Source organism: Haliotis rufescens, unplaced genomic scaffold, assembly GCF_023055435.1.
Source record: "Haliotis rufescens isolate VD_foot unplaced genomic scaffold, xgHalRufe1.0.p SCAF_5, whole genome shotgun sequence".
Classification (NCBI taxonomy): Eukaryota; Metazoa; Mollusca; class Gastropoda; order Lepetellida; family Haliotidae; genus Haliotis; species Haliotis rufescens.
The window spans coordinates 13,814,846-13,886,934 of record NW_025964223.1 but is presented as its reverse complement, the minus strand read 5'-3'; the positions used below and the strand labels follow the sequence as shown (position 1 = coordinate 13,886,934).

Here is a 72,089-nt window from a genome sequence, read left to right as displayed (position 1 = left end):
TGAAGCTGTGGATGGTCTGTGCAGAACTTTCTGTGACGTCTAGACCAGACCGGAAGCTGTGGTTGGTCTGCACAGAACTATCTGTGACGTCTTGACCAGACTGGAAGCTGTGGTTGGTCTGTACAGAACTATCTGTGACGTCTAGACCAGACCGGAAGCTGTGGTTGGTCTGCACAGAACTATCTGTAACGTCTTGACCAGACTGGAAGCTGTTGTTGGTCTGTACAGAACTATCTGTGACGTCTAGACCAGACCGGAAGCTGTGGTTGGTCTGCACAGAACAATCTGTGAGGTCTAGACCAGACTGGAAGCTTTCGATGGTCTGTACAGCAGCACCAGAAATCTCTAGATCAGAATGAGAACCTGTATTTTTAACCTCCAAACTCTCCGTCTGAATGGAAGGGGATGTCTTACGCTTCTTTAAAGACACGGCTTTGTTTTCGGCAGTTCCCTCAGTCGACTGTCCCTCCATGCCCAGGGTTCCCAACTGATGCTGCTTCATCTGTAAGAAGATTTCTGTCAGCCTCTCCGCTCTAGACAAAATAGACAACTCCGGAGTACGTGCATCGAATAAAAATGTCTTGGAATAATGTCTATCCCGCCGTGTGTTGCGGGATCTGTAGAAAAGACCATGGATGTCACAGCTGTTCCTTGACCTCACTCCCAGCAGCCGAGAACTCAATAGGTATTGATTGTACGTTTTGGGAGGAATGGAAGTCATGGATCGGGAAGACTGTACCTGCCCGTCACAGTTACTTGAATCACTGTCATTACTGTTATTGTTCATGTTGAGGCTAGCACCGTCTCCTATCATCTGTTCGTGGAAATCGTAAACACAAAACACATCAAAATTTAGACGGATTCTTGATACGTTGTTGTTGCCATTATTTATCCTCAAATTGACCTCAGATGATTGGTTCCCGGTGAAGGGTATATACTGGGTCTGACATTTACTGTATCCGCTCAGTATGGCTTGTTGGTGTGTGGAACAAGAGCTCCAATAGTCATCAGCAATGTCCATCTCCTCCAACTGACGGTCTCTCAACATGTGGATTCGGGCCGAGATTCTCTGCTTCAAACCAGTATAAACTGTTCTGTGTTATTTATATCAGCTACCTCCATGTTTTCCGGCAGCTCTATGGAAAGATATTTGGAATCTTGTCCGACATGGTCATCAAAGACATCAGCAATCTTGTATGGAATAAAGTGTGTCTACAACAAAACAAATTTTATCAGATAAAATATGCTTTGTTTTTACAACTGTTTGGTAAATATAAGTTTGCAAAAAGAGATGTTAAAATATATTTATATTTATATGTTTTTAGTTCAAAGTACAAAGTTATGTATTGATTTGTATAGCGTTGATTTCTTATATATGATAGATGCATTTTGAACATATGAACAAAGGTTACCCATTTACTTCTATCGATGCAGTATCCTCGAAGACCCAGTGTATGATATCGATAAATACCCTGGACCCATTCGTTTTAATTCCGATTCGTATTTTCGTATTGTTCCGATGTTGGATTGAAAAGGGTGCTAAAATGAAAGTCATATTCTTACCTTGTCAACCGTAATAACACTTCCATGTCATCCTCAGGCTTGATCTGGAGGACTCCACTTATTTCAGTATAGTTTCAGCTTGATCTCGAATCTACGCCAAGGACAGCCAGCGGGGAATCATCGTTATACACGCGCACAAGGAGGAACGTCCCTCCATTCAAGCTTGAGCCTTGGTGCAGATATGGAAGAAGGCGACGTTTGATTTGGAGAAATGTACCTTCTCAGATGAGGCGGATATTTGATTAGCTCTTGGCTATCGAAACGTGTGTGACGTAATAGATGTATCCAAGGGCAACCAAGATACAACAAATTTATTAAGGACGAGAAAATATCATTTTTGGGATGACTCCTTAATATAATACATATGGGAAAAGAATTAACAATAAATTAACCGCCAACATCAATGTTCTGACATTTCACAGTCTGTTTGCAACATATTTTATTGTGACGTCACAAGAACTGGTATTCAGAACAAATGACGTCATGATTCTTGAATGTATATTACAGTATGACGTCACAGTACGCTAATGGAGCGTGGCTCATTCTCCTACCCAGGCGGCCAATCTGTCTAAGCTAACGCAAATCTCACCGACTTCCGCGTCCTTTGCGGTCATCAGTGCGCCGGAGTGTGACAGACAAAGTTGGAGACGGGTTCGCGTACCCTTCGTTTTGGTACCGCTGCTCTCCCTTTTTTTTCTTTCGCTGGTCTTTTGTTTGATGCCGCACTCAGCGTATAAGTGATTTCTCCGGTCCCTTGTAGTTTGTTATATCTATGTTCTACTGTATATAGCGGCGGTCTCAAAATAATGGAGTTTGGACCAGACAATTCAGTGATTGACATCACGAGCATCGATCTACGATATTGTTGCTTGTTTAACGCCGCACCTAGTAATATTCAACCTATATGACGGCGGTCTCTAAATAATCGAGTCTGGACCAGACTATCCAGTGATTGACATCATGAGAATCGATGTACGAAATTACTTTCAATTAAAACCCAGTTACTTTCAATTAGCTTGCGTACAGAAACGCATGCATAAAATGAAAAACTCAGATTTAAAAAAAACCCACAAAAAAACAGCTCGCCTAAATCCCCAATGAAGCTTTTTCAGCATGCGTACAAAGGAGCTTATTTCCGAAACACAATAACGAGCTAATTTACTTTCCGAGTCAAGCCTATATATTAAGAACAGTTATATACATCTAAAACATTATATAATTTTTCTGAGTGCCCTTAGGCACGCCAGAAACCTATGATTGTGGGTTCGAATCCCGGTTCGCCCCAATTATGTTTCTAGGTTTGTCAGCACCATACCCGTGCTCGTGGGTTTCACCTAAGTGGTAAATGATACCTGCATTGCTTCGGGCTTTCCTCCCACAGTAAGCTGACACGCCGTGATATAACTGGAATACTGTTAAAATCGGCGTTAAACATCACTTGCGTTTCACTGGTGCCAAATTATGGCCATGGGTAAATGCGAATGTGAATGCTTCGTTCTTCATGCCATCCTGTAAGGCACTGGCCATGATTGTGACTGTTGAATTGTGCTTGAAATGCACCTAAATAGAACTAGGCGTAAAACGAGCACCAGAACGTTGACCCTGGCCTCCCTATTAACCTTTTTACACCCGCCACTTCCTGTTTGAAGCAAGACTTGGGGCTGGCCATGTATAGAGCACCTCGGATATGCCGCCATGTCAACAAGAGCCGTTTATAGATGAGTGAGTGAGTGAGTATGGTTTTACGCTGCTTTTAGCAATATTCCAGCAATTACACGGCGGGGCACACCAGAAATGGGCTTCACACATTTTACCCATGCCGGGAATCGAACCCGGGCCTTCGGCGTGACGAGCGAACGCTTTAACCACTAGGCTACCCGACTGCCCCTTACAGATGAGTGAGTGAGTTTAGTTAAACGCAACATTGAAAAGTTGCCCAATGTCATCTTGTAGCCGATGTTTACTGCTAAAACCACAGAAGTGCGCATGATGCTGACAGTTCAGGGTAAAAATGAGGGTGATCCTTAGCGTCGACTAGCAGAATTTGCCCTGGATAAGAGATTGCAATGCATTGCATATCCCTGGCCCTACCGATGTGAATACAACTCCGCGGTAGCATAGCAATCTGGTGTGTTAAACAGGTGTCAGACCGAGACATTGAATATTAAACCCTAGTAGAACCGCGTCATCAAATTATGGCTTGTGAACGGGACTTCGAATTTTCAGCTAAAGGACAAAGTCATTGATCTCTCCCGCAACAGCAAATACTTGTGGATAATAAATATACGAAACGTGTTGCCATGGAAACTTGAAAGTCATTTGTTCAGAAAATACCAAACTATCAAATTGGTCCTGTTCACCACAAGACCTATTTATGTGCCAAGTTTGGTGAAGAAATATTGTACATTTTTCAACCTCCGGGTAGGAGCACTACCGCTTATTCAGTCGGAGTCAAAGTTGTTGCCATTTAAATCTCAAACCATCAAAAGGCACCATTTGACCACTAGACCAATCTATGTGCAAGTTAAATATTGAAAGTTTTCAAGATTTCTCTTCCATGTCTGCAACACTGTTTACAGACGTGAAGATTTGAGTTATCTCCCCTGGGGCCCATTCCCCAAAGCAATCTTAGTGCTATGATTGTAGTGCTACGATTGTCGTAAGCCTGTGTTAAAGTATGGGAGTTACGATCATCTTAGCGTCAAGATCCATTTGTGGAACGGGGCCCTGGTAGGGTAGTTGAATCCTTGACGTTAAGACTCCAAACCTGTTTCATGCTCCAGTACTCCCCAGGGGACACTTTTACCACTGACTAACAATTCCTGGCATGGGAGAGTACAATCTAAAACCCACTCAATGGATCTTCTTCACTAGCTACCCCATCAAGATCTATACTAACCTGATAAACAACAGACACTCTGAGTAAACTCATGCATTTATTGTTATGAAAGCCACACACCATCATGCATGCAAATGGCGCATAGTGCATGACTTGCAGTAAAACAACACTTTTTGCAGTGACTTGACAGGATCCATGTTCTCATACACAGCAAAACACTGAATTTTAAATTCACATCGTATCAAGCATGGAGGCAATAGTCGCTTAGATGAGCTAATTCTGGCAGATTTAGCACCAGGAATTGTTCCTATTTGAAGAAAATCTATTGCCTGAATGAATTAATCAGAAAAATGTGGTAACATAAGTGAAACTCTTCCATTGATGTCCTCAAGACACAGTCAGTCATGTGAAACAACAAATACTTTGGTTATCTGATAATCTGACTATGATCACTAACTCTCAAGCATTGTTTCAGTTAAATTCTTTATCTGTAAATTATTAAATGTACAAGAGAGAGAGTATGCCACTATATCACATCGGATATGGGCTTCACACTTTGTACCCATGAGGGGAATTGACCCCGGGCCTTTGGCGTGACGAGCAAATGCTTTAACCACAAGGCTACCCTGTCGCCTTATATGTACAAAGAGGAAGTCCCTATGATAAAAGTAAAGTAAGATGAGGCTGATATACTGAAAGCCCAGGTTTGTGTGACTTCCAACAGTCACATGGCCAACTACTGGTCAATGTTGACTACACACCACAGCATTCAGCTATGTTGAGATCTGATCAGTGTGCAAGACAGGTAACCAAATACATCTCATTAATCCGAAACCTGACCCTATGAGTGATAGCAGTTGAAGCTGGAACTATTACTGTATTTGACGTAATAAGCGCCCCGCTCTAATACGCGCCCACGGCGATATTTGCTAATATACTGGCTAGTGAACAATCCCAATTAACAGCCCTTCTGAATGATAAATGTACACAAGGCTATTTATTCGTGCATAATACGTTTGTTATATGCACCCTTAATTATGGGCAATTAAATTCTGGACAAATATATCTGTCATTTATAAACATTTCAGCATAAACCACGAAATTTACGCTCTTTGAACTCTAATTTTGAGAGCGCCCTGGGCGCTTATTATGTCAAATACGGTATACTTCAGAGTGTATGAAAATCTTAATACTACCCATAAATGTTGACAGATTGAGCATAATAACTTTCCAATTTTAGCAATGAACTTATTCTCAAATTTGATGTTAAGTCCCATCAAAATGTTGCTGCTACAACAGAACCTGATTTTCAAGATGATACTTATGATGCCATCCATTTTTTTCATCAAAATATCCAAGTAGTAAATATAATAATCCCACTTGAAACTCAGAATTACAGATTTATGGTCTCTAGAGAATGAATGCTCCATGACCCTTGCCAAAATATCGACTTAACCCGCTCATCCACTGAAAAGATAGCCTGCAATTCCTTGTAACTCAGCATCCAGCAAAGAGGGCTATATGTACAGCGTATTTAACTTTGAAGTCCTGTCTTGAAACTTCTTAATTCAGTCTGTTCACTTAGATCAAACCAGAATGAGGTTCCACATTATTATTATTCTTATTATTCCTATCTGGTACAATCTGGTGGAGACAAGCCAGACATACTGGTATATGTATTGGCAGAGTACCACAGAAGCAACACGAAGCAAGCCCTGGATCTGTCCTATATCAACTCTTCCTCATAGGAAATTGACCATAGCACCACGATACTCTCAATATACATACAACATGAAACTTGCCTGGCACTCACAATGACGGTTTATGTAGGTGATGATATAGTCTCACACCTTTCATAAACAGCAGTAAAACAAATAGCTATTGTATATACAGTCGAGTCTTGTTGATCCACACATTCCTGAATTGGGGAAAATAAATAAAAATGTTTTAAAGGCAACGTGTACCAAATCACATCCTTGTAATCATATTCACAATGACATTGTTAATAGTATTGTTTGCACAGTGATATTAATTAGTTTGAGGATAAGCAAGCCTTGTGATTTTTAGTAATGTTTAAAAAAATGACATGCATCATGGTTTATTGGTACAAAATAAAAATTGATGTTACATGTTTATGAAAAGAAAAAAAATCCCTTTCTCCATGTTCTCAATTCTTAGCCCATAACAAATAAAATTACAAATCATATTTTTAATGGGAGTACCTTTGAATTTTCTTTACCAAGTGATTGAGTATGGTTCTACGCCGCTTTTACCAATATTCCAGCAATATCATGGCAGGGGACACCAGAAATGGGCTTCACCCATTGTACCCATTTTGGGAATCGAACCCGGGTCTTTGGCGTGATGATCAAACGCTTTAACCACTAGGCTACCCGACCGACCCTTTCTTTCCCAAGAAACTCCTGTAAACATTGTCTGACCTCTTAAACATAATCACACGTTTTGATTGTCAGATGAAATATACCAGTTTGATATAAGTTTTTTGTTACATAACATCAACTTGGTAAACCTGATTTTGAGATAAATTAGCAATATCTTGTAAATTACCCTTGTAATCGTTGTCAGTATAAATGGTTTTCACTGTATCACATTTGAAGTGACCTATTGCAAAAACAAACCTAGAATAAAGTGTTAGAAATAGAGAGACCGACCGTTTCTATGTAATATATTTGAAAAATGATTAACTTTTTTAAAAAAACACTGGAAATAGTGATTTTACCTGAGGTTTTGCACACAATATTTTTAAAAAATTTCACTGCATGTTCTGAAGAACGAAACGTTTGTCAGAAAAACAATATATTTGGGTCCTCAATAAACTATTGTCTTGAAGCTGTCTCTTACAAAATCTCAGGAGCCTCCTAGACTAGTATAAATGACTGATCTCTAACAATACAGGCTTTGTGTACAAGCAATCACCTGGGTCAGTGTGACAACCCTCTTCCCGAGGCAAGAGAGCCACTTGCCTTTTTATGAAAGTCTTGTTTCAACCCTTGCCACAAATATGATTGGACTATCCCACATATCAATAGTACTTTCAGAGAAAAGTTCACAAAATCACCCTCCACGACAGGTAATTTACCGCTGCCTGTCTTTGTTGAGATGAATATGTACGAATATGTCTTTCACATCATTTAGATTCCCCCCCCCACCCCCAAAAAAAAGATTCAAAGATTGCCTATGTTTTTGTGTCATGGATTGGATAAAAAACACACAAATGTTTTCATTACCTGATTGACAACGTTGTCACCTATGGTAGTCATCATCTTTGTGAAGTTATACGGGATAAGACCAGCAATCTGATTGGATATCCCGTTTTCATGACAAGGGGCACAAGCCGTGATGTACGTGAGGTGGCGCCAGGGTTGAGCCAAGAAATGTGGCATTGTTGTGGCAAGGGTAGAAACTAGGGTTTGATTATAGGCTTGTGGACACGCTTGCCTTTGGAAGATGTGTGACAACAAGCTTCATGCTTTTATCAAAAGCTACTGTAAATGAGTGCAGAAAACATCTGATTTCCATTCCAAAACATATGAAAGCACCAATGAAATTCCTTGTACTATATCCAAAGTGAGACAAATAACCAATGAGTGATTATTTAACAGAACTAGAAAGAAAACCTTCCTGGATTGCGAAAACAAAATAATTTCTCATCTCAATGTGAGTGAGTGAGTTTGGTTAACAGTATATATTCCAGTTATATCCCGGCATGTCAGCTTAATGTGAGAGGAAAGCCCGAAGTGATGCAGGTCTCAGACGTTTACCACTTCAGTGAAACCCACGAGCACGGGTATGGTGCTGACACACCTAGAAACACAACAGGGGCGAACCGGGATTCGAATCCACAATCATAGGTTTCTGGCATGTCCAAGGGACGCAACTTTGCACAGCAAATCGTGGCGCCTTAGACGACTGGGCCACCCGTGCCCCCTCATCACAATGTAAGAGACATAACTATGAAATAAACATACCTATGGCTACAGTTGTTTCAGGTTTCAGATTTCTGGGTGTTATTGAGTAGTATGCCCAAAAGTTTCATTTGGATGGCGTTGGTTCAAATGTTAAATTTTCTCATCAACTAATACTCACTGACACCTGTAGAATTGAAACTACACAAAGTTCATCTACAACTTCACATCCGAATGTTCTCAAGAACTCTCTGCATCCCTGTCCTCTGAGAACTCAGTTGACCCAATTGAAGTTACTCAGGAATGTTAGGATGTTGTGACAAAATGGATCATATATTTCCATGACAACTGATCTCAGAAAGAGAAAAAACAAATGAACAAATTCAAAGATCTTCTGATAAATATTCATCAAATCTAATACATAATTGATGTGTTGTCCATTTTGTCCAGCAGAACGACCAGAATTTCAAATTTGGAAATATGAACAATTATGATACCATTTGAGCATACAAAGATTTCCGTGTTTCCATTCTGGCTTAGCAATGCGTTTAAAAAAACCCAGATCTCAGCACACACTCCACCATTTGTTTTGCAATATTCAGTAGCCAGATGGACGGGCAACAATACAAAATTCCACTGACATTGTCCAGCGGGCCATCAGTTTTTCCAAACCGAAAAAAGACGTAATTAAAAAACAGCCTTAATTACTGGGAGATTGTTACTTGTGATACTGTGTACAGAAAGTATGCAGAATATCTCGGAAAATATTAAAGCCATTTAACATAATTTCATATATGGCAAAAACAATGTAAATCACACAACCTAAATAATATACTGAAGCCGTGTCGTGTTGACAATGTGAAACATGAATCGTCTGTCATACATAAATATAAATAAGAGAATGCTCATTAAATACAGGAGGGGCTGGGTTCAGTGGTTGTTGATGCAATAATGTCCTTTAAACAATGACCCTCCCCTAATGCTTGTCATATTTTTGGATGACCCTCCCCATGTCCTTGTACATTATTTTCATGACCCTCCCTGAAAAGGCTATTGCAAAAGCACTTTATATTTGATCATAAAATGTCCATTTCCTCATGAGTATGTGTGGTATGTTTCATGACCCACCCCTTGAGACTGTCCTATATTTTGGTGACCCTCCCCCGATTCTCTCTGACCCCCGACCCCCTATATCACATGACTGGTCGATAATATTTTCATTAATTCCCAAATTCTGTTTGATAAGTGAACTGAAAATCAATGTGCAAGTGCAGACAGATGAACATGCCCAACAGTGCATCGGTCAGTGCTGCTGCTGCGTATTATGACGCATAACAAACAATAGTGGCGGTGATGTGTTCATGGAACAGATAGAGATAACAAATGTGATGAGGATGGTGTTTCATGTTCTGCAGACATTTACAGCTGTGTCAGACATTTACAGCTGTGTCAGACAGTTACAGCTTATCAGACATTTACAGCTGTGTCCATTATTTACAGCTGTGTCAGGCATTTACAGCTGTATCAGACATTTACAGCAATATCAGACATTTACAGCTGTGTCAGACATTTACAGCTGTGACAGACAGTTACAGCTGTATCAGACATTTACAGCTGTGTCAGACATTTACAGCTGTCAGACAGTAACAGCTGTATCAGACATTTACAGCTGTGTCAGACATTTACAGCTGTCAGACAGTTACAGCTGTATCAGACATTTACAGCTGTATCAGACATTTACAGCTGTATCAGACATAATCAATATTAATCTTTAAGATATATAACGGAATTAAATTCAACTTTAAATAATAAAAAAATCCACACAAAAAACAAATATTCCCTAGTTCATCCTTTGTATATAGATGCCATGGTGCTCAGAAACAACAGGTGTATAAAATATCCAGATACATGCCCATTAGAATGTTTCGCTCACTGACAGCAAGGAAATCAAAAGCCTTAATGCTGACAGGCAGATTAGAAAGTTCACCTGATGCGACTTCCTTGGCAGAGTGTTGTCAGATCTTCGTGCAGCAAGGTATCATATGAGAGTCAAAAACCTGATATAAACGAGATTGAAAGGTAACAATTCTACAAACCAAAAAAGGAATAGAGACATCACTGTTCCTAGTGGACTCTGACAAGGACAGCATGATAAGTTCTCGAGGAAGAACAGTGTAAAAGTATAAAGTCAAATGGCAATCCAATAAATTGCCTGCAAATTCTAATTAAATAACAAAGCTGCTCTGCTCTATAACTACATGCAGAATCACTATGTAGACAGTGATGAAATAAATAACATAATCAAGACTACACTGTATACTGTCAGTTAACAAAATATGCACTAAAACATGCAACAGGTCGGCAAGTCAATCTCAAAATATACACTCAAATAATATATGATTGTACAGACACAGGCGTCTTCACTAAAAAATGCAAAGGTGTGAATTGTGGAAACTGTCATCTTCTACTTAAAATTGTCCCTATAATAAACAAGTGACACAAGAAAGACTTAACCTTAAATGAGTGCCCGTGAGAATCTATGGAAATAGTGAGGTTCTTCTCCTGAGCGTAAGCCCTTTCTTTAGTCCTTCCTGGTAGAGGGTGTGTTGGTGGCAGGCAGCAAAGTGATTACAGTTCTGGCTCAATGAGACAAAGAACGAGTTTTGATTCCTTACATAGGCAGAATATGTGAAGCCTATTTTTGGTGTCCTCTGCCATATTTGAAGCTGTGTAAAATTGACTCACTCACTCACTCGCCACACAGTTACATTAGTGAGTGGGTGAGTTGGGTTTAACGCCGCTTTTAACAGTATTCCAGTTATATCACGGCGTATCAGCTTAATGTGTGAGGAAAGCCCGAAGTGATGCAGGTCTCGGACGTTTACCACTTCTGTGAAACCCACCAGCAAGGGTATGGTGCTGACAAACCTAGAAACATAATCAGGGCGAACCGGGATTCGAACCCACAATCATAGGTTTCTGGCGTGCCCAAGGGACGCAACTCTGCACAGTGAATTGCATGTGCCTTAGACGACTGGGCCACCCGTGCCCCCAGTTACATTAGTTGAGGCCCGTGAAGACGCCGGGGTAGAATAGGTCTTCAGCAACCCATACTTGCCGTAAGAGGCGACTATGCTTGTTGTAAAAGGCGACTAACGGGATCCTGTGGTCAGGCTCGCTGACTTGGTTGATACATGTCATCGATCCCAATTGCGTGGATTGATGCTCATGATATTAATCACTGGATTGTCTGGTCCAGACTCAATTAATTCCAGACCGCCGTCATATAGCTGGAATATTGCTGATTGCGGCGTTAAACAACCAACCAACCAACCAACCAACCAACCAACCAACATTAGTTGATGTGTAGTTTCCTTTTGTTTGAAAGTGAGTGAGCGAATTGAATTTTGAACAATAGTTCATGGCATGTCAGCTATATGTGGGGGGGAAACCATTTCAGCAGGATTTCTTTGCAGATCGGACATCAATCTGTGGCAAGGTATGGGTCACCTTGACAGCAACAAGATATCTTGCCAAAGGGACATCTACACATAGTGTTTTAGTATTAGGCATAAAATATGTTTCTCATCAGGAGCTTATTTTCAACATGGCTTTTTTCTTCTCAGAAGGCAGTTGTTCAAACAAACCAGTTAGCAGCCATTGCAACATGTTTCAGATAAGGAAAGATGACTCATACATTAAAATCCGGACAATTCAAACATTGACAGAACTAATACTGAAACTGGAGTTTTTACCAGATAAATCCAAAACATATTTACCACCATGAAAAAGGAATGTTAACATGGTATGTTTAAAATAACCAGCACAATGAGAAATATCTAAAATTCTTCATGATTTTCAGAGGTAATTCGCTGATACAGAGAAGCAAGTGTACCTTCCAACACGCACATCAACCTCACCAAAACCTGATGAAAATTCTATTTCCTCTAACCTTTTCCCCAGGAGAATAATGTGTTACATGTATTTTTTAATAGAAAAATATGTTGTGTAGAAAACAAAATGATAGTCCTACAACATTTGATCTCGGATCCAATGATCTTTGAGTGAGTGAGAGGGTTGGGTTTAACACTGCTTTTAACAGTATTCCAGTTATGTCAGGCGTGTCAGCTTTATGTGGGAGGAAAGCCCGAAGCGATGTAGGTCTCAGACGTTCGGTGAAACCCACGAGCACGGGTATGGTGCTGACAAACCTAGAAACATAATCGGGGCTAACCAGGATTCGAACCAACAATCATAGGTTTCTGGCATGCCCCGGGGACGCAACAATGATCTTTGAATAACATTCAGCACGTAGAGTTTGGGGTCAATCAGCAGTTTCTCTTTAAAACCAGTCGACTAACCATAGCCATGTGTTGAGATTCTGCCTGAAAGTTTGTGATCACACAGCCTGGAACTGCACTGTCATTCCTATATAATATATGCTCAGAAAGTCTGAACTTAAGGGCAGTCCAGGTTGTTATATACCCCTTCGAGAATCTTTTGCATCTTGAATGAATATAATTGCCAAGCCAACAAACATCATAAATTAAATATTAGTATGTATATAAACACTCACTAGTGACCCCATTGTAAAATGCCTATTGCCATATAACATGCCCTACTATGATACCGAGGCAGGATGTCAGTCCTTCATCTTGACAATTGTTGCCATGGCAATGTAAGTACAAACACTATTGACAGGGACTTCCTGGATATCGGTTGCCATCTTCAGCTGACTGGTACAATGCAAGAAAACAGAGTTCAAATTTCTGACTGCTACTTGCCAAATTGAAAATATGTACAGGAAAGACCAACAGGAAAAGTCAATTAAATTTGATTTAGTATAAATTTGCCACCATTTATAAAACTGCAAAATTCAAACTAACTACAATGCCCTTCCTTGTCATAAATTCAGCAAGTCTTCAATAGATTTTTGTCGTGAGAATTCTTCGAAGCACCTCTGTCCATCCATATACTGGTGAACACTCTCATCTACATCCTCCTTGCGGAGGTCGGTACTGAAGGAATGCAGGCGCCGACCTCGGTTCTGTGCAAGCCTGGAACATCAAGGGAAGCAGGTTGTAATCGACAGTATTTCATCCATGTTACCATGGTTACAGCCAACATAAATATGTCTAAGGCAGGAAAACCAGCAACTGTTGACTCTTTCTTATCTCACCTTCACATTACATGTTACCCTGGATTGGTTGTGCGTGTTTGAGTGAGGTTATACGCCGCTTTCAGCACTATTCCTGCAATATCATGGTGGGAGACACCACAAATGGGCTTTACATATTGTACCCATGTCGGATCTTCGGCGTGTAACGATACGGCGATACAGTATTGTATCCCGATGCACAGCCCACGATACGATGCATCGATTTGGAAAGCACGTATCGCAATACATACGATATTTTCATAACACAGTTTTACCTACCGTATTTTCTTGAGTAAAGTGCGCACTTTTTTTCCCAAAAAACACAGCTGTGTAGAAGGGGTTGCGCATTATACACGGATTAATGAGTTTTGATGTTTTTTACCCCATGGAAAGACATTTCCGTGAGCACGTAACACCGGAAATACCATGTCAACAAATCCATACTGAAGTTCGCAAATTATTCATGTACTTACACTGGCTATAAAAAAAGTGTTCTTTGTATATCTGGACTCATGTTTGTAACTTATTTCATTAATTTTATTCAAAATTCCTTTTATATATTGTTTTAATTAATTTCGGCGAAATCGTGTGTGAAGCGATCGGAAGATCACACAACTCACCGTTATTAACAGAAACCACGGTCAGATTACCGCTATTGACGCCTTGAAAGGAATTTTAGTTGACAGAGAATGGATACATATATCATAAATGCCATACTTTGATTCGTTAAAAGTCAGATTTGTTTTTGTAGGACGATTCTATATCAACATGTAATTCTCGCGATCACGCGATCACGTGCACGGGAGCCTTGACGGTGACTGGTCAGACTGGTTCCATATAAAAAATAATACCCGGCAATAGCGATCAGCTGCTTCGCTTAGGGTTATTATTATTTTAAATATGTTTAGTAAAAGCTGCATCTAAATTAACAATATATTGGAATATATTATTCCTGATAAAAAAATAGTTTCAGATACAACTTTTGCCGATCCTTGCATTAAAATACTGTGAAGTTATATCATTGGGTGTGTCTTGACCGAATCACCGGTAGATTCCAAGAAAACGTGTGTACATGTACAGCTGATTGCTGTGTCCGGCTTAGTTTACGAGAAAATACACAAGGTAATCTTAATCCCTGGATATAAAACAATGCCTAGCTGAACAAAAAATACAATTTAAACGGTAAATCAACATGTCTGGTGATTTTTTATCTCAAATTTCGAATTTGTACCGACGAAGTTTCTCATCACCCGTTCGTTTGCCGGACTTCGCTGAAGGGGTACGGTGTAATTTTTTTCTGCGCATAATATTCAAATTTCTTTTTTTCAAAAATATTGAACCCGCTAGAGGGGCGTGCGCATTATACATTGGTGCGCACCATACTAACGAAAATACATGAAATACATGGGCAGATACAGCTTTTTTGAAAAGGGGGGGGTGCACAATTAAGATCTATTTATTGTATTTGGTGGTAATTTATACAGAAATAAAGATTTTTTTCGAAATGAATAAAGGGGGGGGGGGGGTTCGCGCCCATGATATACGTTTAACAGTTTCAAAGCCAGTTTGTTGTTTCAGTAAAACATACTGTATTGCTGACAATTTGCTATAACAGTAAATAAACACCTTATATCTTCTTTTACTGTACTTGTCACATCTTTTAGATAGCAGAAAGACATCAACTTGGCTTAGCTTGTACCAATAAACACTGTATCGTGATACGTATCGTATCGCGACCCCTGTATCGCGTTACGTATCGTATCGCGACCCTCCCGTATCGTTACACCTCTATCGGCGTGATGATCAAATGCATTAACAACTAGGCTACCCGACCGCCCCTAAATTGGTCACAGATTGTCTTGCATCTGATGCATGGCAGGTCAAAGATTGTCTCAAGGTCACAGACTGTGTTTCATCTTCATCGTTTCAAGCAACAGCCATTCTGGCCATCCAATTCACCTATGATTGGAATGTCAAACTGACAGACATCATGGACTGAACACTTCCTACAGACATCATGGACTGAACACGTCCTACAGACATCATGGACTGAACAAGTCCTACAGACATCATGGACTGAACACGTCCTACAGACATCATGGACTGAACACGTCCTACAGACATCATGGACTGAACAAGTCCTACAGACATCATGGACTGAACACGTCCTACAGACATCATGGACTGAACACGTCCTACAGACATCATGGACTGAACACGTCCTACAGACATCATGGACTGAACAAGTCCTACAGACATCATGGACTGAACACGTCCTACAGACATCATGGACTAAACACTTCCTACAGACATCATGGACTGAACACGTCCTACAGACATCATGGACTGAACACGTCCTACAGACATCATGGACTGAACACGTCTTACAGACATCATGGACTGAACAAGTCCTACAGACATCATGGACTGAACACGTCCTACAGACATCATGGACTGAACACGTCCTACAGACATCATGGACTGAACACGTCCAACAGACATCATGGACTGAACAAGTCCTACAGACATCATGGACTGAACATGTCCTACAGACATCATGGACTGAACACGTCCTACAGACATCATGGACTGAACACGTCCTACAGACAGCATGGACTGAACACGTCCTACAGCAAACTGACTTACCTTGAAAAATCATCCTCTAGGTCTTCTTCTCTGTCACCAAATTCTTGCTGGAAAGAGAAAACAAATATATTTCAAAAAGGGACTATTTCTAACAAAAACAAATGTGCTACCCACCTTGGTGCTGTTGTACAAAGCGATCTTAGCGATAAGGTGATTGTAACTCCCATTCCTTAACATAGCCTTAAGGAGTCGTAGCGCTAAGATTGTTTTGTACAACCGCACCCTGGATCCACTACTTTAAAGGAGAGCTAGGGTAGCCCAGTGGTTAGAGCGTACGCTTGTCACTCCAAAGACAAAGGTTCAATTCCCAAAATAGGTGCAATGTGTGAAGTCCATTTCTGGTGTCACCAACCGTGATATTGCTGGAAAACTGCCAAAAATGGTATAAAACCATCATCACTCATAAGCCTCAAGGGGAGGAAAGAATGAATTCTAAACATGGGTAAACACAGACTTGTTGAAGATATGCAGAAACGCATTTATGAAAAGTGGGCGCTAAGCACGCTGGGACGATCCATTTTTTCCTGACAGGCCCCAGGGCGTATGTGCATACCAGACACATGGGAGGTATGTGCAGATATTGCTACAGGCGACACTCTCAACCTTGCAGAGATCCGAACCATGCCACTCATTCATTCATAGTCACTGGGGTCACAATGCTGGTCCCGCCACCTCAGCTGTGTGTGTGTGTGTGTGTGTGTGTGTGTGTGTGTGCCAGTGGCATCAGAGAGAGACCAGCAATGTTAGCTTCTATTATGACTACAGCCAAGTGTGTGAATGGGGTTTCAGCAATATTCTATACAGCTGTACATAACACAGCATGAGCCTGCAAACCAGTGGTTGATAGTGTGAACAACGATCAACACTGTTGGCCTACTTTGATGTGGGGTGGGGTGGGGTGGGGTGGGGTGGGGTGTGAGTGAATGAGTGAGTGAGTGAGTGAGTGAGTGAGTGAGTGAGTGAGTGAGTGAGTGAGTGAGTGAGTGAGTGAGTGAGTGCAATATTCCAGCAATTCATGGCAGGGGTACCAGAAATGGGCTTCACACATTGTACCCATATCTGTGTAACCACCCATACACCACCACCACCCCCCCCCCCCCCCCCCCACCCCCCCACACACACACACACACACACACCAACACACACACCCACACACACACGGTGTACTTACCCATCCTCTCTTGTTTGTATTGCCTGGTGCCTGAACTTGCGGTGGAGCAGGGATTGCTGAAAAACAGAATACAGCTAAAGTTACAGGACACAACTGTGCTGTTCAGGCTTATCGATCCACAAGTTTCCAGCAACCAGCTACTTACAAAATAAACCAACTGAACTCTTTCCTTCCTTTTCCAAATGCTATTTTGAAATCAAAAGATAATGGTATGTACTGAGCAACACTCAAGTGCAAATTACAAGGAACAAATTTAATGAGAAGTTTCTTCCAAGTAACGTTGTGTGGAGAAGGAAATTGACCATGAATACCAGAGAATGCAGGGTTAGAAATTAATTTGTATTTTCTATACATTTCTTGTAGCCTGCAAAAAAACCCCATCTGTTTCAGATATGTAGACATCATAGAGCGGCCATCTACCTAATAGGAAAAGTGGTAGTTCACAGTGAAATATCACTAGTCATGTCTGTAATTTTGGAATCTCAGACAAGCAAACTTGTTATTTAATGTTTAATTCCAACCCCAGCAAATTGAACAACAGATTCCCTGGCCTTGAGTCTGACCTAAGAAAGGGTCGTAGGTCGCAGCTGTTGACCCCGTGTGACCTGGAAGTGGTTTTATGACATCGTGACTCCTTGTAAAATGATCGTTGTTGGTTACCTGAAACAAGTTTAGCATGTTTAACTACGAAGTTTCAGTGACAAGAACCTGCATTTGCCACTTTAGACAATATAGTACGAAATTTTACACAACCTTCACAAAGACCAAGATTATGAATACAACTAAATCTCACAGCGTAGCAAATCAAAGTGCCGTATACATGTATCACCATCAATCTACAGAGCTACAGATAAGCTAATTTACTTTCTGAGTCAAGCCTATATACTAAGAACAGTTATATGCATCTAAAAACATTATTTCATCTTTTTCACATCTTAAAATGTTCACTAATTTGGGGAAAAACCCAAAAGAGTGATCAATAGATGAGTGAAAAAATATAGGTTACTCCATAAAAAAACATAATAACCCAATTAAAATAGAAACCCTAGAGTAAAAACTCAATTGTTCAAAAAGTTATCTGGGGCTCTGTATCCACAACATGTATGACTTATTCACACCTAAAATGAGGGGTTATGGAGGGGATTATGGAGGGGATTATGGAGGGGGGTTGTGTAGGGGGATTGTGGAGGGGGATTGTGGAGGGGGGTTATGGAGGGGGGTTATGGAGGTGATTATGGAGGGGGGTTATGGAGGGGGGTTATGGAGGGGGGTTATTGAGGGGGTCACGACAAGGCATCGTTGGAAAATACAAAGGAAGACCTGCACAATTTAATTGTAAATGTAGGGATTATGTATACTCTGGTGATGTGCTTCAGTCCGGGTTATATACATTTGCATCAATTTTGCTTTTACAGTGGGGCCCTGTGGGGGTGTCACCATATATAGGCGGTGGTGCTCAGTAGACAGCGATATAGGCTGATATGATTTTCTCAGATATGAACAAGCATGTTTTCAAACAAAATTCCGTCATATTTATCAATATTTATAACAATTATATATCCTGTTCATTTTAGAAACAAGTTGGACCAACAGCTGCCTTCTAAACTTGACCATGGATACAGGTGACTATGGTGACATTCTTATAAATCGTTAAAGTTGATATTCAGAAGGGCAAACAAAAATCACAGGACCCTTGAAACCTGGATGAACAGTAAAAGCACGCCACTGAACACCTTCTCTGTCTCTTTATTGTGTAATATATTTGGAAAATTTTCATCATGCCAGTAAATCAGTTTGAAGGTACCGTATGTCTGCAGATAAGCCGAATTTTGAGGACCAGAAAAAAGATTCTGTAGAAAGGGGTCGGCTTATCCACGGGATACACTTTCATGATAGTATTTTTCAGATCGTGATCTGTCAGAAACATCGCCTGAATGACGGTCCGATATATTACAACTTTCCGAAAGTTTGAAAGTTGCCACGACTAGAGCCATTATTGTTATAAATTATCAATAAAGTTATTATTATACACCAATATTGTCATTATTAAAAAAATGTTATGCATGTTACTACTTCCGATAATACGTTTTCAATTCAATGTTCAAAGTTTATCGTTCTTCTTCATAAACTCCACAATCTTTACATGTAACAATATATGTAATCCACAGCTATAATATATAATCCACAGATGAAATCGCCAATAGCTAAGGTAAGATAGGTGAATGGAGCGTTAGGCATTGTTAGGATGTCAGAAAAGCTAACGAGTAAATATTGCTTGATGCGGCATCAGCAATATTGCAGCTAATTACAGCAAGACTTGAGAGACAGGAGAAGCTACATGTTGGAATGCTATCTTCAAAATGATGCAGCATTATCAATGATTATGGGGCACCCGTGTACAGGTCGAGTTTGGCCCCTAGGGTCATACAGTTCCCAATTGTGGTGCAGTTGAGTGAGTGAGTATGGTTTTACGCCGCTTTTTGCAATATTCCAGCAATATCACGGCGGGGGACACCAGAAATGGGCTTCACACATTGTACCCATGTCTGGAATCGAACCCGGGTCTTCTGCGTGACAAGCTAACGCTTTAACCACTAGGCTACGCGACCGCCCCGTGGTGCAGTTGAAGCCATCCTTAGAATGTCAGAAAACCTGATATACTTGTTAAAAACCAGAAACTGACTGCCATTTAAATATTTTGAATATTTTACTGTGAAATTTCTTTAAAAACAACCCCTCATCTAATTTAGACAATTTTAGGCTTAGCTATGGACTGGGAGGATAAAGACAGTCTGACACTGTGAGCAGCGATCCACACTGTTGGGGTATGATGACACGCTATCAACCAAGTCACCGATCCTGACCACCACCCAATTACTTGGTGACCTCGTACAACCAGTACAGGTCGCTGGGGACCTATTCTAACCTGGAAGCCCCACGGGGAGCATCTTCCCGAGGTAAGGGAGTTAACTGACTTTAAAAGTCCAGTTTCCACCCTTGCCGAACTAGGCTGGAATTACTGGGCTCGATCGTTGCGCCACCAGTGGCTATTACCAATTATGTCTCTTCTAAGCCTCTCCTATGGACCAATCAGATTCCACCTCTCGTATCACTTGCGTTTGCTTCACACAAAATGGTGGCGCCCAGTCAGGACGATCTGATCGATAATCAAGTTCTATATTGTGATAAAATGGGTCTTACGTCGCAAAATGCATCGATCCCGTGAGCACCTTGATTAAAAACATGAAAGGATTTGGAAAATATCTGCTGACAAAGAATTGGCGATGCACATGCTTTGCAAACCCTGCAATCGATCGAAATCGGCACGACAGTTTACGAACCGGATTTTAATTTCGGTGCCCGATTTTGATTGGACTATGCATTGACTCGTTAGTCCAGACAAAACGTAACTCCATAATACCAGCCTACTGGAAGGGTGGAGTGAGTGAGTGAGTGAGTATGGTTTTACGCCGCTTTTAGCAATATTCCAGCAATATCACGGCGGGGGACACCAGAAATGGGCTTCACACATTGTGCCCATGTCGGGAATCGAACCCGGGTCTTCGGCGTGACGAGCGAACGCTTTAACCACTAGGCTACCCGACCGCCCCAGTGGAAGGGTGGAAACTTGACTGGAAACTGGAAAGATGCACAGGAAGTGATCCATGAGTATCTCTAACAGTGCTACACATACCTTCTGGTGGTTGGCTATGTCCTTCTGGGTCTTCAAGTTCTGCTTGTTGTCCCACTTCTCCTGGGCCAGACCGAAGGCTTGAGACACGGTCAGAGTGACTGCCTGCGCCTACACACAAAGGGAGTTAGGTCTGAATTCACAGGGATGGTCATTCGGTTACCGTATTAAATGTATTAAGTGCCCTGCTCCAATAAGTGCCCCCAAACTTTTACACCGATCTGTGAGTAATCTTTATAAGCGCCCCTACTAAGACAGAAGAAATACATCAGTCTTGTGCTTACTGCATATTATACAAAGAAAGGAATAGCAGTGTCTGCTCTGGCTTAAATTTTCTTGGGGTCACTTGGACCCCTTCATCATAAAATTAGGGGTCCCAAACAAAAATGGAGGGGTCTAATTTATAGCATTATAACATAACATTAACAACAGAACACAGTGGTTGTGAAAAATAAGAAATCTTTTCGCAACTGCAAAATATCAACAAACAGGCAAAGTGAGAGAAAGGTTCACATCAGGGCACATCCTGCTCTCATAACCAAGAGGTTTACATTAAGGGACAAACAATTTCTTAAAAGGGACATTTGATATTAATGAATATTATAACACAAAATTATCCATGTTAATATCTAACTTCGTATATGAAAAGGCAGTACACGGGTCAGCCATTGGTAAGGGGTCATTGTGACAGACATTTGTGAATGTTTTTACCGAGATCTACCAATGATTTGAAGTTTTGGATTCAGTTAAGTTCAATAGCTGTTCTGATGCTACTGTACTGAGCATTGAGTTCATGTTGTAACTGTGACAATGATCAATGAGTCATAAAATATAATTGGCATATCAAACGTTTTTTTAGTAAGAGTATGTTCAGGATCCAGCATTTCCTTGATAAATCAACATGTTTCAGGTGCTATAAATGTTTAAACATGTCAGTTACACCAATAACGGTCCTGGCAAAATGTGTTTTGCAATTCTTAATATAACTCACAAGAGATTGAATTATTATCAGCTTGATAAGTCTGTTGTAGAATAACTAAATATTCAGAGTCCGCTAAATAAAAACAATGCTTACATCATTGTACATTCAAGTGTTCGCATTCATTCTTTATCATATACAGTATCGCGGTATTGATAAATCTCGTAATCCACACAACCTGTCGACTGTTTACTTATGCAAATCTAAGCACGATATATTTCATCGCATGATCGAATACAGGACTCGTTGCGGTATGTCACGGCTACTTGTACACACGTTAACTTTTTTATGACAGTTCCTGGGATGTTTTTGAAGTGGAATTACCCCTTCCTCCATTCAAAATTGATTAGAAAAAGAACCCATTTGTTCAAACGAAGTCCCTTGACCAAACCTCGGTCGTATGCAAAATTCAAAACAGGAAGTGATATACCATATAATCCACACAGCCTTACTTACTGCGGTAAGATTCACCAATGACAGGTACTTTGTTTACCGAACTTGGTAAAGAAAATCAGCATCAATCATTCCAATGAACAACAAACATTTTGTGAATCACATATTTAATAAGTTTGTAAGCGTGCCCCACTACGATCCATTATAAATTAACTACCGCGATAACATAGCGTATCATCCTACACGGTCGCTCCATTTCGCGGGTCACTGTTACCACGTTCTGAAGTATACCCTGGCTATTTTTAGTTTGACACAAGGTCAGGATGTTTTCGACCAATCAGCAAGCTAAATTAATTACGACTATATCCGACTTGCTTAATATGTGGCACCTGATTGGCTGAAGCAAAGCTACGGACCATACCGAAAATTAATACATGCAAAACCGACAATAGATATAGGTCAAGAAACCGGTTTGGGTATTTGTCATAAAAAGGGAGAGAATAATGAAACTGGTTTGGTTTAGCAAACGGAAGTGTTAATCAACATGCTTCGCTGTCTTGTTTGGCAACAAATACCTTTACGCAAAGACGTACGTCTTTGATTTACGATATCAGTGTCAATTCAATATGAAATTAATATAGCCCCAGTCACTGCGTCCACGAGACCCACACATGTTACGCAGGTGCGTTCAAACTTATTTTTGTGCGTCCAAGACGCAAAAACGCGCTCTTCAGCCAACACTGGAATAGTATAGAAGGTGTATAAAATTGCCTGGTAACTATATGAGTGAGTAAGTATGGTTTTACGCCGCTTTTAGCAATATTCAAGCAATATCACGGCGGGGGACATCAGAAATGGGCTTCACACATTGTACCCATGTTGGGAATCGAACCCGGGTCTTCAGCTTGACGAGCTAACGCTTTAACCACAAGGCTACTTGACCGCCCCGGTAACTATATCAAAACAATTTCTTTGACGCTTGAACAAAAATTGTTCATTACCACTCGATCCCTGACAACAAATATAACTTGTTGTTAATGGTTTTAATAAGCCCGATTGTCAATTTTCTAAGTGCCCGGGGCGGTTATTATAGTGAATATGGCATATCAGCGAGGAAAACTCAGTGTGAAGCAGGCTGTAAATGATTATCCCTTTTAATTAACTCATTGGTATGGCATGGATCATTATCAGGGCAAATCTGGGATTTAAACCCACGACAAGCGGATCCTGGAACAGCTAGGGAAGACAACTCTGTCCAGAGAGATATACATGATAACAGCACATGAGACCACTGACCATATGTGTTCCCTGAAATGTCAAGAGATTACACATCCAAAGCCTACAGATCCTTGAAACTATAATGGCAAATAATTCTCATCATTAAACATGTAACAGGGACGTTCACGATCCATGAGAGCAAAAGCACAGATGGCTGATACCTTTTATAATTACCATAATAATGTTTGTGTTTGTATTGATTAGCAGTCCTCCATAGAACTAACTGGGAAGACAAAAACATAACAATTGATCTCTTAACATGTTCATATGGGAAATAATCTATATCTGAAGATCAAATCTGAGCCAGGAATGGAAAAATCTATAATTACTTAACCCCGAATAACTGCAAGGAGGAAGTAGAAAGATATCGTATTTTCTTGAGTAGTGTGCAACCAAGTATTCGAATATTACGTGCAGAAAGAAAATTACACCGTTCCCCTTCAGCGAGTTCCGGTGAACGAACGGGTGATAAAAAACTTGTTCAGTACAAATTTGAAATTTGAGATAAAAAAATCACCTGACATGTCTATTTACCTTTTAAATTGTATTTTTTGTTCTGCTAGGCATTGTTTTACATCCAGGGATTACGATTACCTTGAGTATTTTCTCGAAAACTAAGCCGGAAACAGCAATTAGCTGTTTTCTTGGAATCTACTTGTGATTCGGTTAAAACCTACCCATTGATATAACTTTAAAGGATTTTGATGCAAGGATAAGGGAAAATTGTATCTAAAGGTTTTTTTTATCAGGAATGATATCTTCCAATATCTTGTTATTTTAGTTGCAGCTTGTACTAAATATATTTAAAATAATAATCAGATTCAGTTTCAACCTCCACTTATGCAATCCAATAATTATTGATTACTGTAACCAATCACCCGGCGCCATAGTGCCTGCACGGCATACAGATCATGACAGGGAAGTATGTTTCAGAACATTACGTCAACACACTGGTGAATGAACAGCAGGACGCTGAGAGAGACGCCCAGGAGGTCGGACTGGGGTCAGGATTTACCGGACTGTTTCAGATTTAGACCACACTCTTACATCGTCTAAATGCAATTCTCAAGGTTTGTTTGACAGGCTGGGGAGGCCCTACACAAAATGGTAAACAATACAACAAAGGAACATGGATAGTCCCTTAAAAGATATTTTACAGTAACCATGGCAACCATGACAACAATGGTTAGGCCAAAAAACCCAACCCAAACCCCCAAGATGACCTCAACACTGATTGTGTTACGAGTGAGTGAGTGAGTGAGTATTGTTTGACGCCGCTTTTAGCTATGTTCCAGCAATATCACAGCAGGGGACACCAGAAATGGCCTTCACACATTCTTCCCATTTGGGAAATCAAACCTGGGTCTTCGACGTGAGGCTTTAACCACAAGGCTACCCCACCAACCCGTGTTAAGTAGGTAACCATGGTAATGTGTACCAGACCAATTTAATTCCTTGTTTTATCATACTGATAGATTATTATCACCAAAATACCTAAGAGGGGAAAAAAGGCTCTCAGTATAACATGTTATGAACATATCAAAGACTAAATTTATGACTGCATTGCTTCTATTAAAATGAGGGGCGGTCAGGTAGCCTAGTAATTTAAGGGTTCACTCGTCACGCCGAAGACCCGGGTTCGATTCGCGACATGGGTACAATGTGTGAAGCCTATTTCTGGTGTCCCTCGCCGCGATATTGCTGGAATATTGCTAAAAGCGGCGTAAAGTCAAACTCACTCACTCACCCTATTAAAATGATTACAGTATTTTCATGTACATTTCTTAAAACCTCAGTAGCAGTACTGGGGTGGTCGGAAGAGAACAAATTGACCGTCTTCAGGAAATGTCAGGGTTCCTTGGTATCAAACATGATCTCTGGGGGTCTAACATTTATTCCTTGCACTTTCAGTCAGCAAGTTGCACTTTTGTGCAGGATGTCACCTTACCAGTTTCCTTTTGGCGCAGAAATATGCATGACATTCCATTGTTTCATTGATGGAGTTCCTGGCGATGAAGGCAAACACCTTCTCATGGTTTTTGTCAGCTGTGCAAAAGGAGATCCTACAACAGACCGAAGCAGGTGAGAGACACTGGACATCCACAAACTACAGCTGTTGACATGATCCCACAACAATAACACTTCTCTCCAATGCTGTGCAAATAGGACTATTGATCATGATGAGAAAAAGAAGATCATACACACTTTACCTTGAACATGTATTTGCCACACAGACAGAATGTTAAACAAATCATTGTGTGGGGGGGTTGTTGTTTTACGCCGCACTCAGCAATACATAGGATGAAGGCCTGTAAATAATTGAGTCTGGGCCAGGCAATGCAGAGGTTGATATTATGAGTAAGGATACATGCCAGCAGGGTTATCATGGTTATAGGTTTGTTTGTTTGTTTGTTGTTTAATGCCTTACTCAGCAATATTCCAGCTGAAGGTGGTCTGTGAATGATCGATTCTGGAACAGACAATCCAGTGATTGATATCATGAGCATGGATCCACCAAATTGGGATACAATGACATGCATCAACCAAGTCAGCGAGCCTGACCACCTGATCCCGTAATTCGCCTCTTACGACAAACATAGTCGCCTTTCGCGCAAGCATGGGTTGCTGAAGACCTATTCTACCCCGGATCTTCACGGGTTCAGGGTACAAGGACACGCAATCAACCAAGTCACCACACCTGACCCTCTAGTCACAACCAGTATAGGCTGCTGGGGACCTATTCTACCCTAGAATCCCCACTGGGCAAAAATCATTGTTCTTCTGCTAGTGTCCACAGCGATGTTAGCCAAAAGAATTCCCAGTACCCAATGCTTGCCGTAAGAGCGCATTGATAACGCCTGGTTTGTTATGTGTGACCTGACTGAATGTGTGTCATCATGACCCAACAGTGTGGATGGTTCTCATGTTATTAACCACTTGTTCTATGCAGCCATTATATATGTTTGTTTTGTTTTTGTTTGTTTGTTTGCTGTTTAACGCCGCACTCAACAACACTCCAGCCATATGACGGCGGTCTGTAAATAATCAAGTCTGGACCAGTCAATCCAGTGACTGACGACATGCACATCGATCCACGCAATTGGGATCACATGCATCAACCAAGTCAGCAAGCCTGACCACCTGATCCCGTTAGTCGCCTCTTAGTACAAGCAGAGTCGCCTTTTACAGCAAGCATGGGTTGCTGAAGACCTTTTCTACCCATTATATATGAGACTGCAGGAACACTGGTGACAACAGTGAAACGCAACATCCATTCACTCATTTATTCAGACTCGCAAAGTCAGATAATGTTCCATGTCATGTGATCACAGTGCCTGCTGTGCAACAAGCCATCCTACAGTGGGCATGATGGGTGAAAGCGGTTGTGAAAATGAATAATTCTTTAACTTTCGTAAGTAAGTGAGTTGGGAATAACGTCACCTTAAGGTGTTTACCACTTCGGTGAAACCCACGATCATGGGTATGGTGTTGAGAAACAGAGAAATATAATCAGGGAGGACCAGGATCTGAACCCACGATCATAGGTTCCTGGCATGACCAAGGGATGCAACTGTGCACAGCAAATTGCCAGGCCTCAGATGACTGGGTCACCAGTGCCCGCCAAATCATATAAAACATTTTTACATAACAAGTGCCATAACCTTCAAAATGTTAATAATTTTCTCAAAAGTTCTTTCAAGTTTGATAAGGAACAATAATTCACAATAAATATTTAAACAAAATTAAAACAACATTTGGGTTAATGTAAGTTGAGAATAAACGCCAGTCTAACTCATCATGTTTTTCCAGTTTTTGAGACTTGTGTGTCACAACGACCTATATAAAAACAGAGCTATCTTCAAATGTTATTCCCGATTACAACAAACATGTTTCACATGAAACTCGCCCACAATGCAGCTGCATCCTCCTCCATAGGTTCCTACAATGTCAATTCGTAAACAGCCACATTCATGGAATTACACATGCCATACAAAAAGCCTAGCAGTGTTTGTTTACCATTCCTAGCCCATGTTGAGAACTCTTTCACCATGTGGCTCCATTCTGCCACCACCAGTTCCAGGAAGTGCCACGCCCACTGACCTAGTTACTCACCCACATTGACCCATTTTATGATAAACAATTCCCATACTTGTTTGAGTGTCAAGGAATATCAACACAGCCATGTCTAGAGACTCAGGACTAGAAATATTCACGATGTGGCAGCCACATAACCATGTCAACCGACATGACCAACCAACCCACCTATATATGGACATATCAATGGACACTTCCTTCGTCAGCAAGTCGGTCATCCGGAGCCCTGTAGGGGAGACAGTCAGAGACACTTTCTTTAGCTTCTTGCCAACACTCTTGGCCTGAAAGACAATCATTCAAAATAATGTGATACTACATTATTTGTTTGGGTGTTAATGAAGGCTGAAGAGACACAACTAAATAAAAAAACAACTTTTAATGATTTTATTTAATTTGTGCTTACATTTGGTCCTGGTCAGTCAGTCTGAAAAACTAATTACAATTGGTGGAATCAAATAATCATTTTTACTAGTTTATATTTGATGTACAGATAATCATAATCAAGTAAATTTTATAGCCATTTGGCATGAAGGGAGTTTTTTAACATAATGCTAATCAACAATTTCACAGAAAAGAAGATAATATTTGTGTTAATCACAGATCAGTGTCAGAACTATAATTGATATGTTAAAACTCTGTTTTTATCACCAAAATAATATTCTAATAAGAGCTAAATAATATTCTAATTTTGAGAGCGCCCTGGGCGCTTATTACGTCAAATACGGTATTGCCAAAGTAAAATTGAATTTGAATATATCATGTACACTGCAGTACACAATACATGCATATGTACATGATGTATGTGAAACTTGGTGATGGGTCAGCACAACTAGACATTATTTGTGTGGATACAATGACATGCATCAACAAAGTCAGAGAATTTTACTGATATTTGACACACACTTGGGGTCGAATATCAGGGAAGTAATAGTGACTTTTTCCTTGTTGTCTTCCACTTTTACCAAGCATTAGATGGCAACATATTCTGTTGCAGAGAAAGGAAAATAAATGAGTGAGTGAGTATGGTTTAACGCCGCTTTTAGCAATATTCCAGCAATATCACGGCGGGGGTCACCAGAAATGGGCTTCACACATTGTACCCATGTCGGGAATCGAACCTGGGTCTTCCGCGTGGCGAGCGAACGCTTTAACCACTAGGCTTCCTGACCGCCCCACAAGGGAAAATGAAAATGCTATGTCTAACCCTTAAGACATGTTAAACATGCTCAGTGATGATGTTACAGATCTATGTCTCCTTTTGTTCAGAAGAGTCGGCTTCTGTCAAGAAGTCAACCAGGAAGATATGATGTAAGCTGTTAGTAGCATGTGTACATGGTTTGGGCTTCTTTGAACAATGCTGAACGTGTTGTAAATATTGCAACATTAAATTTTTGTGTCACATGGAAACTTGAAACAAAGGCACCTGACAGGGCTGGAACTGGTACCTCGGGTCGGGTAGGTACTGAGTAGGACCCGGGTACCCAAAGGGCTACCTGGACCTGTGGTTAGTCACGCGATATATTGTTTAATGTTTGTTAGTTTGTTTGTTTGTTGTTTAACGCCAGCTATATGACGGCTACAATTCCACCTATATAACAACAATCTGTAAATAATCGAGTCTGGACCAGACATTCACGTGATTGACAGCATGAGCATCGATCCACGCAATTGGGATACAATGACATGGCATCAACCAATTCAGGGAGTCTGACCACCCTATCCCATTGGTCGCCTCTTACGCCAAGCCTACTCGCCTCATAACACAAGCAAAGGTTGGTGAAGAACTATTCTAACCTTGATCGTCACAGATATTAATATGTTGCTAACAGTATGTGGCTTTGTGGTGCTGAATTGTATTTTGATGATAACTGGTCCATCAAAGAACGGCATTACAATATTGATTGCAATGTTAAACAAAACCTAATTCTGCACAAAATAACATTAATTTATGTGCCAAAGGTTAGAATCTTGATGTAGGATGGATTCCACATAAAACCCTGCCCTAATCATGCTAAGTTCAAACCCTGCTGAATTGCCATGTCTATTGTATAAGACTACAGCACTGGAGAGAGTAATCAGCCCTAAAGCAGGAGTTGTGTCACACTTAAAGGTCAATGTTGGTTCGATCAGTACTGGTGACCAACAGTCTGGCTATCCGCTATTGACATTAAGCATAATCATGAACATGAAACACAGCCATACACCATGATTTAGGAACATGACTACCAGAGTACCACGCATTAAAAACATACACCAGGGCCCAGGATCCATAAGGTGAGGTGAAGTGAAATACAGCGATAGAAACTGTTTTAGTACACTACCGGTTCTTATAGCATTGTTGTATAGTGATAACACATAGCAAAACCCATAAGAAAGGCAAATTTCTACTCATCCTTATGATACCTTAACTATTGGGCTGTTTGGCAAGGACTACAGGACTAGTGCCAATTTCTAACGCTGGTTTAATGTTATTAATCAAGATTATTGCACTTACATAGCAACGTGCATGTGTGTGGCTGCTTGTACTAGTCTGGACTAATGCCCATTTTATAGTGCTAGCCCACTGAGATACCATGCCACAGTTTAACATGTATACCCCACTCAGACACAGTATACTGACTGAGCTGACAAGTCATTGTTTACCCCCTTTATCATGTTTATGCTGAGCTCCAGGCAGGGTAACAACAAGTACCACCTTTTAACATCTTATTGTATGACGCAGCTGGGGATGGAACCCCCGACCTTCCGCTCTACCACTAGACCACGGAGACTGTCTGGTATCACGAAGCAGTGAGTGTGTGAGTTGGGGTTAAACGCTGCTTTTAACAGTATTACAGTTATATCGTGGCATGTCAGCTTAATGTGGGAGGAAAGCCCAAACTGATGCAGATCTTAGACGTTTACCAGTTCAGTGAAACCCACGAGCACGGGCATGATGCTGAAAACCTAGATTGAGTGAGTGAGTATAGTTTTACGCGGCTTTTAGCAACATTCCAGCAATATCACGGCGGGGGACACAAGAAATGGGCTTCACACATTGTACCCATGTTGGGAATTGAACCCGGGTCTTCGACGTGACGAGCCAACGCTTTAACCACTAGGCTACCCGACCGCCCTGACAAACCTAGAAACATAATCGGGGCGAACCGGGATTCAAACCCACAATCATAGGTTTCTGGCGTGCCCAAGGGACGCAACTCTGCACAGCGAATCGCGGCGCTTTAGACGACTGGGCCACCCGTGCCCCCTGTATCACGAAGCAATTGTGACTATCATTACCATCATAGCTCCTGTACTTTAACATAGACTTACGACATAATGATCAGTATGGAGCTAAACTGAACAAATAAAGTTAATGATCATGAGTATTTTGGGGGATATTTTTTGTCGCAGTGACTGAGCACATAACTTCATACAAAATCCCCCCCCCCCCCCCCCCAAATATTCATGATCACGAATTTTTGGTAAAATGTAGTTCCATTCCATGCAAGGACTTGATTTGTTTGTTTGTTGTTTAATGCTGCAGTCAGCAATATTAAACAGGGGTTAAACAAATACCACTGACCGACGCCCGTGCCAAGTAAGATTTAGAAGTGGGGCAAGTAATATACGTCTTCTAGCATGCCCATGGACAGATGGACAAGTATAGCACACAAAATAAACTGGGTCATGTGTCACGAGAATGTAATATAATGTGATTATGTTAAAATATTTGATTGGCTAATATTTTGCTGGTGTCCCAGACTGGCAATCTAATTTGCATACAACTACACCTGTCAACCAGTGGGATTAATACACGTCGATGTCAGGCAGGTCAACAGCGAGAACCAGGTTTTTTTCATTGATAAATCGTAGACACACTTCCATATATGGCACATGCTTCTTGGAAATGGAATGACGGACAGATGACTTCATTTCTAGGAATTTGTTACGCGAGGTAGATTTAGTGCCAACTTTTGAAGCTTCGTTTGGCCTAGCTTTGATCAAATGTTTTACTTGAATACGTAAAACTACAGCCTTTAGCTTCCAAGTGATATTAAGCACACGTCAAATCAGTAAGCTAGCGAAGGATAGAGTAGCCTCCCTTTGTCTCATTAGCACCTAGAGGGGTATCTATAATAACAATTTACATTGCCCATATTTATCGCATGCAATCAGATCATGTCACAACGGTCTATTATAAGTTTCTTTGGCGGTAGGGCAGAGAGGGATTCTGACAATTCAGATTAATCTATATCGGACATGTATGTTGGGTGTAATTGAAAACGAACATGCATCGCTAGGTGGAAAGACCAATTTCCTTAGGTTGCGTATGATGAAACAGCCTAAGTCATGAAGTGCACTATCTGTTCAGAGTACCCATACAAACGAGCTTGCAATCGAAAGAGAACTTTTTATAGATGGATGTTCAAATTTCAGAATTGAGTATTTGATCGAAGACCTACCCTTATAGAACGGATTCACAATTAATACTCAAGGATCAACATGATCAAGACATATCCTGTCTTTAGTGAAAGAGGCTGAACCTGAACCAGTATCTCTCATTCTCAGTTATGAAGCAGTAATGTTTTACTGAATTTATTAGCTTGATTTTGTGCAAGCACATTTGGAAATAGGGCAAGTAAAAATGTTGATAATACTTGCCCTTGGTCAAGTAACATTTTTCACCAATTTTAAACCCTTAATTCAAGTCTGGACTCGACAATCCAGTGATTGATATCATGAGCAACGATCCATGCAATTGGGATACAATGACGTCACATGCATCAATAAAGTCAGCAAGCCTGACCACCCGATCCTGTTAGTTGCCTCTTACGACAAGCACGGGTTGCCGAAGACCAATTCTAACCTGGAGCAAGGATCTGAAGAAATCTACTGACCATAGCAACAATAGTCTGGACAGCACGTGAACTGATGCTATCTCCGTAGCTCTCATCATCAGGCAGTTCCTCCACCAGTATGGAGCCCAGGTACTTCATGTAGAACGTCACACCCTGATCCACAACCTCATTGCTGTCCGAATCACCCCATCCTTCGCCAAGCTCTGCAGCAGAAACAACCACAACATCATACACCACAATATTCATGTTTACACTGTCGTGTTCATTCGACATTGTGGGTCATGGGATAGACTAGTGGTCAAATGTGGGCTTGATTGCCAAATACCTGGGTTCGATCCCACATACAGTAACTATGGTTATAACGAACTCAAAACGACCACTAAATTTAGTTCGTTAAAAACGTAGTCCGTTATAAGCACATATACAGCATATGGAGGTTGGTTGGTTGGTTTGTTGTTTAATGCCGCACTCAGCAATATTCCAGCCAAATGACGGCGGTCTGTATAAATAATCAAGTCTGGACCAGACAATCCAGTGATTAATATAATGAGCATCGATCCATGCAATTGGGATCGATGACATGCATCAACCAAGTCAGCGAGCCTGACCACCCGATCCTGTAAGTTGCCTTTTACGACAAGCATAGTTGCCTTTTACGGCAAGCATGGGTTGCTGAAGACCTATTCTACCCAAGAATCTTCACGGGTCGCATATGGAGGGGACCAAAACAAAAATATTTCAAGACAAAGTTGCTACAAATATATTTTTAACCTTGAAGCAAGTAAAAAGTTATTTCCATGCACTAAAAATAGACAAAGGGAAACCCTGATGGTGACATTTAGATGAATATCGCTGATGTTTTGTTCAACAACACAGATTGATAAGGTACTTTATTTGCCAGTCCACAGGGACGGGCAGTCACATGAATTGGCTTCAATCTTGTATTTTTTCATTAGTGGTAAATTTAAGTGAAAGCTCATGTGTTTTTCTTATGGATGAGTTAAAAAATACTCTTTGCCAGCTTGATTTGATTAGAAGCCAGTGCTTATCAAGGCCTTGATTACAATGTAAATATGCCTCAGTTGTAATCAGCCAATCACTGTCTCATGAAATGTTTAACTTTCATTGAGAAAATATCCTAAAACCTGAAAAACTATTTTCATTTGCATATGTCACCTTCTCGTGCTGTCATCGAAGCCCTACAGACAGCTTGTGATATGGTCACTTTGCGTTGAGATATATTGTCATGCACCTCATCGTCGCAGATGTATCAGTATATCTACATGTAAAGCACACCGAAAGGCTTGCATCAGTCCTGTCCTTTGTATTTCAGAATAAGTGTGTTTGCTCACAAACAAGAGAGAAGTCAGGGTGTGGTCATTGGAGCAGAAAATTCTCTCGCAGAATAAGGTGAGTAAAGTGTCGGGATGTCCGCTATTGTTTACAAACAAAGCTTCTGACTGGTCGACGTCCTGTCACTTTAAAACCCATCCGACAGTCATACACTAGTATATCATACTGTGTACACGGGTTTTGTTTGTTTGGTGTTTAATGCTGCAATCAGCAATTTTCCAGCTATATGACAGCGGTCTGTAAAAAATCGGGATCAAACAATCCAGACTGTCATATATTGTGGTCACCCTCCCCTGACTCCCCCATAAAAGATGACCGGTTCCGAAGAAATATGTAATTCATAATTTTAATTAATTTACATACAAAACTAAAGACACATAAACAAATGTTAGATTTGGGATAACACTTTCTTGTAGACCCATAGATCAGGTAGACCCAACACAATCAAACCTAATGGACTAGTTGTGTAAGTTTAATGTTTGCTGAAAAATGTGGAGCATGACATGGTACTTTATTTTTAACTTTCTGTCAATGACTTGCCTCACTGGGAGTGGTCACAGTGGGAGGCAGGTCAAATGTGTGGAATTGTAAATTCAGGGGGAACATTAGCAAGTGATTAGTTTTGAAGTAAATGAAAGTAAATTTTGAGTATGAGTGAGATTGAAACGATAAAATCATTGTTTTCATGTATGGTAACACAATCATTTTGATGCCTGTTATCCACTGTTGGTAGTCTAGCCTACTCGAGTATATTCACAGATGGAATACCCGACGAGTGACATTTGCACATGACATAAACAATGAGTTTATACCCGTATTCCTGTCAGAGCCGCTTCTCTGAAAACATACAAAACATGTGCCATATATGGTTACGACTAAAGAAGAGATATTTGTCGTGCCAATTCATAGTTTACTTACTTTTATGTCTTGATTTGCCTGAGACTGTAGGGCTCTTTCGAACGACTCTCAAAATTGCGTCCATATTGAAACAAGCACTGCGTGCTAAAGAATACCTTCGATGTCTTTCCGTCAGTATCACTTCCACGTTCACATACACAATACTACCACTGCAGAAGTGATATTCAAAGCTATCTACGTGCCCCGGAAGTTAAGTGAACACCGCAGACCTGAATAAACGGCTTCATCGCTATAATGTATCATCGAATTTTTGAGATAATCTCACACGGGCATGCCCATCACGCGATGAATGAGTTAGGGGAGGTAACTCTGCGTAAGTGTTTATTGACAACCACAAATGCCATCACAATGAATCACAGTAGATCTCATTTTATAAAGTGTGTTCTTGGGTTAAGTACCCGCGTTGGAAAGAGACTAAAATACGAGCGCTAAACTAATATCCCTAATATTCAACCGGTCGTTTTTTAATGCTGTATAGTGTGAAATACACATTAAATGCACAATGTCCTCGTATATACATATATATATGCCTTATGGGCCAAGTCACTGACGCATTACTCACAATGAGACAGAGCCCACTGCACGAGTTAAAAGACATAATAATTGCAACATAAAAGTATACCGGTAAAAAACATAATAGTTTCCTAATTATATTTTTGCCACGTGTTAACATGTATAAAACATACAGATGATGTATTTGTAGGTTCTAAGTTCTAACACATGAAACCTGTAGTCTGTCATACAGCTAGATCGACCCTGATACAAATATATCCAATACAGCTCATGCAAGTCTACAATGTTTGGCAAGTCTAGATTACTGCAGTATCTGAAAATGAAGAGAGTCTCTGCGTCCTTTGTGTTATATTTTCCTTTTTTTCTGTAAGATATGTTCATTTCAGAGACTAGATGTCAATCTACCTTAAGCCCCATGCACTGAGAGTTGAACACGGCTTTCTGAATTTGCTTTTACCACTTATAGGTATGACCAGAAATATGGTTCATTTTGACTAAACGGCTGGAACGTTGTTAAAACAAATTCACCAACAAAAACATTCAGTACAACATGTACAAAGGCGAAACGGATGCATGAGTGAGTATGGTTTTACGCCGCTTTTAGCATTATTCAAGCAACATCACGGCGAGGGACACCAGAAATGGGCTTCACACATTGTACCCATGAACGCATTAACCACTAGGCTACGCCACCACCCCGCATGCATGAGCATCGTGCTTGTCACTCTGGTATGGACCGGATGACAGACACACGGATGAGGAGGGGTACGGGTGGCCAAGTCGTCTAAGGCGCTCAGAGTTGCGTCCCTTGTGTACGCCAGAAACCCATGATTGCAAGCCCGTAGGGGTGTCAAATATTTGTACAAGTATCACTTGTCCCCAACTTGATTCAAATAAAACTGTTTTCTATAAAATATCCCCCCCCCCCCCCCCTGAGACCTGCATTACTTCGGGCTTTCCTCCCACATTAAGCTGACACACCGTGATATAACTGTAATATACTGTTAAAAGCGGCGTTAAACCCAACTCACTCACTCACACTCGGAGAATACGGACTAAGCTCCACTATATGCATGCACTTTGGTGTTTGTCTATAATTCGGCATTCCAAAACATCGGTTTGTATACAGGATTGTATATCATCCAGTCCGAGGCTTGCTAATCTGACCGGCACTGCGTCATAGAAGTCAGTTTGGATCACATTTGAATGTGTATACCTGTGTATATAGAATGTAAATATGAAGATGTAATAAAAAAAAATTAAGGTGAGTGAGTGTGGTTTTACGCCGCCTTTAGCAAGAGTCTAGCAACATCACGGCGGGGGACACCAGAAATGGGCTTCATATATTTTACCCATTTGTGGAATCGAACCCGGGTCTACGACGTGACGTCACTTTAACGATTGCGAATGTTGAGTGAACGATGAACTATAAAGTGACTCTTTTGGTCATCTGCCCGAAGCAGAGGTAAATGGAAACTAGGCTTTTACGGTCAGTTAACTCCCTTGCCTCGTGAATATGCAAGCTTCCCTAACGGGATATCGCTGTGAGGAGCTTGGGGAAGATGACTTTACTCTGATCTTGAGAATGTGTTCGTAGGTGTCACAAACGTATATCAGAAAGTGAAATAATGATAATTTCCATGGTCAAAGGGAAATAACTCTTTGGATGGGTCCGCTACCACCCAAAGGTGAACTGACGAATCAGAATTGCCCGTTTACTTTGGGCTGTATGCCGTTGGAAAATAAATGAATACCTGACATCTCTCTCTCTGTTTTCATTTTGCATATTGTTGCATTAAATACACAACCCGGAAGTGATGGGTTTTGATTAAGCCCAATGGCAGAGTGTAAAAGTGACTATTTGCATTAATTATTTCCATTATGAGATAATATGTATGAAGGCTGTTTATGCAAGTAGTATTCTAAATACTGTATTCCTGTTACAGGTGTGTATAGTGATTATTGTAGACATCTTGAATGTTGAGACTGATGTATCAGCAGTAGCCTTCATGCAGTATTGTGTTGTTGTTATACAGTTATATTGAAGTTCACAAATTGCTTTAAGTAAATATACCCGGTAGGTCATTATATTTCCAGGAAAAGTGTCACTAGGTAAATTATTTCTGATATTTATTCAGATGCATTCCGTTGCGCATTGTGATTGAGACTGTGGGCTGTGTGCCGTTGGAAAATAAATGAAGACCCGACATCTCCCTCCCTCTCTCTCTCTCTCTCTCTCTCTCTGTTTTAGGTTATATTGTTGTGTGGCTAACACATACATTGTAAATGGTGAATTATTGTTTGGTTTATTAAAGGGTACCTTGCTATTCCTTCACCTGCTTCATTAAAATTGTAGTTAAATCAGTACGAGCAGACTTGCATGTTACTAAAACTCTACATTTAGAAACTGTCTGAGACAGTGTCTCACTTTATTGAGAAAAGGTCAATATCGACACTTGTACTCCCGTGATTAAGACTATTGATTTAAAATAAATTCTGGAAGTTGCCGTTCCCAGTGAAATCTTGTTCTTTTCATACTGATTCCTTTAACAACAATCGCCAAGTGTTTGTTTGAGGCCGCACTCAGCAGTATTCCAGCTATATGACGGCGGTCTGTTAATAATCGAGTCTGGACCTGACAATCCAGTGATTGACATCATGAGCATCGATCCACGCATGCACTTGGGATTGACACGCACTTGACATGCATCAACCAAGTCATCGAGCCTACCCACGCGATCCCGTACAAATTATTTACAGATTTGTCTAGCGGTTGGCCAGTGGGCGCTTACAGTAGGTGAGGTGAGGTGAGGTGGGGTGAGGTGAGTTGAGGTTAAGCGTCGCGTTCAAGATTATTGCATTTATATAGCGACGTGTGTGTGTGTGTGTGTGTGTGTGTGTGTGTGTGTGTGTGTGTGTGTGTGTGTGTGTGTGTGTGTGTACTTGTACTGGTCCGGACTGACGCCGATTTTATAGTGCTGGCCCACTCAGATACCATGCCGCAGTTTAACATGAATACCCCATTCAGACACAGTATACTGACTACGAGCCGACCAGTCCTTGTTTCAGCCCCTTAATGCCGAGCGCCATACAGGGTAACAACAAATACCATCATTTAACGTCCTTTGATATGACGCGGCCGGGGATCGAACCGCCCGACCTTCTGCTCTCAGGGAGGACGCTCTACCACTATAGACCACTAGAACAAGGAGGCGGTCCAAATACAGAAGGCCATTTTGCGTGAACGTAGCTAGGTTTACATGGGAATGTCAGTAGGTATTGGTGAAACATCCGGGCATCGACCCAAGGGTGGGCGTTGTTTTTACGCGCAGTTCCCATGCATGGCGTAGACATGCGCAGAAAAGTGATAGATCTACTATACAACACTGGCCTGATTGATTCAATGCATACCCCGACATCGTTTAACGTGACTTCCCCTCGCTCTCTCTCTCTTTCTCTCACACACACACACAAACATAAAGTCAAGCCTCCCCCAACACACACACACACACACACACACACACACACACACACACACACACACACACACACACACACACACACACACACACACACACAAAGACACCCCCCCCCCCCTCCTCCTCCTCCTCCGACACACACACACGCACGCACGCACACACACAGACACACACACACAGAGACACACGCAAGCACGCACGCACGCACGGACGCACGCACACAAACACATGTGAAGACTGTTGTGCGCAGTGGAGGCTGAGTGAACAACACAGGTATCGTTTACAGGCATCAAGTGTTTAGTAGTTCATATAAAACATATACAAACACCCATTACATCAAACAAACATGGAATAAAACAATCATTAATCTGGAGAATGTAAAATGTAACACGATAGATCACTGTTCCTGTTATCATAGACACAGTTTTGATTGCATTGAATACAATACATAAATAATAATATACCGAATTCAAAGGGGAATTCAATTGTCAGGCTTCCATGTTCCATCGCACCGCCCAATTACAATAAATCATCCAAATATATTGAACTGGGGTTTTCCTATGGTTACATCACCTTAGAGGTGTCCTCCCTTGGCAGTCGTCTACAGTGCCGTAGCCATGGTAACAACTTCGACTACGTGCATTTTTAATCAAAACAGCTCAATTACTTGACATACTGTTTTTCATGATGTAAAAGCCAAGACTCTCATTAAATTCACATCAATTTAACACTGCCCATATTAGAGACATGCTCTTATTAGATGTTCTGTTTATTTTATAATACGTAATACTACTCGGATGTAATGGGGAGGAACAATTGGCAGTAGCTGACCCGGCCCTTAACCTCTCTCATTTCAAAACCTTACCCTGGTCCTTATGTTAATACTTTTGTTTGTTGTTTAATGCTGCACTCAACAATACTCCAGCTATAAGACGGCGATCTGTAAATAATCAATAGTGGACCAGACAATCCAGTGAATGATTTCATGAGCATCGACCTACCAAGTCAGTGAGCCTGATCACCCGACCCCGTTACTCGCCTCTTACGACAAGCATAGTCGACTTGTACGGCAAGCATTGGTTGCTGAAGACCTAGTCTACCCCGGAATTTCATGGGTCTTATGTTAATAATAGAGGACTGCTTCTAATAGAGGAAATACGTTTTTTTTGAAATTTTGCCCTATGGCTCGTGATGACAACAGCACCCAGTTCTTGTCAGATCGACAGCCTACACAGGCGATGAATGTTTCTGTGGACAACCAAGAGGACAGTTCAACTTGATTCCGAAACCGCCATTTGGGCACATGCATGTCTCCACTCACAACTATGTATGTTACTATGGGTTAGACGTTATCCAGACTTCCAGAGCAGAACAGCCACCTGGCCTAAGTAGAAGTAGATGAAGTGCTTGGTTTCGTGGGTGACGTAGCTGCCAAAGTTGCGGCCGACGACGCAGTGCCAGGTGGGGTTGTACTTCTTGTCGAACTCCTTCTTGATGAAGGCGGCGATGTCCTTCTCGATGTTGTACTTCTCCATGGCCATCGTGGCACAGTCCACGGCGTCCTGCTGTAGTTCCTCGCCCATGTCGGCGTTCTTGATCATTGCCTTTTGTTCACACATGCTGCAACGGCAATAACAAGGGAAAATAAGATTTGTTTGTTTGTTTGTTATTTAACGGCGCACATTAAACACTTCCTCCTTCTTAAAATACACGAACGCCGCACCCAGCAATATTCCAGCTATATGACGGCGGTCTGTAAATAATCGAGTCTGGACCAGACAATCCAGTGATTGACATCATGACCATCGATCCACGCAATTGGGATTCGATGACATGCATCAACCAAGTCAGCGAGCCTGACCACCAGATCCCGTTAGTCGCCTCTTACGACAAGCATTGTCGCCTTTTACGGCAAGCATGGGTTGCTGAAGACCTATTCTACCCTGGATCTTCACGGGTCGGAAAAATAAGAAGTGTTGCGATAACAGTAGCACTTAAACCTTGTCGACGGGAACTCCAATAACTTGATAAATCACGAAGACATGAAACCTTTCTGGATTACAACCTCTTTTTTGTGTGTGAGGAAGTTTCAGGGCATCTTCTCATGGAAGGGCAACAGGTCTGCCAGAGTTATAAATGATGTTAGCTTTTTTTTGTTTAAAAAAAAAAATTCATAATGAAATGTTTTCACATCAATGAAAATTGGACGTTGGTCATGTCAAACTATTGTTTGTCCAAATATGTGTCAAAAGACTGATGGTAGAGGTGTTTAGAAAGCATTTTAAAAACAAAACAAAAATTTTAACACAAGGAAGTTTTTTTTATGGATTTGGTTTTCTTGAAACTTGCAAGTGTCAAAAAGAAAAAAAATGGTATTTGTAGACCATTTGAACATGTCAATTCCGTAATGTCACAATTTGCCATGTGCAGTGAGCCCCACAAACTAATTAACATTTTGTTTATATAAATGATGTAAGTGGATGATTGAAAATGAAAATTAAGTTGATAAGGTAAATTGATAATGTAAGTTGATAATGTGAGCTGACAATGCAAATTGAAAATGTAAGTTTATAATAAAAACTAACAATAGTTAGTTGAAAATGTGAATTGATGATACAAGTTGATAATGTAAATTGATGATGTAAGTTGATAATGTAAATTGATGAGGTATGATGATAATGTGAGTGGATGATGTAATTTCTTTTGCTGTAGAATATGTTTAATCTTATTTCTTCTTAAATTTTCATTCTTTCGAAAAAATCACTTCTAACTAAGCCCTAAAACGAGGACACATCATGTGCACCCGTTCCATGTCTACTTGTGTGCACGTATACCGCATGTGTCGAACGTTAAGACGGTCACTCCCTCCCGGTAAAGAAACATGCATGTCACATCGTTACGTGGACGTTGTTCAAATTCATGCTCGCACCTGTAGTCAGGCGGCAACTATTCGTTGTGTCACGGCAACCGTGTTCGTTAGACCATGAGTTAAATGAATGTAAATGTTGTGTAATGTTCCAGACAATGACGCTCCTTTCATGCCCTTATTCACACGCTTCACTTAAAGGCAGGAACAGCGGATCTGAAAAGGCAGGTTTGAATGAAGACTCTCTCCTCCAACACAAAAAGCAGTCGTACGTCTTACGTGCGTGTTAAACTGGCGTAACCTAGAAATACTGAATTGGGGTTTCACAAAGCTAGTGTTATATGTTGAAACCCTTCGACGGCATCATCGAGAGGTACCGCCTTTTATGACACGTGGTATGTCCTTTTCTTGATAAAGAGAGTGACTTGAACAACAAACCCAGCGTCACCATGTCATACCACCTTACCTTAATGTTTAATTGTTCAAGATACTTCACCAAGGGTGGGGTTTAAGGTGAGATTGCCGACATCAACGATATCAGTAAATCCTCCGTCATGCCATGCAATGACAGGTTATTACAGTAATATGAAAGAATCGGATGTTTTAACGTCTTTTGAGTATACACCTTTATGTCTATATCGGGACAAAAATATGTAAATATTCACATTAATATATATACTTACATTGCAAATTCCAAACTATCCCTGATGACACCAAGATGATATTTAACCGATCTCAATCGATACTGAAAACATGTTACGCAGCTAACCCTTATCAACAAATGTGTTGTTGAGAGAAGCTGCACTCTGATTGGCTGATCCTGACAGTTACATTAGGCGATTTTAACATCCCGTCATGCTTTAGGCATAACCTGCAATATGCCTGCATGTTGTTGCAACATGTTGAAACACAACCATTCACATCACATGTAGGTCATGAGATGAAAACTGGGTAGAATGTTACAAGCGTACATTCTCACAAAGACAGTTTCTATTTTGTGTTTCTTAACTGAAGGCATTCAAAATACAAAAGGACTGGCGTTTTTTAATTCAACTGACGCTAACTAAAACCAACCGGCCGACCAAGAGGATAAAAGCAGAAGAATAAAGAGTTACTTAAGCGCTGTAGCGTAACTATGCGACATTGTTAGTATATGGCAGGGCGATATGTTCCAACCGTTAAAAGGGGTTAGAAGAAGAAAATCAACCAACTTCTCCCTTACATTCTTACTATATCAATTAAAGATGATACTTTTAATGAAATAAAAATTCAAACTGACAAACAAAGAAAGTAATTTATCAGCGGTAAGTGTATTCAGCGTCACGACAGTCATCACTTGTTTGTAAACAAAACGGTCAGTCGGTTGCGAGTTCAACTCCAAGCATGGTTGTGGCCACCTATCACAGTGGGGAGTTTTGACTGGTGGCAGCGATAGTATAGAGAGCTCCGCGAACGGACTAGCACTGTGATGAGCTTCACGGCGCTTTCGTATTAGGGGTGGGTATTGGAGGTTTAAAGTGTTTCACACTATATTGCAACGCACAAGGACCTATTGCTATGCGTATCACGATATACACGTGTATTGCATAATTCTGATTTTTTAATTCGGAAGCAATCTGATACATTAAGGTATAAACTGAAGTTCAAAAATGGCCAAGATGCTGGCACAACATAATGTTTTACTCATTCAAAAAATACACAGCCATCTTGGGGCCCAGGATGCTCGCTCCTGGGAAGCGAAGGCATTTGGCAAGTACAAATATAACATTAACAAACGATAAAAATCCCAATTTGAAATCACCCGATATATCGATCTTGAAAAAATGATATCGTGATACGTATCGTGGAAAGAACAAACCTCAATTTACCGATATACCGGTAATACCTCACACCCTCCCACCATTCAAAACCGATCGTGTCATTCCGATGCCTTTTTCGGAGTTACTGAAACACGCGAGAGGCGAGATAATAACATCTACTTTAGTAACCACATCGCATGTAAATAAAAGTGCTATCATTCTTGCTGTATTCATTGTATAGGAAGGCTCAGACATCGTCCCAAATATTCAATACACTGAGTGGATAAATGAGTTGTGTGTTTGACTTCACTTTAAAACAAATATTAGGGGACTATTGCGGATATTTGTACAGCTGTACAGTATTGTACAGTATTACAATAGTTCAAAACACTATCGCGATACCGTTACGGTTTTGAGACACTTTAAATAGAAATAACCACACAAATTACAAACAAAAACGCAATCCCCATAAAGTTTGTATCGTTATGATAAGAGTGAGTGAGTTGGGTTTAACACCGCTTTTAACAGTATTCCAGTTATATCGCGGCGTGTCAACTTAATGTGGGAGGAAAGCCCGAAGTGATGCAGGTCTCAGACGTCACGAGCACGGGTATGGTGCTGACAAACCTAGAAACATAATCGGGGCGAACCGGGATTCGAACCCACAATCATAGGTTTCTGGCGTGTCCACGGGACGCAACTCTGCACAGCGAATCTCAGCGCCTCAGACGACTGGGACTCCGGTGCCCCCCGTAATGATAAGAACCCGGCACATTTCGATGACACCTGACACAATAAATCAGCAGTCCTCAACAAATGGTCACACGCTGCGTGATTTACTGTGTTTGGTTCGACTGCAAATGTAATTACGATCCAAACTTTATGGGGATGGTGTTCATATCAATACGTTATAAACCTCTGATGACGTCACACAACAGTAACAGATGGTTCTTCAACATTTTGGCAAACTTCCAAGGCAGGAAATATCACAATCTCATTAAAATCAGATCTAAGTTCTCGCTGCCCCTAAACAAAGATCTGAGGACATCCCATTACGGATCGTGTCACAACGACCTTTCCCGAACTTTCCCAATCACTGAAATGACTAACACGAAGTCGACACCAGTCCTTTAGAAAGCAGCTTTCACGAGCTTTACAGTACTCGTTCCATCCTTGCGACTTCCATTTCAGACAACGCTTGAAAAATATGTTGACACAGTTCTCGATTAAAATTTTGAAAACTGAACAAACGAACATGTCTTATATATGGTTTGTATGGCAGTGCTTCCCACGTACCGTGCAACATCTCTTCCGTTCAAATGTTTATCCCACGGAAGCCAGAGATAGACGATGATTTTGACGGAATCAGTCGTACGGGCCGCAACTGTCGTTCGGAATACCCCGTGTTAACGTTTTCGAGGTTACATGATTAGAAAACACATTCCGACTGTCACTTTCATGATCTGGTAAGCGACGCTTTAATTGGTCGGATGAAAGGTCGTTCTGACGTGACCCGTAATGGAATGTCCTCAGATCTTGTTTAGCGATAGCGAGACCTAAGATCTGATTTTAATGAGATTGGGAAATATCAACAACGCCCGGGGCCTGATGAATACATTTCAATTGTTACATCTAGGTTTTTATAATTAACATTTCATAAACTTGATGTGAACGCAATTGTGTTTGATGATTGGTTAAATGTCACAATTTTTCTTAACATGAAAATTCCATGACGTGAACCGAACCTGCATGCTACCTCACATATCTTCTTAAGTTTTGTAACCAACTGTTTACCGGGGCAGATGATAAGAGGTTGTTCACTCTATCATGTCAGGACTCCAGTTAGTCCATGCTGCACATGTTTTTTGTGTTGCACGCTTTGAGCGAATTTCTTTTATACCGCGATAAACTATATTGTTTCACTATGAGGTATGTCGATGTTTTCTTATTTTTTTCTGGTATATCTTGTATTTAGACGGTTCATAAGTTTGATGAAGCACGCCTTCGGGATTTTCCCTCTCTCCCGTTTTTTTTCCAACCAAAACCTCGTAGGTGTGTTTTATCCTTGACATGCAAACTTTACGCCTATTTAAAGTGTGTACATATTCCATAGTTTGGTAGCTCGCAGCTGGTTTTCTTTGGTGGTCCACAACTTTGCAGGGCGGTAACGGTACTTAAAACCGTTACAGTATCGCGACAGTGTTTTGAACCATTGCAATACTGTACTGTACTGCTGGTTTTCGTTGGTGGGCCTGATGTTGATTTCTCGATGTTATACCATAGATGATAAAGAATAACAAGCCACAAATTCAGCAGCTGGTTTGGAAAGTTGTTAGTGAGTTATACAGATCATGACAATGTTGTTTTTTGAATTTATGTTACGTCTGTCTTTTCTGGCGACAGAGTAGCCCTGCATCAAATTAAATGATTGTTATTTGCAATCGAACTTGTTTTCGATGCAATGGTATTGGGCAGTTGCGATCATGATGCACTGATAATTGGAGAAATCGTTTACCCCTAATTTCACGACAGGGCGTCTCAGCTTAAATCGTCGTTACTGGCAAATGAACCAGGCTGTATTGGTTTACGTCTTGTGTGATGTCCACAGCATGGGCATACAGCTGATAAAACTAGGATCAACATCAGGGCGAGTCTGGGATTCGAACCCACAGTCAGCGCATCACGACAGTCAAGGGACGCAACTCTACACAGAAAATTGCGACAGACTGGTTTCCTAGGTATGTTGCGCTGGCGCTCAGTGTAGAGACCGAGACCATTGTGCCACCTAAAACCGAAATAGCAACATCAACGCTCGACGTTGTCGGCTGCTTTTATTTTGTTGTTGAGATTATAGTGTCTGATTAGATTAGAAACAGCTGGGTTCTCGTTTTCTGCTATACATTTGCTTCACATTCACCGGTATCATTTGTTAAAGTAGGACGAGACATGCCATTCTCTCGTCAGAGTATGTCAAGCTCTCGTAAAATCACGAATTTGTAAAACCTGTTGTTAGGCATTTGGGTTATTCTCAGAAAATGTCTGCCACCAGCGGGGATTAAATAATTTTATTTTAAAAAAAAGGTTTAGGTAAATATCAAACTTTTGTTTTCAACTTTGCAACAACAAAACATGCATTTGATTATTTATAACACAATATATTAAATAATGATAAAAAAACCACGTTCCTCCCAATTTTAAGCAGAAACAATTGTTATGTATTATGTTGTAAATCCTTACACATTATATATAAGACAAGCATTTACTATTGCAATGCAAAAATTATATTTTGAAATATGTAAGACTTTTCATTGTGAGGGGGAAATTGTCCCTCCTAAGATCAAAATTAAGGCAATGACACTCCAAGTGCATCCCACAACTTCATCTTTGGACTGAAATCCACTTTCTACTTCCTGTCCTACCATTGGTGATCTGAAGTGGGGAACTCATTTCAAGTTCAAGAAAACAAGCCTTGAAGGTGAGTCACATATCACACGTTCCCTTGATGTTCGTCCCTCCTGACACCATCCATCTTCCCGAGGCAAGAGAGTTAACTGACTATAAAAGTCCAGTTTCCACCCTTGCCGAACAAGGCTGGTATTATGGAGTTACATCTTGGCTGGACTAACGAGTCTATGCATAGTCCAATCAAAATCGCGCACCGAAATCGAAATCCGGTTCGTAAACTGACATGCAGATTTCGGTCGATTGCAAGATTTGCAAAGCATGTGCACCGCCAACTCGTTGTCAGCAGATATTTTCTAAATCTTTTCATGTTTTTAATCAAGGTGCTCACGTGAATTGATGCATTTCGCGACGTAAGACTCGTTTTATCAAAATCTAGATCTTGTTTATCGATCAGATCGTCCTGACCGGGCGCCACCATTTTGTGAAGCAAACGCAAGTGATACGAGAGTTGGAACCCCATTGGTCCATAGGAGAGGCTTAGAGGGGACATAACTGGTAATAGCCACTGGTGGCGCTACGATCGAGCCCAGTAATTCCAGCCTAGTTCGGCAAGGGTGGAAACTGGACTTTTAAAGTCAGTTAACTCTCTTGCCTCGGGAAGATGGACACCATCCATTTTGACATTTTTATCTAATTGTTGGCATGTTTGGTTACTTGTATAGTGATAGTGAGAAGTGATAGTTTCACAGTGAATATGTCACGCCCACCCATTCCACAGGGAGTGGTACTTGGTTTAAGATGTAAAATGACTTCCCTACCCGTGAAGATCCGGGGTCGATTAGGTCTTCAGCAACCCATGCTTGCCGTAAAAGGTGACTGTGCTTGTCGTAAGAGGCGACTAACGGGATCGGGCTCGCTGACTTGGTTGATGCATGTTATCGTATCCCAATTGCGTGGATCGATGCTCATGATGTCAATCACTGGATGGTCTGGACCAGACTCGATAATTTATACAGACCGCCGTCATATAGCTGGAATATTGCTGAGTGTGGCGTTAACCAACAAACAAACGAATAAACCAAGACGTCCATTTTGAACTTAACTGTCGGGTAAAAGAAAGTGTACACACCTGTTTGATGGTGGCGAAACACGAAACAAACAAGAAATGGTTATTTTCAACACAAACAAGTTTTGTCATTTTGCCATGTAGAAAATGTTACACTTTCTGAGAACGACCCAGCTAGATTTCCACAGTGAAGTTCTCTTTGTAACATAATATGTCATTAAGGTGATGATAATACCATTGATGATTTTTATTTGTGTCAGATTTCATTACGCATGATGCATGATGCACGATGCATGATACATGTAGGTATTTTTCAATTAATACTTAACTCTTCATAAAGATTACCAGTTACGTTCAAGAACATTTTCCAAATTCCTGCTATATGCCACAGGGTGCTATGCCCATAGTTGATAGGCTCAAACCTTATGCATGCCACGTATTGCACGAAAGGGAATACTTTGTACAGCTGACACGGAAATTCACCTACAACGGACACAGGCAGCGATCGGGAATACTAAAACAAGATTGAATCACTCCAACTTTTATTTCATTAATTGGTTTTGAAGTATGTAAAGATGGTATGTATTAAATAAAGGTTATTGCCTCACCTATTGTTTGGTTAACGTGAATTAATAGTTATACGTGGCTTTGACCAGTATTTCAGTTAGGGCGTGTCAGGTAGACGTGGGAGGGAGGCGACTCGGGCTGTTGGTGTTTACTACTTTAGTGCTGACAAACCAAGGATCGTCACCGGGGCGGATTTCGGATTCGAATCAGGTTGAGAATATACCCCCCTCCTGTTACGGGATAATAGACCCACCCTGTGGCTTCGCAAACCATCACTGTTACGAGACAATATACAATCCCTGCACGGAACAATAGACTCTCCCTGTTACGAGACAATATACCATCCCTGCACGGAACAATAGACTCTCCCTGTTACGGAACAATAGAAACTCCCTGTTACGGAACAATAGACTCTCCCTGTTACGGAACAATAGACTCTCTGTTACGGAACAATAGACTCTCTCTGTTACGGAACAATAGACTCTCCCTGTTACGGAACAATAGACTCTCTGTTACGGAACAATAGACTCTCCCTGTTACGGAACAATAGACTCTCCCTGTTACGGAACAATAGACTCTGTTGCGGAACAATAGACTCTCTCTGTTACGGAACAATAGACTCTCTGTTACGGGTCTTAAAAGCTGCGTTCCGTAGTGCAGATTTTCTGCAACTTAAAATCACGTACCTGAGTATTTACTCAGATGTCAGCATGGAAATCTGAGATGTGTGTGACTGTAAATAGTTTGTTTTATGAAACATAACCATAGTTTATACCCACGATCACAGCAGTGAAACATTGTTAAGTCGAACTTGTAACACTCGATATATCGGTAAAGACGTGACGCTATCATCCATATAACACTATGGTCTTTCCTCGGCATTCAGTTCATTTCGAACTATGGATAACTCGATGATCACGAGGACGTTTTAACAATATTTCAAGTACCTTGATTATTATTACTTTTAAATGTAAACTGCAGGGTAAAAGAATGCATACACTTGAAAATTGGTTCGACAAATTATTTTCTTATAAACGTTTGTTTCATGTTTAGCCACAATCAAACAGGTGTGTACACTTTCTTTTACCCGACAGTTTAGTTCAAAATGGACGTCTTGGTTTATTCGTTTGTTTGTTGTTCAACGCCACACTCAGCAATATTCCAGCTTTATGACGGCGGCCTGTAAATAATCAAGTCTGGACCAGACAATCCAGTGATTGACATCATGAGCATCGATCCACGCAATTGGGATACGGTGACATGCATCATCCAAGTCAGCGAGTCTGACCACCCAATCCCGTTAGTCGCCTCTTACGACAAGTATAGTCGCCTTGTACGACAAGCATGGGTTGCTGAAGACCTTTTCTACCCCGGATCTCGTCTTGGCTTTAGTGAGAGAGTGTTGGGTGTTCCGGTGCATTTTGCAATACTTATGATTATATATTTTCGGCAATTTCACGGCGGGGGACACCGGAAATCGTCTTCACACGTAGTACACTACACATGTGGAGAATCGAACCCAGACCTTCGGTGTGACAAGCTAACGCTTTTACCACTAGGCTACCTCACCGCCCCTCTTGGTTTAACCGACCTGAGTTCATATATTGCACAAAGAGTAGGCCGGGTTTGAATAGATGATGTTGACGATAGTCCCTTCAGTATCACGAGGCGCCATGCGTCTTTCAAACACAGAGGGGCTGAGTGCATGTGAATTTCAATACCTGGACATCTCAACGTTTATACAGTCAAGTCTAAATATTTGCTCTTTATCAATAGATTTTGGAAGTTGGCAAGGAACGTTTACACACCATTATGTTATACCTCAGATTTCCTGCATCTATGTCTCATCTGATATATTGACACTAGATGAGGCGTATATTCTGTTGCAGTTCAACGTGGAGAATTGAACATTTCAGAGACTTTAAATCAGGTTAGCGATAACTGAAAACAGACGAGTATATACTGATTGAGAACTTTTCAACAAAACAGCTGTTATCATACAAATTTATCCATATCTAAAATATATCAATAACAGCATTAAGGATATTGACGACATTGCTTTATAGAATCTATAATACATATGTGTATGTAAAAAACCCACTTTTTTTATATCATGTAAATATGTAAAACATGTAAAAAAAACGCCCAGTTAAATCTGGTATAAAATGCGCACGCATGATCATGATTTTGTACGTATTTTAGACTGGAGGCCTTTTACTGAATAAAACTGCCTGTCTGTCAAACCAAATGTCAGGTAGCTTGATGCTGTTTAATGGCGTAGTCGAGTCAAACGTTTCCTTTATAAACCACTATACGACATTTATGATAAGTTAATTAGACATTTCCCATGACATATTTAAAAACACAAAAATTCCAAAGCAGTATTTGAAAGTGAATTTTTTTGTTTTTAAATGTAGTAAACTACGGTTATAACGAACTCAAAAGGACTACTAATTTTAGTTCGTTATAACCGTAGTTCATTATAAGCATATAAACATAATAACTACAGCAAACAGTCGGGACCAAAAACGTAAGTTCGTTATATCCGTCAGTTCGTTATAAGCGTGTTCGTTATAACAGTAGTTTACTGTATTAACATGGGTGATCATCCGCAGTTCTGTGAAACACGAGTGCAGTTTAAATCTTCAAAGTAAAAGAATTCTTTCGTGATGCTTCACGAGAACATGATCACGTGTACCTGTCAGTTATTTTTGTGTTTGAGTATACCAAGAACATACACAGGTAAATTAGTTCAACGAAATTCCAACGCGCCATCAATCAACAAAGTGCAACTTGTAAGAGAGAGAGTTTGGCCTTTGATAACATGAAAAACCACTTGGAGATCACACACTGCACTCCGACCCTGATTTGTTAATGTCTATATAGTTTCGAGGAGTGTTCGCGACTTGGCTTATCATTCACGGAAGCCCATAGACACGCACACGTGCACATCGGCCCCTGTCAGTAACATCGTCAGTAAGATATTAATTGTGTTTATGAATGATATCGTGACACCAATATTTGCTGGAAACACGTGAGCTTCGAATCCCACCTCAACGTCTTATCATTTTGAAATATAAGTATTTATTTTTATAGTGATAAAATATATATTGTTCCGAAAATACGTTGATAAGTTTTGCATACATTATTGTATGATGATACGTTTCCGGTCAAAGGCACAAACATGGCAACTGTACACAGATAGAATAATGTCGTTAATGTGTCCAAAAGGTAATAAACTTTCTTTACGTGAATATATAAACCTATGAACCTGCTTTGTCTTGAATATCTGGCTAATAAGCCAAATTATCGCTTTTTCTCACAAAACCGTGCAAAACCGTATATCCAGTCCCATTAAACGGTCGAATATCAACGTTATCCTTGTTTCGAACTTCGTATAGCTCGACACATGTTCATGTTCCCTTGTGACAGAGGCGGACCCCACAGTATTGACCCCTTTGAATGCAACCAATGTGTTCTTTCATAGTGGTTTGTTGACGTCGTTAGATCGAAAGAGTGAGTGACAGTGATTATTGCTTCAGGCCATAAGTAATCCTGCATATACTTGCGGCGATAGTTTGAAAGAAGCTCTAGCTTACCAACATTTCAGTTAGAGTGAGTGAGTGAGTGTATATACCTTTCCAGATTGTCTGGCAGCGACCCACAATCTCCGAGAACGTGCCAAACAATTATTGACAGAGCCTGATCATCCGGTCCTCTTCAGTTAACTCTTTTGACAATCAAGGACCTCTTCTTCCTAGATAGAGTAGAGGTGTGTTTGTTTGTTTGTTTGTTATCATGTTGTTTAATGCCGCACTCAGCAGTATTCCAGCTATATGACGGCGGTCTGAAAATAATCGGGTCTGGACAAGACAATCCAGTGATTGACATCATGAGCATCGATCCAATTGGGATACGATGACGTGCATCAACCAAGTCAGCGAACCTGACCACCCGACCCCTAGTCGCCTCTTACGACAAGGATGGGTCCCTGAAGACCTATTCTACCCCGGATGTTCACGGGTCGAGGGGGTGTGAGTTCCGGTGTTCGGCATTACATACGCAATACCGGCTTAAAATCAAGCACGAATGTAAATAACAACATAAAAAGGCTGTATTCAATCAGCCACTGCAACTTCAACGTCGAGACCAAGCTGTCGAGACACACACGCACACACATCTCTGAACGTGGGAGTGCTGGTATGACCTTTTCACAGTAAACCCAATCAGCTGTAATAACCGTAAATGTCATTCTAAACCATCACAGTGCTTGTTCGCTAAAACCGACGGCAAATTCCCGGCGTGTTTCAATACGTCGCTGAGAGCTCAAACATGTTCTTTTTAGTTCATATGTCTATACTTAACCCCTACTTACTTACTGACGTTGACGTGAATACGATCAATGGTTATGACAACGATCAGCTGTTAAATGCATGGGCACGGCGGCTTAGTGAACGTCTTTAGTAAATCGGTGTATTAACGCTATGGAAATACATTGTGTAGTGTGTTATGGACTGTTGAACTCCGTGAGAGAGGTAGCGGTCCTCAAGTTCTGATTGTAAGCTCATATTTATGCCTTTCATTATGCTACTATAAGTTTATAATCGGTTATGTAAGGAAATGTGTGTTTATATGTCAAACAATTAAATTCTATTTGAATACGACATGTATTATGTGATGTAGCAAGCATCAACATGTATAATCTTGGGATCACATGACACGGCCCAGCTTTGGCACAAACACAAACACAGTATCTCTTCCTATACTTGTGGTTTTGACACAGAGTTCCATCCATAGTAAGACCCAGAATATAAAGAGGGCGTCATGGAATATGATAATTTTAAAATTCTTTTGAATAGGTCCGTGTACATCCTCAGACCTATCCAGCTTGCAAACCTTTTTGATAAATAAAAACATTGAATTTTCTGTCCCTTTTCACACTAATGTGATTGACAAGATTCAGGAAAAACATTTGCGAACTTCGCTTTTGAAATGTCAGGCTTGCATCCAAAGTACCAAGTTGTCCGACTCCCCATTGTTCTCGGTGCCTTAGGTTTGGTACCTCCTAATCTGTTGACTGACATTGGGAGAGTCCCCGGGTTTGCTGCCAGGAATACAGCCCTTCTGTTAATGTGGGTAATGCAGAAGGCTGCAGTGTTGGGGAGTCTTCAAATTCTCCGAAAAGTTCTGAGTGGGTTTGACTAGGCAGTGCTTCCTGGGAGAAGGCATTGGAGCTGATGATGAGACTAACCAGCCTGACTGTGCCAGGACCACCCAAACCCTCTTTGCTGCATTTTTTTTTAACTCTGTGTACATCATTATCATGATAATCATCATCATCATAATATATATTTCGAAGAGCCTAAAAAACTTGAAGGGTGAAGGGCGAAAAAACAATTTGTTCAACCGTGTTGGCAAGCACCACCCTACCGTGTAGTGTGCAGAACGGAAATGCCACCGTCGCCACTGTCCTAGCACTAGATTCTGGTGGACCTGTGAAGATGGTGAAGGGAAAGTTTGTTCATCTTCAAAACATTTAATCTGTTGTGCAATTTCTGCAATGAGTTGGTTGGAATATCAGACTGCACAAGAAACATTGAACTTTGAACTTTGAATTATGTGACTTTGAAATACTGTGAATTATGTAACAAATTTGTAACTTTTATCTGGTACTTTTGAATGTTTGTGTGTTTGTGTTAAAACTATCCGCCTTGCTGTACTTAAGAGCTTCCTATTACATAAAGTTATCCCGCAAAGCTAACTGAAGATAGCATACAGAAGGCACTTAGTATTGAGCCACCAAAACTGAGAGAAAAGTCTAAAGAAAACGATGTTGGGAATAATTTAACTCTAGTATCTACCTTCAACCCTAAGCATGAAAAAAAAACATTGTCCATGGTTCAACGGCACCTGCCTATTTTGAATCAAAGTATTAAAGATATTGAGCAAATACAAAATTATTAACAGCCAAAGACAACCCCCAAATCAAAGAAAGATTTTGACAAGTTCTAAATTTGATTCTGTTGTCATCACTCCACAGGTTTCTAAGTGCGGTGACAAACGTTGCCTAACTTGCAGCAATATAATTGAAGGCTGTTCAGACAAATTACAAAGGACACTAAATTTACTGTAAAACAAAATATGACTTGTGATACTAGAAATGTTATTTACTTGATTGTTTGTAGTGGATGCAATGAAAAGTATGTAGGAAAGACAGAACTTAAATTAAAAAGAAGAATGAATCTTCACCGTTCACAAAGCAGCCACACAACCGCACGATTCCACATTTAGATACCTGTGGAAGCGACAACTTTTTAGTTTTCCCGCTTTAATAGCTAAATTTTGATCATGAACCTACTTTATTTCAAAAAGAGCAACATTTCATTCATAAATACGCGCCAAAAGCGCTCGTTACGGGTTGAAAGCGCTAGCCAATTAAAACTGTGTTCAATCTCACCCCCCTACTCTCTCTCTCTAAGTTTATACCTATATGTATGTAAATGTAGCCAAATTTTGTTCACGTGCGTGTGTGTGTGTGTAAATATGTGTGTGTTTATGTGTGTGTAAATATGTGTGTGTAAGTGTGTGTGTGTGTGTGTGTGTGTGTGTGTGTGTGTGTGTGTGTGTGTGTGTGTGTGTGTGTGTGTGTGTGTGTAAGTGTGTGTGTGTGTGTGTGTGTGTGTGTGTGTGTGTGTGTAAATGTGTTTGTGTGTACCTGTACGTGTGCACCACATTAGTCTGACCTTGAACGTCCTTGTTCCCAGCCGTCACCATCACATGAAGATGATCCACATCTCTGTGGGAATATGGATTCATGCTGAATGCAAATGTCAGTTACCATGACACGAGACTAAACCCAGGACGCGGGTCATAAATTCACCATAAAAGTACGCCTCGCTTGCTGACAACGGTGTATGGAGTGTTACACGTTACGTCGTGCGTTCAGCATGACTCATGGTTTCATCCACCTCACTTTGATGTTCTTCCTTATCCTCCACAACGACAAAACATTATCACAGGAGAACGTCTGTCACACCTGAATGCCCTGACGTAGTTAGCGAATGCTGGAGTTTGTCGCTCTTTTGCCTTTTGAACCCAGCGGAATCTGTTCGGCGGATAACCGAGATCAAATTAACATTCACAGTGAAATCACCATATGTGAATATATGCATCAACATTGCTCCTTTCCTATCCAGACCCGTGAAGATCCTGGGTAGAATAGGTCTTCAGCAACCCATGCTTGCCGTAAAAGGCGACTATGCTTGTCGTAAGAGGCGACTAACTGGATCGTGTGGTCAGGCTCGCTGACTTGGTTGATGCATGTCATCGATCCCAATTGCGTGGATCGATGCTCATGATGTCAATCACTGGATTTTCTGGTCCAGACTTCATTATTTACAGACCGCCGTGAAATAGCTGGAATATTGCTGAGTGCGGCGTTAATCAACCAATCAACCAACCAACCAACCTTTCTTATCCAAGCCTTCTTCGATCGGCTTCTAGACAAATCATCACACGTTGAGGACAGACCCAAATTTAGTTGAAATACCACAAGGTATACAGTGTAGGGTTAAAGTTTAGAATGTACAGAAATTGATTCCTATTTTGAGAAATATGCAGTTGAGGTAGGTGGTAGACATGGCAGTCTGTTCCTATGATACTGCCTCTCACTGAGATATTAAATACCTGTTAACTTGTATATATTGAATATGCAGAATTTGTAGACATATCATGTTTATCATACATCAATGTATATAAATATTTGAAATTGAAATGAATTTAAATGCTTGCGCACATGACATAGGTATAGACATGAGTTTTAGAACAATTCACTCATGACGTCACAATAGCGATGATGATTATACGCATAAAGACGTCATGATAACGGGAAATATTGTTGATTGACAGGAGACAATGGGATTCAGACATGGACAATTCCCCGCTTAAAGAAGGACGTTCCCCACACCCCACTTTTCAGAAGGTGTTTTTCTGAGATATACCACTAATAAGAAAAAGATATTGGAAATGAATATAGATAGGATATGTGATCGACAATCGACAGGTGTGCAGACATTAAAGACATATATAGCAGTTGGAATAATAATCAGGGATGCTAATTCGTAGTGTTAACTACTGCCAAACATTCGGCAGTTGATTTACTGTTAATAGAACAGTATATGTGCCCAGCTGTTCAAACAGCATCGTCACCGTGTCGAGGTCATTAACTACTATTGCCAAAAGAGACAACACACAAGTGGAACTTGTGTCCAAATTTAGAATGTTTCATCTACAATTTTGCCTCGAGATGACTACTAACATTTAGGTGTGGTTGGTTGGTTGGTTTGTTGTTTTACGCCGCACTCAGCAATATTCCAGCTATATGACGGCGGTCTGTAAAATAATCAAGTCTGGACCGGAGTCATATTTAAGGACTTCGATAATCTTGATTTCGGCTTATAAATATTGATGATGGTTGCCCTTCGTGCATCAATGCTTTGTGTTATTGTCAGTCCAAACTTTTTAAGTAATGAAATGTGATAAAACAAAATTAAAAAATAATTAATCGGTATATATGCTACGACGCAAAGTTAATATATGTAAATTGACTATGTAGTTGATGTTTTGATGACTTTGGGGGAGGGGGGTACGCATAGCTATTGTTTTTTTAGTACTGATAATATGTCGTTTTTTGTATTGCCAAAATTAAAAAAAATATTTTCTATTTTCAGATAGACTTTACATGATGTTTGGTTTGTATAACATAACTGTTAAACGTATTTCATAGGTTTAATCTCTATGATACGTTAAACTTCCTCCGCAAACTTAAACTCCGCAAAGGCATTGTATGAGCGGACGTCAAGCCGAGCGCTCATACACCGACCATACATCCTATATCATTATAAAACATGGCTCACCTATATTTCATGACACATAAAGGACAGTCTATTTCACAATACCAAATACACCCATTATTCATTCCAACATCCCTTCTCATATCTAGGCGTGCTGACAATTTCGAGAATGACATGGCTCCTTGGCAAGGCAACGTCGTGTACATTGATTGACGATTTAGAGCGCTGCAATACATAGCGTGTATACTAGGTCTAATGTAATGAAACGCTGTCTGCATTCCATAAGAACCATTTGTCACGCTATGCTTACACGCCTCTTCATATTGGGGATATTGCCTTACAGTAGATAGTGCCATAATGACGAAGGAGAATCTGTTCAGGTGTGCCCGTCCCTTTCATTGCCCTGCCTTTCATGTATGTTGGATGTAGATGTCGATAAGAATGGTATCTGGTATCAGACGTTCATTATACACGATAAATGTTCACAAACCTTTCATAACATAGAAATGATCATATCAACATTTTAATTTGGCCATATTTCGTGAGTCATAGATGTCTCACGTGTCGCATATAATATTCTGAATAATACAATATAACATGGTCATGATGTAATACTTGATAAACATTTACGTATTCATTGCCATTTCGTTTCAATGTATATAGTGAAGCATTTGTAATAGTCAATATCAAATGTAATGTTTATAATATAATGGTATGCAAAAGCACGTTCATAAACCATATATTTGTCGCCACCGATTCATAGATATCCATACATCATATATATATATATTCATTTTTGAGGAAGATCTCATACCAATACACACAGTTCTTTTGGTTTATCCCACGGATTGATTTGTGACTGAGTGAATTTGGTTTCACGCCGCTTTAGACAGTGTCTCGTCATATCACGGCGTGTCAGGTTGATGAGCGAAGGAAGCCTGAAGTTATGCAAGACGATTTCCACTTTGGTGAAACCCACGAGCACCGTATGTGCAGACCAACCTATAAGCACGTTTTGAACATTCATTATACATCCGAGGTGATTCAAAGTACTTGCATCAATGCTGTCACTGGTATAATGCAACGCAGTAAGCACAATTTATATCCATTTGAAACACTGATTATCCTCCCGAGAACGGAGATACCTATCTGAAGGTACTTCTCGGTAGAAACTCCCAGCAAGCAAGCAACAGAACGACCACAGTCAACACGAACAGTGGGAACGGGAATATTGCCAGCATGGCCAAAACGGCAACAAGAACCCATGCAGCAATAAACACCTCATCATCTGGAACCTCTAGAGCCATGAGGTGGCCCACAAGAGCTTTCGCTGTCACGCGATTGTGGAAATCTATCAGTAACATAGATTCAATCAGTGTGTATATGGTTACATCGTGTACGTGAACCTTCAGCTGGTCTTTGATTTGAGTGTCTGTCGCCCTGTAGAAGGGCGTTCCCCCTTTTGCCCATGGAGTCAAACGTTTGCCAGAAGACGAATCCTTTGAAAACAGCAAATAAAACACTATTCCGAGTGAGAAAACATCGCAGGATCTTGTGTACTGTCTATTTTTCACCTCCGGCGCTAGGAAATACGGTGTTCCGCACAGTGACTGGAAATAGCGCTCCTCCTGAACGGCCCCATTGTTGAGTCCGGGATCAGATTCAACTGTTCCAAACCTTGCCACACCAAAGTCCGAAATCTTACATCTTGGAATTCCATATGGTCCTTTTACCATCAAGATATTCTCAGGTTTAATATCCCTGTGAACGATGTTGTTGCTGTGCAGATGGTGAAGACCTCGAGCCATGTCCAACATGAACGACGTCGCGAAGTCTTTGTCTGGACGATGGGCTATGACATAGTCCTCAAGTGTCCCAAGTGCGCAGTATTCTAGAACAATGTACCAGTTATACTTTGATTTGAAAGAATCAATAAACTCAACAATATTATCATGCTTTGGTATCGATTTGTGAGAATCTACCTCCATTTGAAGAATCAAATTATCAACTTTGGCACCAATCACAATATCCTTCATGGCATATTCGTATCCCCCTTTCTCCACTCTGTACACATCTCCGAAAGTGCCCGTTCCGAGGGTCGAAAGGATCTTATAATCCCCAATTCGATCCGGATACATGTTGAGTTGACGAACAGTCCAGAGAGGGTCTCGCACCAGTCCCATATAGAAAGCCACAAGCTGAAAACAACGTCTTGATCTCTCTGCTATGATATAACCTTTAACATCCGCGTCAGCCTAGTATATATCACAGGAGACCAAACAAAAAATGAGGACAAATATCCAACACGTCATGTACACTCCGTTGCTCCGTCAGCCTCGTTCATTGGCGAAGCATTGGCCTATTTATATCGCTGGGCTATCCCTCAACCTGAATGCTACGAGTCGTCAGAAATCAGTCCTCGCTTCGAGTAGTTAGAAAACGCGTCCTCACATGGCCAACCAGGCGTTGTAAGCAGAACGGGTCGAAAGGGAGCGTACGCTGGATGCCGCACTCAGCGCTGGCTGTGGCCTACTTGCCTTCTCTCAAACATTAAAGGCAGGCCGATGAGTCATCTGGCGAAACCGGTCGGTCCTTTGTCATCAATGAGATCAGCTGTAGATTGCTGATACAATGTCATGTACTAGCTGTCGTCGTGGTCGTGTCAGAACTATGTTAAGTAGATGGCAAGGCTTAGGTTTGGATCATCACTGTAGGTAAAGACCCACATACGGAGCTGTGCGGGCTTATTGCTCTACTGAATGTAGTCGATACACACTACTTGAATCAATATTGATTTATACGGCAACACATGTAGACGTACTCTGGTCACACACCACACGCATCATTCGAGTCTGAGTCATGTATTTTCTTCTTTATAAAAATATAAAATATTCAACTGGCTGCGTTTCTTGTTTGATTTAATAGGATTTCAACAGAATAGCTTTTGTGAGTTTTCAAGCTGTGTTGATGCTGCGTATTTCTATAAAACATGAGTCATTTTTAAGTGACGTGGAACCCACATGTGTTTATTTCCTTGTACGTTGTAACATTGAGATTTGTAAGCACTTAAATCTTGTTCTCCTTAATTGGTATCACCGCGAGCTATGACATGTCCAATCTTATCACTAGACAAATTAAATACGCAAATGTCGGTATTATGCAAACATATATCACTATCTGGTCCATCACTTGATTGCCTGGTTTGTGCACATGCCGTTGTCACATGGCAGAGCTATGCTGTGCGGCAACCAACACACTCTTTTTTAATGCAAATTTTGAGAGTGGCGGGTGCTACGGGCATGTCAAATGGTCGGCCCCTAACGTCAGAATGACTGAGTCCGTTATACACAATTATGCACAGTAAAGACGGCAGTGACTACGCATAACGCCTTTCAGTCAAAGTCAATGTGAAGGCCATTTAATGGTCAATGTGTGTCATTTAAGGCCTCCGGGCTATATAGATATATGAGTGCAGAGTTTTACATATTCGAATAAACCTTCATTTTTGCCAGTTGGTTTCTAAGAGAAATAAAAGCAGGGCATCTTCATAGTCAGTCCATTCCCTTATTATTAATAAGGGATTATTATTATTATGAATTATAATTATTATTATTATCTATTATTATTATAATTATTATGATGATGAATATGCTTATGATGCTTATGATGATGATGATAATATTATGATTATGATTATAATGATTTACACATTAAATTAAAAATGCAGCAAAGAGGGTCTGGGTGATCCTGGCATAGTCAGGCTGGTTAGGCTCATCATCAGCTAAGGGCCCTTGCCCCTCTACACGCAGCCCAGACAGCGAATGGGACTTTTCCCAGGAAGCGCTGCCTAGTCAAACCCACCTGGAACTTTTCGGAGAATGTAAAGACTCCCCAACACTGCAGCCTTCTGCATTACCCAGATTGATAGAAGGCCTGTATTCCTGTATTGGAAGTGACTGGTCCTGAGCAGCAAACAGAAAGCCTTCTGTTTCACTTTTCAGGCCAGACGACTTCATCCAAGCGAAGGACTCTGCAGGATTGCTGATCTTCTCAACACACTGCACATACACTCGATGCAGTGGTCGTTTAGAAAGCCTCTCCTTGAAAAACTTAGTCTGGGTCGATTTGATATGGCACTTCGCTAGGTTGACACTCATTTCTGTACCGTCCAGCAGTACAGAACCATTAACAAAATCAACACCGACATTGAGATTATGTCCCCCATCCTTAGCTCGTTTAGAAGACTGTGGAATGCCTTGTTTTCATCATGAGTCCTGACATGCTTCACAAGAGGATCATCAGACAAATAAATGTGTGCAAAAGTGCACAAAACAATTCTATCGTGAAAAGCCCCAACGTTAATCAAACTACGTCCTCCCATCATAATTGGTAAATATAAGCGATTGAGGGAAGAGCGAGGGTGGTGGGATCTATTGTCTGACATGATTCTTCGTTTGAGGGTGTCAATACCCTGAATTTCTTGTTTCGTCCAATCAACAACACCAAAAGAATATGAAAGGACGGGCACAGCATACGTATTTTTGGCTTTGACTTAATTGCGAGCGTTCAGCTCTGAACTCCAGATTTTCTTAAGTCTATATTTGTACTCTGCCCGAAGTTTTTCCTTGATATGGGCATTCTGGAGTTTGTCCCTAATCTGCATCCCTAAGTACGTATAGGCCTGACCTTCCACGAGATGGTCAATAACTCCTCCTCCAAGTAAACTGATCCTCCCTCTTATTATTATTATTATTATTATTATGATTATCATCATCATCATCATCATTATTATTATTATTATTACCCAACATGGGTACAGTGTGGAACTCAATTCTGGTGTCCCCCGCCGTGATATTGCTGGAATATAGCTAAAATTGACGTTAAACACAAATCACTCACTCACTCTTATCAATATATTTCCTCTCATCGTCCCATCAGAATGTACAAGTGTTTACCTAATGCTCAGGTCCTTGTCTCCATCGTGTCCTGCTACGATGTAATTGGTTACAATCACAGTGGGATGCTATTTGCCTATCCCTACGTGATGTGGAGATGTGCAGGATGCGGGCTGTCAGTGTGCACCACACCTATTTAATCCATTATACGCTCAGATTCAAACTGGTCGTGGTGTATCATCCACGAATGTTTCTAACACTAATATTGAATTTTTTTTTATTAGATGTTCTGTCAGAGAATGATTATGATTAATGAATAACGATTTGAAATTAATAATGTGAAATATACCACCGAATTAATTAAAGAAATATCATTTTCAATGTAGCGTATTTTTATATATATCTATCAATTCTTATTACTTAAGATGGGGGGCGGACGGGTAGCCTAGTGGTTAAAGCGTTCGCTCGTCACGCCGAAGACCTGGGTTCGATTCTCGACATGGGTACAATGTGTGAAGCCCATTTCTGGTGTCCCCCGCCGTGATATTGCTAAAAGCGGCGTAAAACCATACTCACTCACTTACTCACTATTACTGAAGATGGGTTTTACCGTGGCTATTAAGTGCTTATCATTGGGGCTGTGGGGCCCTGGTGCGATTCCCACATGGGCACAATGCGCGAGCCTTTTTCTGGTGTCACACGGCGAGGAATAGTTGGAATAATGTTAATGGTGGCGTAAAACCATACTCGCTCCCTCTCATTAGTGTATCTACCATCATGGGTATGTTTATGATCGGTATTCAGGATGTCCGCCATGTTTATTGATGTTACTTTATGTCTATTTTATGGGCATGGGACGAGCTACGTGGACCGGTACATCACTCTAAATGACTCTCTACATTCTCTGACAGCCAAGTCTGGTGTTTATGGGTTAGATTTGCACGAGACAATTACAGACAAGAGATGAGATTCAGAGAGTTCCTCCAATCCGTGTACTGGCGATAACTGGAGCTTTAAGCAATATCCCAGCAATATCACGGCGGGGGACACCAGAAATGGGCTTCACACATTGTACCCATGTCGGGATTCGAACCCGGGTCTTCCGCGTGACGAGCGAACGCTTTAACCACTAGGCTACCCGACCGCCCCGGCGATTACTGGAGCATGGTGGCCCGGCAAAGAAAGTTTAACCTCAAGCGATCACTGACGCGCTGTGCAAATACAAAAAGGATACAATGGTTTCGAGGTGCGTGATTGAGTGATTGAGTGATTTTAGCAATATTCCAGCAATATCACGGCGGGGGACACCAGAAATGGGCTTCACACATTGTACCCATGTCTGGAGTCGAACCCGGGTCTTCGGCATGACAAGCGAACGCTTTAACCACTAGGCTACCCGACGACCCTGTCTGAGTCTGATGTTACAATGTGCACTGTTTAAGTCGGTTGTATGAAAAATTGTAAAAAACGTGTACGATTCAACAATGAATGAGTGCATATTCTCCTCGGCCAGGTGAGACATATGTTTTCATTAGCCAGGTAAAACTTTATCTTAATGAAACACATGGATGGGGTAGAATTCTACTACAGAGACTAAGACAATAAGTGAATTTGTAGCATTAATATTAGTAGTTGTAGAAGTAGGAGAAGTAGTGGTGGCGGTAGTAGTAGCAGTAGTAGTAGTGGTAGTCGTGGAACAATTATGAATACAGCTGCTGTCTATGTAAGTACGTTTAATACACAATGTATTGTTATTTGATAAAACGAAATGGAGGGCGTAATTGTGGGAGGTTTGTGGTATTCATATTCCAATAATTACTAACGCCCCATAGTAATAATAACATACAAAACATAAATTCATGAATAGAGAATCTCACTCGAGTATCTTTTGATATCAAATATATAAACACGAGTTGATAAAAGTGAAAAAAACTCCGAGGCTTGCCGAGGCTCCACTTTTATCAACGAGTGTTGATACTTTATATATCAAAAGACACGGGGGTGAGATTTTATTCATCGTCCAACATCATTCTTCCAACTTTTTCAGTTTGTAGACAGTAACAAGCAGTGTCTTCAGTGTAAAAAGTACTGCTAACAGCTTCAGTAGCAGAGCCATTAATGATGTCATATCTACAATGTAGACATCGCTTGATCTCACCCAATCGATATCTCCTATCGGAGCCAGTTTTGGAATCTGAAGACAGCTTCTCAAAATATCACAAAGACAACCTTATAATGCTCAGTGTGAATGTCGACATAATTTCGACAATCTACATATTACAGGGCTCTGTTCGCTTCTCGATACTGTTCAAAGTCTAGCAGACTTCTACTACTTCAGTAGCCCCGTGAAGATACGGGGTAGAATATCTCTTCAGCAACCCATGCTTGCCATAAAATGCTTGTCAGAATTCACGTTTTTCCCTCGCTCTTGATCGGAGCAAAATAGACCCGTGAAGAACCGGGGTAGAATAGGCCTTCAGCAACCCATGCTTGCCGAAAGAGGCGACTATGCTTGTCGTAAGAGGCGACTAACGGGATCGGGTGGTCAGGCTCACTGACTTGGTTGATGCATGTCATCGATCCCAATTGTATGGATCGATGCTCATAATATCAATCACTGGATTGTCTTGTCCAGACTCGATTATTTACAGACCGTCGTCATATAGCTGGAATATTGCTGAGTGCGGCGTTAAACAACAAAATAACCAACAACAACCGAGCCAAATATCCTATGTTTTAATGTCATTACATGTGACCCGCCTTAATGTCATTAATCTATATTATTCTTGAAAACAACACGAAGTCTTGGGTTACACTGTACCGCCCATCGCGATTCATGTGATGCAGGGATCACACTCCATGCAAAGCTACACAGTACAAAACTGACGACGCCCATGTATAAACTGCTGTATTTCTATAAAAAAAAGTTATACGCGCGCTCCCTCAAGTGATAAGTTATGTCTATAGAAATTGTCGAATTGTCCCTTTACTGATAACGGTGATAATAATGGTGGTTTAAATCAGGTGATAACATCACAGCTGACAGGCAATTCTGTCGCTGGCACCTTTCCAACAAAACAAATATATAAAGTAAGTGGTTATGTGTGACGCCCGGAAACCACGCTAATGTGTGTTGATGGTCGAAATATGCAGTGTAACTGTGTAAACACTAAATAAGAATATATCATAAGAAAAAAAAAAAATCTGAATATGTCGTCATGCGAGTTGTGTACGTTAAGCTTGTCATGGAAGTATAAAATATAATGTATACAATTATCTTGGAGTGAACACGAAAGTTTGTATCCGGCGAAATAACAAACAAACCGCGCTTTTTCCTATTTTAACATATGTTAAATAGTACCAAGATCTCAATCACACTTGGATACAAGATCTGATATTGCGATCTATTTATTACCTGGTCGCCACCGTGGTCTAGTGCAAAAATCGTGAACGCGACATTTAACCCCCTGCTGTTTCCCTTATCTCGCCATGTATTAGTTGTGTGGAAAGTATGACTAGTATGAAGCACACGAAAGTAAAGCATGGAGACTGGTCATTGTTACTTCATTGTTATCATGGCGTAAGTGGGTCGCTGACATTTGGCTGCTTTTATTGCCATTTGACATACGATTCGGTTATTAATGGAGTATGCTCTCGTCAATCTATGTTGCTGTCATCTCGCCCGTGTCTTCACTGATATTCGCCTGTGAGACAAAGCAAAAACAAAACAAAAATCAATTTTCAAGTTTATTAACTTCCACAACATGTTTTTATATGATATAAATACAACTGAAACGTTGTAAGTGTTGTGACGTTCTGTAATGCCTGACGAAGGCCACACTCGCTAATGGAAGACACACACTGGAGATGACTATTGAGCACATTTGTACAATTATTCAGAGTTAAAAACACTATTGCGGCAATGTCACCAAAAAAGACCGAGGGCTTCTGTAAATGATAATGCCCTGAAAAATAGTAGGGTTGACATTTAGAACCTCGTTCTTCATTTTCCTGTATAAAATGGAAATGAGTAACATAGAATAACCTAATGGAGTGAGTTGTATTTAACGCCGCTTTTAACAGTATTCCAGTTATATCACGGCGTGTCAGTTTAATGTGGTAGGAAAGCCCAAAGTGATGCAGGTCTCAGACGTTCACCACTTCGGTGAAACCCACGAGCACGGGTATGGTGCTGACAAACCTAGAAACATAATCGGGGCGTACCGGGATTCAATTCAATTCTTTTATTGTATGAAAGGCCACAGGCCCATATACAACGGAGTTACATAACATATTTTATAAAATACAAAGTCAAGGTAACAATTCACTTCGTAACAAAAAAGCATTATGTATGTACATAGCCAGTTGATGTTGTGTTATAAGATCCTTGCAAGACAGTAATGAAGACAATCTTTCAGCATTAAAATGAGATAGAGACCACTGCGGTAAGTACTTGTCTCTTAGATTTTCGTATATAGGGCTAATAAACATGAAATGGTATTCATCTTCGACAACAATGTCACAAAATGGGCATAATCGTATCGATTTCTCAATAGATGAAAATCTCCCTGTGTTAATTTTTAGATCATTCAGGCCAAGTCTAAAACGAATAAGGGTGTTACGAGAATTCCTGTACCGTAAATTTGATAAATAGGATTCTGGTTCAAGCAATGACTTGAATTGGCGATAAGTATCATATCTTGAACTTTCATAAATATCTGAATGCCATTTCTGATGAAACATGTCAATGGCACGCATGCGAAAGTACTTAATGAAAGCATTTGCATTACCAATTGTCTGGGACAGCCAAATGAAACCAAAGCCATATGTAAAAAGCAATGTACGAATACAAGAAGCCCGTGTGTTCTTTCCAAGATTGTCGAGGTGTACGAGCATGTTGTAGGCTTTCTTGGGTAAACGGTGTTCAGGCATTATTATTATTTTACACCAATACTTCAAACAACGAGTGTAAGATCCAATGTACAATGGGAATCTCCCGCATTCTCCATAAACCATATTACTTGGTGTTGACATACCAACATTGACAAACCTAGAAACATAATCGGGGCGAACCGGGATTCGAAACCACAATCATAGGTTTCTGGTGTGCCCATGGGACGCAACTCTACACAGCGACTCGCGGCGCCTCAGACGACTGGGCCACCAATGGAACAACTCAGATCTACACATTACCTATATGTAACGGACATATGATCCGTAATTTCCTCATAGCTAGTTAGTTATATTCTTATGCTCTAGCTCTTTCAGTATGGGAGAATGGCATGAGTACAGCTGTGCAGTGTCAGGCTATAAATACTTTTATGCAAATTGTGTGAATGGCGGGTGCTGCCGGTAGAGCGGGACATGTTAACCCTTTTCGTGACCACATGGTGTCATCACCGATTTTCAGTGGTCCATTCGTATAATTTTCACAGCTATTTTGGCCTGTAGGCCAAATGGAATCTGTTTCGGCGCATAATCTAGACTCGTTATTATTACCAATACCAATAGAAAAGTTAATGATTGACATATTTCTTCATTGTATTTTCATATCGATGTTAAATATTGCTATCTTAATATACCATGGGGCCCGTGAAGATCCGGGGTAGAATATATGTCTTCAGCAACCCATGATTGCCGTGGAAGGCAACTATGCTTGTCGTAAGAGGCGACTAATGGGTTCGGGTGGTCAGGCTCGCTGACTTTGTTGATGTATGTCATCGTATCCAATTGCGTGGATCGATGCCCATGATGTCAATCACTGGATTGTCTTGTCCAGACTCAAATATTTACAGACCGCTGTCATATAGCTTGAATATTGCTGAGTGCGGCGTTAAACTACACACAATCAAACAATAATATACCATGGGTATATTGCCATCACGTTTGGCTTAAACGTATTGTTGTGATAAATCACTACACTCCTAGTGCATGCTGTCGTTAGTGATGACATGTACCCTGTATGTGTTGCTTTATAGCATGGGACTTATTTGACATATTTACCATTTGATACTGATTCATAAACACATGCTCGTGATATTGTCGGAATCTAACATTGGACTTTTATCGGAAATTTCATATGAATATGGAAAGGGTTTTGTAGCTTGTATTTACGTTAATCATTATCAATTATTTCAATAAAAATATTCCAGATGTGATAAGAAATTGTGATGTTTGCAAGTTTTTGGTTGTTTGTTTGTTGTTTAACGCCACACTCAGCAATCTTCCAGCTATATGACGGCGGTCTGTAATGTTTGCAAGTAATATATAACATATTATATATTCTTCATGTTTTACATTGATACATCTATATTTGTCACTTGTATACTCACCACAATGAACGTATACATAACAATACACAGAGCATGAATTACATCCCATTATGATCGACCGGAGTTACAACCGATTGGAAAAAGTAACGGGTTATCCAGATTCGTCTCACGCGTTCCACACAAACTCTGAATATATGCTACACAGTATTCTTGATTCATTTGTCTACAATGTCTACAATGCAAACAACCATATCCCTGTGTACACATAGTAAAAACACGACCCGTGAAGATCCAGGTTAGAATAGGTCCTCAGCAACCCATACTTGACGTAAAAGGCGACTATACTTGTCGTAAGAGGCGACTAACGGGATCGGACGGTCAGGCTCGCTGACTTGGTTGATGTATGTCATCGTATCCCAATTGCGTGGATCGATGCTTATGATGTCAATCACTGTATTGTCCTGTCCAGACTCGATTATTTACAGACCGCCGTCATATAGCTTGAGTATTGCTGAGTGTGGCGTTAAACAACAAACACCACCCCCAAAAACACAATTTTGCAGTATCAAGGTTATTCACAATATGCCCCGGAAGAATCCTCTTGGAACAAACTGCCAACATCCAAATGTCAACAGGAACAGCGCTAACACGAATAATGGTGCAGGGAAGATCAGAAACATGAGAGTCACTGCCACGAGGAAACACGCCACGAAGAACACCTCATCATCGGGGACAGCAACGCGAAGAAGTTCTTCCTCCAGGGCAGAGGCAGGTATCCGAGAATGATAATCTGTTTTCAGCATTGATAAAATCAACTCACAGATTCCTTCATCGTGTACATGCTTCTCAATCTGTTGTTTAATGTCATAATCTGACGCTACGTAGAAAAGCGTTCCGTTTTTCACCCAGGGCGAAAGCCGTCCCTCTCTGGTTCGTTCCGGCGAAAAGAGCACATAGAAGACGACTCCAAGGGAGAAAATGTCACAGTGTTTTGTGTAATGTTTGTCTCCTACCTCTGGTGCAAGGTAGATAGGAGTACCGCAGAGTGTGTTGAAGTACTCCTCGCCAGCTAAACTACCCATGGCGCCAAATCGACCGTCCAGTTTGGAATCAGCCGATGGGATGTCCATTATTCTTGCAACACCAAAGTCCGATATCTTGCATCTTGGTGCTCCGCGTGCTTGTTCGGCAAGTAAAATGTTTTCTGGCTTGATATCCCTGTGAACAATACCATTGCTGTGGAGATGGTTCAACCCTCGTGCTAGGTCGACCATGAATGACAACGCCGTTTCTCTGTCCGGGTTCTTCGGGGTCACATAGTCCTCCAAGGTCCCGAGTTCACAGAGCTCCAATACTATGTACAAGTAACCACCTACACTGATGCTTTCTATGAAATCCAGAATGTTTTCATGCTTTGGGAGCGATTTGTGAGACTCCACTTCTCTCAGAATCCTGTCCATCGATATGCCCCGGAACACATACTTAGTACATATACTTTTCAGCGCGAAACGTTTCTTATCAGTCCTGCGTTCGCCCATATACACTTCCCCGAACTGTCCTTTTCCTAATAGTTTTAGTGTCCGGTAGTCACCAATACAATCGGCAGCCATCTTGATTTCGTGTGTTACCTTTCACGGGGACTGTAATGGCGTCTCCCTGTGTTGTTCAATGATGTAAAGCTATTTTCAGACCTTCGACACACATTTACATTACACGGCGAACATACACAAGGTGCTCGCTCTAAGACCTGCCCTACCTGTCGTTTGACAGGGTTGGTAATGGCGTCTTGTTGTGTTACTCGACAGCTTGAGCTATTTTAGGATCAAGGGCTTATATCTACAGCGGGACTACATTACCTACATTTGGTGGGTTACAGCCAGTGAAAAATACCCGCACAGACAATGCACCGATTTATTTTTAGTCAAACGCGTCTACCCGTATGTACATATTCATTAAGGTCACCGTGTCCTGCAACGCTGGTATGCTATGCAAATATCGATGAGTGCATGCTGAACGAGTGTCCCGCTAGGGATATTGATTTTTGATTTGTATATAATACGTACGTTATCTTACCCCTTCGTTGTGGACATCCGAACACACACACACACACACACACACACACACACACACACACACACACACACACACACACACACACACACACACACACATATAGAGATAGGAGCTCCTGATGATGACCTGGTCACGCATGGCAGAGAGCGTGATAGGCCAATCCGCAGGTTTTATCCCGAGAAAACTGCCACACAGTGTTATAACGTCAGGGCAAGCTTGATCTACTCTGATGCTCCGTGATGCACTTAATGTGTCTGCGAGTGAGCGAGTTTGAATGTAACTTTACCAGTTATAACACTGTAGGTCTGGTTGATGTAAGGGAAAAGCACGAAGTGATGCAGGTCTTAAACTTTTACAACTTTGGTGAAACTCACGAATGCGGGTTGGGTGCACAGAAACCTAGAACCATTGCGAAACGGGATTCGAACCTACGAGCGTTAATTCCTGACACACCCAAGGGACGTAACTTTTCACAGCAAATTGCGGCGCCTCAGACAACCAGTGTTTCATAATTCATAGATGACTTTTGTTTGGGGCAAATTTGTAAATATGTAATAATAATGATGCCAAAATTGTTTTATTAAACAATGATCCCATGCCATGCATTGTTTATAAATTGTCTTCAAATAATTTGATTGGGTGAATGGGACTTTACCTATCGACAGACGATCATAAAGGACTTCAATCATCAGATGTGTGAGTGAGTGAGTGAGTGAGTGAGTGAGGATGGATTTACGCCGCGTTTATCTATATACCAGCAATATCACGGCGGAAACGTCCGACATGGGCTCCATACATTGTACCCATGCTGGGAATCGAACACGGGTCATCGGCGTGACGAGCCAACACTTTAACCACTACGCCACCCCACCGCCCTACAATTATCAATAATCCAATTGATACTTTAAGGAAACAATAAACGATATGACAACATTGTTTCGTCAAATAAAAGTCGAAACCTTTTACTTGATGTAATATCAGGGCGATGTAACATTATAGTTCCTGCAGACACCTTGTCAGCACTATGGGCGACTTTCCACACCAAGCTTATCTCGAACAACGGATAACTCGATATGCTGAGGATGATCTATTCGTTCCTCACACGTGACATCCCGGTTGATGTCCTGCTTTGGCTGAATCGATTGCTGAAAGCTCTTGCACCATTTAGCTTCCAGACAGACATACAGACAGACAGACAAACAGACAGGCAGACAGATTGTTTATTTGAGTCTCACCTCACAAAAATATTTACATAGAAACATATAAAAGGGCATAAAAATTGAGCCAACCGTTAAGGGTTACGAGAGACTTAAAATATATCACAGTATGTACATCATAAATATATTAGTGTAAAAGGGGTATGTAAAATATACTACCCGTAACTAGCCATATCAAATATTTTTTCTTCGTTGGAGTATTAAAAAGCAGGTTTTGGCTGTAAAATATCAGAA

General features: G+C 40.9%; 5 protein-coding genes across 7 annotated transcripts in view; all 5 read right to left on the bottom strand.

Annotated features, from left to right (window-relative positions):
- The window catches only part of LOC124138254, a 5,136-nt gene extending 2,871 nt beyond the window's left edge, over positions 1–2,265 (bottom strand). The window contains exons 1-2 of one of the 2 annotated variants that reach the window (XM_046504812.2): positions 1,564–2,265; positions 1–1,212 (exon numbers count right to left, since the gene is read on the bottom strand). The exon at positions 1–1,212 is cut by the window's left edge and continues 331 nt beyond it. In XM_046504812.2, the coding sequence (XP_046360768.2) occupies positions 1–1,048 (1,048 nt within the window). In that variant the 5' untranslated portion in view covers positions 1,049–1,212; positions 1,564–2,265. The remainder of the gene's footprint in view (positions 1,213–1,563) is intronic. The other variant, XM_046504811.2, reaches the window with a different exon arrangement.
- A 9,310-nt stretch (positions 2,266–11,575) lies between these two features.
- LOC124138300 (low density lipoprotein receptor adapter protein 1-like) lies at positions 11,576–35,139 on the bottom strand. The gene is made up of 9 exons (XM_048383649.1): positions 34,852–35,139; positions 32,620–32,783; positions 27,908–28,020; positions 25,593–25,707; positions 20,998–21,105; positions 17,867–17,963; positions 17,304–17,359; positions 16,133–16,179; positions 11,576–13,385 (listed from the first exon to the last, which is right to left on the bottom strand). Exons 1-9 carry the CDS (start codon positions 34,913–34,915, stop codon positions 13,232–13,234), a joined length of 918 nt encoding a protein of 305 aa, XP_048239606.1. The 5' UTR covers positions 34,916–35,139; the 3' UTR covers positions 11,576–13,231.
- A 3,980-nt stretch (positions 35,140–39,119) lies between these two features.
- On the bottom strand, positions 39,120–42,543 carry LOC124138252 (dynein light chain 2, cytoplasmic-like). 2 transcript variants are annotated; one of them, XM_046504809.2, is made up of 2 exons: positions 42,393–42,543; positions 39,120–40,463 (listed from the first exon to the last, which is right to left on the bottom strand). In XM_046504809.2, the coding sequence occupies exon 2, from the start codon at positions 40,460–40,462 to the stop codon at positions 40,193–40,195; it is 270 nt and encodes an 89-aa protein (XP_046360765.1). In that variant the 5' UTR covers position 40,463; positions 42,393–42,543; the 3' UTR covers positions 39,120–40,192. The 2 variants fall into 2 exon arrangements, with proteins under 2 accessions (XP_046360765.1, XP_046360766.1); XM_046504810.2 differs by having other exon boundaries at positions 39,120–40,469; positions 42,393–42,497.
- A 15,362-nt stretch (positions 42,544–57,905) lies between these two features.
- Positions 57,906–60,237, bottom strand: LOC124138251 (serine/threonine-protein kinase 35-like). Its single transcript, XM_046504808.2, has one exon. It carries the CDS (start codon positions 59,579–59,581, stop codon positions 58,544–58,546), a length of 1,038 nt encoding a protein of 345 aa, XP_046360764.1. The 5' UTR covers positions 59,582–60,237; the 3' UTR covers positions 57,906–58,543.
- An 8,744-nt stretch (positions 60,238–68,981) lies between these two features.
- Positions 68,982–70,625, bottom strand: LOC124138250 (probable myosin light chain kinase DDB_G0282429). The gene has a single exon (XM_046504807.2). It carries the CDS (start codon positions 70,173–70,175, stop codon positions 69,141–69,143), a length of 1,035 nt encoding a protein of 344 aa, XP_046360763.2. The 5' UTR covers positions 70,176–70,625; the 3' UTR covers positions 68,982–69,140.
- Positions 70,626–72,089: the final 1,464 nt, after the last annotated feature.

What these genes read in the sequence shown, in the direction of transcription:
- LOC124138251 (XM_046504808.2), bottom strand. Translation starts at nt 59,581, where the DNA reads ATGGGACTGGTGCGAGACCCTCTCTGGACTGTTCGTCAACTCAACATG.
- LOC124138250 (XM_046504807.2), bottom strand. Translation starts at nt 70,175, where the DNA reads ATGGCTGCCGATTGTATTGGTGACTACCGGACACTAAAACTATTAGGA.
- LOC124138252 (XM_046504809.2), bottom strand. Translation starts at nt 40,462, where the DNA reads ATGTGTGAACAAAAGGCAATGATCAAGAACGCCGACATGGGCGAGGAA.
- LOC124138300 (XM_048383649.1), bottom strand. Translation starts at nt 34,915, where the DNA reads ATGGACGCAATTTTGAGAGTCGTTCGAAAGAGCCCTACAGTCTCAGGC. An exon ending in AGGCAAATCAAGACATAAAA is followed by an intron (nt 32,784 to 34,851) that starts GTAAGTAAACTA and finishes TTTCTGCTGCAG; the next exon opens with AGCTTGGCGAAGGATGGGGT. An exon ending in ACATAGCCAACCACCAGAAG is followed by an intron (nt 17,964 to 20,997) that starts GTATGTGTAGCA and finishes AACTTGTTTCAG; the next exon opens with GTAACCAACAACGATCATTT.